A 72,089-nucleotide genomic window follows, 5' to 3' on the forward strand; every position below is an offset into this window, starting at 1 on the left:
CAATGTGTCTATTTTTGTATCAGTACCATACTGTTTTGGTTACTATAGCTTGGTAGTACAGTAAAACCTTGGATTGTGAGTAACTTGTTCTGCGAGTATTCCACAAGGTGAGCAAACATTTCTAATCAGTTTTAACTTGATAAACAAGTGAGCGATGTCTTGCAATGCAAGTAGTACGTGATGCCAAATCTCATATGATCACAACTGTGCCAACGGCTCTTCTCTCTCTCTCTCTTTCTCTCTGTCTCTGTCTCTCACTCTCTCACTGCGGGATTGTGGGTGATATCTCCCATGCTCAGATGCTCTGTCTCAGGCTGTGGTGTTTGGCAGAAATCAGTGATTGATTTTTTAGAGCTTTGGAAGGTGCCCACAACTGACACTAATGTATTTTTTGTCACTTCAAAGCACCTATGGACAGTCCTTTGCTTTTCCACACAAAAGTAAGCTTAGAAATGCTTTGCTTTAGTCTAGGCTGCCTGCAGATAGAGACCTTTTCCTCTTCTGCCTTATTGCCAGTCACATTAAATACAGTATATGACAAGAGTTTATTAATACTGTACTGTAGTCAACATCCATTAGTGATAATGAAAGTCGTCCCACATGATAACCCTCCTCTCTCTTGTCTCCCTCACACCAGCCATGAAGATTTTCAAAGGTGCAGGTTAATTAATTTTCCTTGTATTTATTTTGTATTTTCTTTATTATTTAGTATTACAGTATTATAATCATTTTTATATGAATATTTTTGGGTTGTGGAATGAATCATCTGAGTTTTCATTATTTCTTATGGAGAAATTTGCTTTGATATACAAGTACTTTGGATTACAAGCATGTTTCCTGAACGAGTTATGCTCACAAACCAATGTTTAACTGTGTATCTTGAAATGTAGGATTGGGATATCTCCAGCTTTGTTTTTATTTCTCAAGATTGTTTTGGCTATTTGGCATCTTTTGTGGTTCCATACACATTTTAGGATTATTTATTCTAGTGAAAAATACTGTTGGTATTTTGATAGGGATTGTATTGAATCTGTAGCTTGCTTTGGGTACTATAGACACTTTAACAATATTAATTCTTTCAACCCATGTGCATGGAATATCTTTCCATTTGTTTGTGTTTCATATATTTCCACTCTAATTTTTATTATTTCCTTCCTTCTACTAGCTTTAGACTTCGTTCTTCTCTTTTGAGTTACATTAGGTTTAAACATAGGCTGTTTGTCTGATATTTTCCTTGTTTCATGAGGTAGGCCTGTATCACTATAGATTTTTCTCTCAGAACTGCTTTTGCTGCATCCCAGAGATTTGGGACCATTGTGTTTTCATTTTCACTTGTCTGCATGTATTTTTTTTTATTTCTTTTTGATTTCTTAATTGACTCTTTGGCTCTTTAGTAGCGTGTTGCTTAACCTCCCTGTGTTTGTGTTTCCCCCCCCTTTTTTTTTCTTGTGATGGATTCCTAGTTTCATACTATTGTATGAAGATGCTTGATATGACTTCAGTATTTTTTAATTTATTGAGACTTGTTTTGTGGCCTAACATGTGGTCTATCCTGAATAATGTTCCATGTGTAGTGAAAAGAATGTGTATTCTGGGGCGCCTGAGTGATTCATTCAGTTAAGTGTCCTACTCTTGATTTTGGCTCAAGTCATGATCTCATGGTTTGTGGGTTTGAGCCCCATGTCGGACTCCATGCTGACAGTGCAGAGCCTGCTTGGGATTCTCTCTCCCTCTCACTCTGCCCCTCGCTTACACTCGTTTGCTTGATCTCTCTTAAAATAAATACATAAACTTAAAAATAAAAAAAATATTGGGGTGCCTGGCTGGCTCATTCAGTTAAGCGTCTGACTTTGGCTGAGGTCATGATCTCGCAGTTCATGGGTTTGAGCCCCACCTCGGGCTCTGTGCTGACAGCTCAGAGCCTGGAGCCTGCTTTGGATTCTGTGTCTTCTTCTCTCTCTCCCTGTCCTTCCGCTGCTCATGCTCTGTATCTCTCTCTCAAAAATAAATAAACATTAAAAAAATAAAAATAAATATTAAAACACAAAGAAAAGAATGTGTATTCTGTTGGTTTGGAGTAGAATGTTTTACATATATCTGTTAATCCATTCAGTCTAATGTTTCATTAAAGACCTTGTTTCATTCTGCCTTGACAATCTATATGTTGATGTAAGTAGAGTGCTAAATCCCCTACTATTATTATATTACTGTCAATTTCTGTCATTACATCTATTAGTACTTTCTCTTTATATTTACATGCATCAGTGTTGGGTGTATAAATATTTATAATTGTTATATGCATTTGGTGGATTGACCTTTTTATCATTAGTGCCTTTCTTTTTCTCTTGTTACTTGTTAAGTATTGCTATCTTGGCTTTTTTAAAAAAATGTTTATTTATTTTGAGAGAGAGAGAGAGAGTGTGTGTGTGTGTATGTGTGTCTATGAGTCGGGGAGGGGAAGAGAGAAAGGGGGAGAGAGAATCCCCAGCAGGCTCCATGCTGTCAGTGCAGAGCCCCACATGGGGCTCAATCTCCCAACTGGGAGATCATGACCTGTGCTGGAATCAAGAGTTGGACGCTTAACCGACTCAGCCACCGACACACCCCAGCTATTTTGTTTTATTCCAGGTATGGAACTCTTTTTTTCATTGTTTCACTTTCAGTCTTTATGTGTCTTTAAGTTTGAAGTGACTCTCTTTTAGGCAGCATATAGATGGGTCTTGTTATTTATTCATTCAGTCACTCTATTTTTTGATTGAAACTTTTAGTCCATTTACATTTAAGGTAAGTACTCATTGTCACTTTGTTTCTTTTCTGGTTGTTTCTGTAGTTCCGTTTTCCTTCTTCTTTTGCTCTTTCCTTGTGAATGATGGCTTTCTTTACTGTTATGTTTGGCTTTCTTTCTCATTTTTTGTGTATCTATGATAGGTTTTGGTTTGTGGTTACTATAAGGTTCATATATAATATCCAAAATATATAGTAGTCTGTGTTAAGTTGGTGGCCACTTAAGTTGGAACACGTCCTAAAAGAACTTCATTTTTACTTTCATTTTTATGTACATATTGTCTTATTTTCCATCTTTTTATTTTGTGAGTCCCCTGACTAATTCTTTTATTTGAAGCATATACATCTGTTTCCTTATTTTGACTAAATTTTTGGATTTTTTTCTATGAATTAGGCAAACAGCTACTTCTATATTTGAAGGGATGTTCTTATGTATGGTCATCCCCTATATAGACTGTGTGTGCTGGTGATTTTGGTTGGCTGGCTGGAGCCATGGCTGGTGTGAACTGGGGAGTCCCCAGGCACTTCATGCTGGGCCTGCTCTGGTAGGACGGCCAGAGCTAAAGTGGGTGTGTGTGTGTGGGGGGGGGGGTTGGTTTTGGTGTTCTCTGCACAGAGGATGCCCTGGCAATATGGCTAAAGCTGATGCAGGCACAGGCTGGGAAAGTCTCAGGGTTCTCTATGCAGAGGGCATCATGGTGGTGTGGCAGGAATTGAGGCAGGGCACAGTCCAGGTAGTCCTGGGCACTCCTCACCAGTGACACTGGTGGGGCAACTGGAGCTGAGGCAGCACAAGGTGGAGTTTCCTGGGTGTTCCATCCAGGGTGCACCCTGGCAGAGCAGCTGGAATTGAGGCAGGCTGGGGTTTCCAGGGTGCTCTGCACTGGAAATGCCCTGGCAAGTTGTCTGGAGCTGTGTGTTACGGGCCTGGCATGTTTCAGGATGCTTTGTGCCTGTGTCACCTTGGTGAGATGGTTGGAGCTCACTTGGTGAGCTCACTTGGTGAGATGGTTGAACACTGACCAGGACTGGTATGTGCCGTGCTAGTGCCACATTCGTGGGACAGCTGGGGCTGGTATGGGCTAGGGATCTTGGGCTCATTGAGCTGGTAGGCTGACTATGGTGCCCAGATCCTGCTCCCAGCTGTACTATCAAGGTGGAGGATGAGCATCAACTATCATGCTCGCCAGCCTCTCCAACCCAGAGAGAGTTCTGGTGCCTCCCTGCTGTTTCCCAGGGCCTTAGGGCTGATTTCTTTATATTCTAGCTGCCCTTTTAAACTGGCTTTGTTTTTTCTGTGACCCAGGGCAGATGAATCTGCTCATGATCCCTCAGTGCTATCACTCCCTACTGCGATTTGCAGCATCACGGGTGGGGGTTCTCTTTGTTCCCGTGTCTCCATCTCTCTGGTTCTCTATGTGATCTATCTACTGTTGTGCAGAAGCTCTTCAATCAGCCCTCAGTTATTTTTCAGAGAAATTCCTCCATAAATAGGTAAAGATTTGCTGTGTCTGAGGAGAAGGTGAGTTCACGGTCTTCTTCCTACATTGCCATCTTGGACCAGAATCTGTTGTGTCCCATTTATGGAAATTAGCTATATGCTACTGCACAGATAGAATCTATCTACTTAATTTAAAAAAGTGCAAGTTAAAATATTGTTGATTAAACATTAAAACAAAAATAATTTTGCTACTCAACAGCAAATGAATTGAATATCTGAATAAAAGTTATAAAAATGGTGAAATGTTTATTTAGTTAACACAACTTATTGAAGTGGGGTTATTTAAATTTTTCTTCACCCATAGACAACCAGGTCCTACCTACCAATTCAAGGGTAGGTCAGTCTATTTATTGGTCTGGTTTATCAACATTAGAAAAATACCAGTCTCATGATGAACACATGCTTACTGCATTGACACAGCCAAGTGAATATAGTGAATCTTGCCATGTTATAAACTAGAAATTAGTGAGATGATGTAAGAAAACTCCTGGACTGGGTTTATAGGCCTGCTTTACCATCTCTTTTCTCTCAGTATAGAAATGTACTTAAAACTCTACCATAAATATAACAAAAAATGTTGTGACTCATATATCCTGTTCTAGGTACCACCATATTATTCTCTTTTTTACTCTTTATTATTTTGCTAGGGCTGCCATAACAAAATACAAAAGACTGTGTGAACTGAACAAAAGAAATTTATTTTCTCACAATTCTGGAGAGTAGAGTTCAGGATCAAAGATGTTAACAGGTTTGGTTTCTGAGGCCTCTCTGGCCTTGCAGATATTTGCCTTCTTGCTTTGTCTTCATATACTTGTCCCTCTGTCTGTGTCCTAATCTCCTCCTTTTATGAGGACACCAGTCATATTGGATTAGGGACTACTTACCCTGATGATCTCACTTAATCTTAATTATTAGAGGCATACCTTAGAGTTATTGTGGGTTTGGTTCCAGACCACTGGAATAAAGTGACGACCACAACAAAGCAAGTCAGATAAATTGTTTGGTTTCTTAGTGCATATAAAGTTATGGTTATACTATGCTGTAGTCTATTAAGTATGCAATGGCATTATGTCTGAAAAATGCACATACTTTAATTTAAAAATTACTTTATTGCTAAAAAATGCTAACCATCATCTAAGCTTTCAGCAAGTCATAACTTTTTGCTGGTGGAGGGACTTGCCTCAATGTTAATTGCTGCCGACTGATCAAGGTGGTGGTTGCTGAAGGTGGGGTGGCTATGGCAATTTCTTAAAATAAGACCACAGTGAAGTTTGCCACATCAATGAACTCTTCTTTTCATGAAGAGTTAATTGATGCTCTTTCTTAGTAGCATTTGATGCTGTTTGATAGCATTTTACCCCCAGTACAACTTCTTTCAAAATTGGAGGCAGTTCTCTCAAACACTGCTGATTTATCAATTAAATTTATGTAATATTATAAATCCTTTATCATTTCAACGATCTTCACAGCATCTTCAGGAGGAGATTCCATCTTAAGAAACCACTTTCTTTAATCATCCATGAGAAGCAATCTCTTGTCCATTCAAGTTTTATCCTGAAATTACAGAAATTCAGTCACATCTTCAAGCTCCACTTCTAATTCTAGTCGTTGTTTTTGTTGTTTTTGTCATTTCCACCATTTGCCATTTCCATCTGTAGTTATTTCCTCCACTAAAGTCTTGAGCCCCTCAAAGTCATCAATGAGGGTTGGAATCAACATCTTCCAAACTTCTGTTAATGTTGATATTTTGACCTCTTCCCATGAATCACAAATTCTCTTAATGGCATCGGGAATGGTGAATCCTTTCCAGAGGGTTTTCAATTTACTGTGGCCAGTTCCATCAGAGGAATCACTATCTATGGCAACTCTAGCCTTAAAAATGTATTTCTTAAGTAAGACATGAAAGTTGAAATTATTTCTTGATTCATGGGCCAAAGAATGTGTTAGCAGGCATGAAAACAACATTAATTTCATTGCACATCTCTATCAGAGCTCTTGGGTGATCAGGTACATTGTCAATGAGTAGTCAGAATTTAAAAGATGTCTTTTTTTTCTAAGGAGTAGGTCTCATTTGGAAGCTTCAAATATTCAGTAAATCATGCTATAAACATGTGCTGTCATCCAGGCTTTGTTGTTCCATTTGTAGAGCACAGGCAGGGTAGATTTAACATAATTCTTAAGGATTGTAGGCTTTTCAGAGTGGTAAATGAGTACTGATTTCAACTTCAAGTCACCAGCTGCCTTAGCCCGTAACAAGAGAGTCACCTGTCCTTTGAAGCCAGACACTAACTTCTCTCTAGCTATGAAAGTCCTAGATGGCATCTTTTTTCCAATAGAGGACTTTTTCATCTCCATTAAAAATCTGTTGTTTAGTGCAGCCCCCTTCATTAGCTAGAACTTCTGGATAACTTGGTGCAGCTACACCAACATTTGCTGCTTTGCCTTATACTTTTATGTTACAGAGATAGCTTCTTTCCTTAAACCTCATGAACTAACCTCTGCTAGTGTAGTACTTTGCTTCTGCAGCTTCCTCACCTCTCTTAGCCTTCATAGAACTGAAGAGAGTTAGGGTCTTGATCTGAATTGGGCTTTGGGTTAAGTGAATGTTGTGGCCGGTTTGATCTTCTATCCAGACCACTAAAAACTTTCCATATAAGCAATAGGACTATTATACTTCACTATGTGTGTGTATTCATTGAAGAAACACGTTTAATTTCCTTCAAGAACTTTTCCTTTGCATTCACAACTTGGCTACCCATTTGGACCAAGAGGTCTAGCTTTCATCCTATCTCAACTTTCAACATGTCTTCCTCACTAAGCTTAATCATTTCTAGCTTTTGACTTAAAGTGAGAGACGTGTGACTCTTTCTTTCACTTGGACACTTAGAGGCCACTGTAGGGTTATTAATTGGCCTAATTTCAATGCAGTTGTGCCTCAGGGAATAGGAAGCTTGGGCATAGAGAGATAGTTGGGAGAACAGTGGTCAGTGAAGCAGTCACACAACATACATCGATTAAGTTTACTGTCTTACATGGGCATGATTTGTGTTGCCCCAAAACAATTACAATAGTAACATCAAAGATCATTGATCATAGATCATCATAACAAACACAATAATAATGAAAAATTTGAAATATGACAAAAATTACCAAAATGTGACACAAAGACACAAAGTGAACAAATGTTGAAAAAATGGCACCAATAGACCTGATGCAGGGTTGTGACAAACCTCCAATTTGTGAAAAATGCAGTATCTGAAATGCAGTAAAACATGACATATCGGTACCTATTTAAAGAGCCTATCTCCAAATACCATCACATTCTGAGACACTGAGGATTAGGATTGCAAAAAGGTCACCACAATACCTTGTTAACATTAGTCACCATACATAATTATAAAATTTTTCTTTTTTTATGATGAGAACCTTTAAGATTAGTCTGTTAGCAACTTTCAAATATGCAATATAGTATTATTAACTACATTTACCATGTTGCACATTGCATCTCCATGACTTATGCATTTTATAACTGGAAATTTGTACCTTTTGACCCCCCTCACCCATTTTACCCAACCCTCACCTCTGGCAACCACCAGTTGTTGTAAAACTATAAAGCTACAGACATGCAACCACCAATTTGTTCTCTGTATCTATGAGTTTGATTTTGTTTTTGGTTTTAGATTCCACATATAAGTGAGATTATATGGTATTTGTCTTTATCTGATGTATTTTATTTAGCATAATGCCCTCAAGGTCCATCCATGTTGTTACAAATGGCAAGATATTATTCTTTTTCATGGTTGAATGATATTTCATACATTTTCTTTATTCATTGATGGACATTTAAATTTTTTCCATGCCTTGGCTATTGTAACTAATGCTACAATGAACATGGAAGTGTTTACCAACACTTATTTCTTGTCTTTTTGATAATAGCCATTCTAATGGATATGAGATGATATCTCATTGTGGTTTTGACTTGCATTTTTTGGATGATTTTTGATGATGAGAATCTTTTCATGTATCTGTTGGCCATTTGTATGTCTTCTTTAGAAAAATGTCTATTCATATCTCCTGCCCAGTTTTTAATCAGATTGGATTTTTTTTGTAACGAGTTCCTTATATGAATTTTTTTGAGTATGACACTATAAAAAGCACACACCAAACAGTAACTGTAATAATAATAACGAATACTAAATAGAACACAAAAATAATGAAAACCTCATATATGAAACTCCAAAAGAGTCAATGGGATCTGGATAAACTGCATTATCCCCTTTGTTATCTTTTGTCTATTTAGAAACCACCCAGACGCTCTGTTTCCATCAAGTCCCACTGAATGAGCTCCTGAAAATGGCACTAATTAAGAACTTACATAGGTAACTTGATCATAAGTATAGGGTACAGTAAATATGGAGCAGGGGTGCCCACAGATCACTCCTAGGTTTGGTGATTGGCTAAAATTACAGACTGGACTCCGTATATCATTGTCTCATAGCTATTATTTATTACAGCACAGGGATACAAAACAAAATCAGCAAAAGGAAGAAGGCACGTGGGGAAAAATCTGGAGGAAGCCAGGTTGTAGTTGTCTTTCCAAGAGTTCTTTCACAGTAGAGACACACAGGATATAATTAATCCAGCAAAAAGATATAAAAATACATGAAATGGCTACTAGAGAAGCTCATTAGAGACTTAATGCTCAATGTTTTTATTGTGCCTTGGTCATATAGGCACCCTTTACCTAGCACATACCAAACTTCTGGACTCCCAGAAAGAAAGTTATTGTTCAGTAGAAATGACATTGTTAGTACAAACAATTTAGCCACATTAAACCACCTTTATCAGTTAAGGAAACACTTCCCAAATTCAAATTCTCAGATGCCAGCCAAGAGCCAACATTGCTAGCATGCTTTTCTAAGGATAGAAGTTTCAAACCTGCTATGTTAACTGTTTTCTGCAGATACAAAACTCAGAAGCCTGCTCCACGGAGACTGCCTAGCTGACTGCTATTTCTAAGTTTATCATACTGTAAGGAATCACAGGTAAAGGACCCCAGTAGGCTCCTTTTAAACATGTCATTTTGCTTGCTATTTTTGTCCCAAGGTTTTACATTTTAGCACCTTGAACACCTCCATGTTCATTATAGCATTATTTACAATAGTCAAGACATGGAAAGATTTTAAATGTCCATCAGTGAACAAAGAAAATGTATATACACTCCTTGAGCACTCTTTTCCTTCCCTTCCCTGCCCTTTTTGCCTGCGGAAGCAGGACGAGAGCTTTACAGAGGGAAATCCGTATTGAAACTCACAGGGGGCTAATATAGCAATGGCCATCTCATAGGAGAAAACAGGGTAGATTGCAAAGCTACAGACATGCTTTCCTGGCATTTTTGATAAGCTCACTCTAGAGTCAGTTCCTAGAGAAATTCCCTTCCTGGTCTGGACAGTGGCCTCCTCATTGGAATTGCTTTGGAGGGGTAGACTGTACCAAACGAGGAGCTCCTCTGGCTGCCCAGCTAAATACCAGTTGTATATAGATTCTAACGTTCGCTTGAAAAGTCTGCCTCATTATTTTATAATTCCACTTACCCAGTTTTCCACTTTGAGCTAAACGGAACCCAAGTAACGTGTCTTTTCAGAGGCAAAAGGAGAAAACTTTCATGTTTTATATCTGGACTCTGAGGAAATCAGACACAAATTAAGCTGCTTCTAAAGTCATATGCGTTACAACTTTTTTTAAGTTTGTTTTCTCATTTTGAGAAGAAAACTGTTGCTCTCTAAGAGGTCCACCAAGTCACTCCTTCCTCCCTTGGCTACCTCCATGATGTCTCTTCGTGTGACTAAAGAGTTTGACACCAGAGTTTCATGCATTGCTTTGCCAAATGCTGCCACTAGAATTTGACAGCAGAAAATGGTCTCTGGAGTTTATTACTATAAAGAGCTTCCAATTCTTCATGTTTCTTCAGTCAAAACAGTAAATATTTCATCTGACATCAATTTTATTTCCTTTCTGCAACATGTAGTAAAGAAAGCTACAAGAGGCCCTAGGAACTTTATGCTTCAGTAACTCAGAAATCTCCTTACCTTTTTACATTCTCCATTTCTCTTTGTACCTACAACATTGTTTGTTAGAATAACAAAGGCTGCCCCTATTTCTTGCTTTCTTATCTTAAAACAAATGAGCAAAGGTCTTTTGCTGTTTCAAAGTTTTCTTGAACCAGGCTCCTTGCTAAGGAGCAAATGTGAGCAGACAGATCATACAGATCAGCTGTATTTTGTGCACGGATGAAATTAAGAAGCTGTCCTGGAAAATAGGGAACAGGGTGATCTTTGCCGTTAGCTACAGAGTCATCTGTTGATTCTTGCTGCTTCCCTTTCTATGGTACTCTCCTGGTCTCTCTGTCTCCCCTAAAGAAAATGCTGAACTGTTCTCCATGATATACAGATGGTGATAAAAATATGTTAAGTTGTGTTCCCTCTATTTGTTCTCACTGTGATACTTTTTCTTCCAACTGAACCGAGTCTGATCTGATTTGGGTAGTTTTATATATCTTGACTATTTGAAGAGCTTAACAGTTGTTCTTCCCTTCCATCCTTCAGCCAGCTCTGATGATACCATTACTTGCACAAAAATTGTAGTGGTTTCCCCCTGCCATCGGAATAAGCCAAAGTGCCTTGGTCTGGCATTCACAGCTGTCTACAGTTGAGCACCAGCCTCCCCTCGCCTTTTCATTTCTATATGTACTATTTTTTTTATCTCATGCTTGATTATTTATTGACATATTTGTCTATTCAACAAAATTTTTGAATTGTCTATTTTGTTTTGAGTACTAGCCCTAGTAGATAAAGAGAGAAAAGATATTTATTTCCCAAAGACTGATCATTGAATAAGGGAGACAATCACAGTGGAACTTAGTAAGTGCTGCCGCGGAGGTGTGCACGTGAATAGTGTGCATTAAATAATTAATGACAATTAGTGGTAATTTAATTTACTTTGTCTAAAATACTCATCAAACACCTAGGACAATACAAGCAATGGGCAAACACAGAAAGGATCCAAATTAAAGGAGGAGGATCATGGAAAGTTTCTCAGAGTTGCTAATGCTTCAGTTCAGTCCTTTGAACCCCTGAGCGCCCAGGCCCTCTGCTAGTTGTCAAAATGCTCCTTGTAGAAGGCACAGCATGCTTTCTTTTCACTCCATTTCCTCATCTGGAATACTTTCTTGTTTTAAAACACCTCTGATCCTTCGAGGCCTAACATCTAAATGTATCTCTTCATCCTCTGTGATTTCCCTAAGACAGAAGGAATCCGTTCATTACCTTTCTGAATTCCTACAGCACACTGTGCTTTTCCAGTGTCACAACTTTGAAGCTATTTTATTTTATTTTATTTTATTTTATTTTATTTTATTTTATTTTATTATTTTATTTTTAAGTTTATTTCTTTATTTTGTGTAAGAGAGAGAGAGAGAGAGAGAAAGGGGGGCAGGTAGCAGGGCAGGGGAAGAGAGAGAAGAGAGAGAGAATCCCAAGCAGGCTCAGCGCTGCCAGAACAGAGCCTGATGCAGGGCTCAAACCCACGAACCATGAGATCATGACCTGAGCTGAAACCAAGAGTCAGATGCTTAACTGACCAAGCCACACAGGCGTCCCCTTAAGCTATTTTATTTATTTTATTTTTTTATTTTTTTCCCTCAAGCTATTTTAAATGAATATCCAAGGTGATAAAAAGCAATTTAAATTACATAGAACTATGTATAGCAAAAAATGGAAGAACATCTTTACCCCCACTCTCTGTCCCATTCCTGCCTCCAGAAGGAAGTCCTATCAGAAATTTGTTGTGTGTCCACCCAGAACTTTTGCTTGGCATTTACATACATGTGTGCACGTGTATGCAGGCACACACATGTAATTGAAGGTAATATTTTTCATAAATTAAATCTTATTCTGCATTGTGTTGGGACTTGCATATGAAGATATGAACATATGGACTGTTCATATCAGTACATAAAAATGTAATTTGTTTTCAATGCAATACTTAAGATGGCCATTTATTTTCTGACATTCTATTGTTAAAAAAAATCCTGCTACATTTAAATATATCTTTGCATATGTATGTGAGCACTTCTGTGGATAAACTTATTGGTGTGAAATTCCTGTATCAAAGAATGTACATATATAAAATGTTGGTAGATACTGCAAAATTGTCATCCAAATAGGCTATCCCAGTTTAAATTCCCACAAAGAGTCCTCAGACCCTCATTTAATGGCACCTTGCACAAATTTGATCTCCCTTAGTCACTGAAAACATAATTTTCTTTGGTCAGGGACTACACCTTTTATGTTTTACCATTCTAGGTGACCTCTGTCACAGAGTAGTGCTTGGCACATAATATAAATTTGATAAATATTTGCAGACACAAAATGAACTGCATAGATGTAAAACACCAGGTTTCTTCTGGAGGCAAGGAAGGTGCTATTTATTCTTTGTGGAAGCTCTCTGATCTGGCTCCTACAGATTGAGATCCTATTTCTAGCCCTTACCTAAGTGTTCAGTTTTTAATTAATGGCATAGTCTACTTAGATGTCTTCTTATAATGAAGATCTTAGGTAAGATTTTCTGAGGAGTTAACAGGAAGTTCTGAGAGTAAAGCCCCTGGACCAGTAAAATGCAAAGACCTAGTGGTCTGGGGCCTCCTCTTGGCACCATCAGAACGTGGCTGGTAATCCCAAGTGTACAAGAAGGACATGGGTTGATAGTAATCTGCCAATCGAGCCAGGAAGCCCAAACCAGAAATGGTACCTGATGTCTAATTGCTTTACATTTGTGCACTTGAAGTTAGAAGATGAGGGTTAAACCCCAGTTCCATGACCTTTGGCACTCTGCTTACTCTTTGTGAGAGTCCCCTTGCTTTTCCGTAAAATGGAAAGAACAATCCTCGGGGTTTTTGTGAGGATTAAGAATGATCAAGTGAAGGAAGCTTGCACAGTGCCCACTATGTAGTAACAGCCTTCTTTCTCATGCTGAGTGCCGCCTTCCAGGGCACAGGAAAGGACTGCCTCCAGTAAATACACAGGACTTGCTTAGGAACATTGTTTCTGAAGATCTACGTTTGGATAGTTGTTTTGTCAATTCTTTGCATGAGTTTCAAAGCTGCCTCCTCAGGAAAATAAATCCAGAAATCCATGTAACTATTTTTTACTTCCCTGTTTTTATAGATTCTTTTCTATAGTTAAAGGCAAACTTTGGTTCTTGACTCAAAAATCCCATATGGATGTCATGCCCAAAGCAATGAAAAGGGCATATGTAACAATTGGAATGAATATAATGTCCCTCTGCATTCAAGATGAGGAGTCACACGTCAGGGGATTCTGTGGCCATGAACCATTTGTGGGCCTTTGGGAAGGAAGGCAGTAAGTGCTGAGAGCCAGCTTGGGTTTCTGGTTAAGTGATTCCCCCCAAATCTACACTGGCACAGCGCAGACTGCCAAAGCAAAGGGTACGTGAATGCCACCCAAACATTAACATGATATCTTCTTTTGCTCTGTGTTGCTTTTGTTCATGTTATTCCATCCTTCTCATTTCTACCCGACAAAGTCTCCTTCATCATTTTAGGGCTATTGCAAGTCTTAACAATTCATAGCATTCTTCTTGTATGACATTTTTCATATTATGGCTTCCTGCTGATTTGTCTGTTTTTCCCCCATAGACCATAAGCACCTGAAAGCTATCCTTTCATATTTCAATTTCTCTTTCCCATGTTCTGAGCTTTATACAATGCCTTGTGCTAAGTACTTCTCCAGTAATACTTTTTAAAGAAAGAATAAATGAAAAGAAGGAGAAATACGGGCTCAGGTATAGTGGGTGGATTTGTGGCTGCTAAAATGTCCCCAAAATTGTTGAAGATATTCAAGACCCACTTCTATCATAGGCAAATTCTCGGAAGTTAAAATGGGACTCTTTTACAAATTTGCATTATCTACCAGCCACAAACATACAAGTAAATGGAACTTCACAGAGTAAGCCCTTAATTAATAATGAAAAGATGCAAAGTTAAGCTATGGTATATTTTCCTAGAAAATTAAATAATCCATGGGTGGGTCTGTAAACTGTGACTCAGGATGCCTCAAAAGAATGTGCAGCCATCATAGTGGCCTTATTTACAGATCGTGGATAGTTTTCCTATCTCCACGTTCAGCTCCTTTTACTCTATGCAATCTTCCTGGAGCAATTTACTCCATACCTATGGCTTGCCAGTGATTCTCAAATCTATAATTTCAGTCCAGACCTTCTACCTCAGGCCCAAACTTATGTATTAAACTCTCTCCTGACTGCGTGGCTCTGGGAAGACTACTTAACCTCTCTGTGCCTCTGTTGCCTCTTCTATAAAATGAGATAACACTACCCACCACATAGGTTTACTAAATCAGTTCATATGTATAAAGTGCTTTGAACAGCACCTGACATGTAACATGACACGTGTTTGCTGTTTCTAGTCTCAACATCTTTATTTGGTTGTTTCAGTGGTATCCAAACCCTACATGTCTGAAATCAAACATATTTACTTCCCAAACCTGCTGTACCTCCAGTACTCCCTGTCATAATCAAGAGCACTACTATTCACATAGTTACAAAAATGAAAAGGTAAGGGCCGTCCTTTATACCTCTTCTCCTTATTCCTCATATACAAACTATCAATAAGGCCTACTTATTTTATTCCTAAATAGGAAAAATAGGATTATAATTGGATTGAATTCTTAAATCTATACATTTCTCTCCATCTCTACTACTGATACCCTAGTCCAAACAGCTTTCATCTCTCACCTGAGTTACTATAGTAGCCTCCTGAATGGTCTCCCCATAAACCCTCTTGCCTTCTCTAAACCTCACTCCATGGAGTGATCTTTTAAGAATAAAGCTCTGAGTCATCTGGGTGGCTCAGTCGGTTAAGCGTCCAACTCTTGATTTCAGCTCAGGTCATGATCTCATGGTTCATGAGTTCCAGCGCCATGTTGGGATTCTCTCTTGGGATTCTCTCTTTCTCTCTCTTTCAAAATAAATAAATAAACTTAAAAATATAAGAAGATCTTACTGTGCTTTTTCCCTGCTTTGAAACTTTCAAAGTTTTCCACTGCTCCCTCAATAAAGACTCAACTTCTAAACTGGCCCTTGCCTCATGCCACTCCCATGCCTTCTCTTATCTCTTGACCATGCAGGCTCTATCACTAGCCCTTTGCCTGCAGTGCCCTCCCCTCTTCACCTTGTGGCTTTCCAACTCAAATAGCACCTGCTCAAGGAACTCTCTTGAATCCTTACACCAGGTCAGGTGGGGAATCACACCTTCTATTTTTCCTCCCAATATTTATCATCTCTTATAATAATTTATGTATATGACTGTATAATCTATGTCTATTTTCTCCACTAAACTGTAAGCCCCATGAGGGTAGGGACCATGGCTGTTTTTCTTACTCATTGTATTCCTGCTACCTTGCAAGTAGCCTGAAATTTAGTGTATGCTTAATATGTTGTTGACAATTGAGTTAAAGAATCCAGAGCCCTGTTCAACATAGCTATTAGTGATTCGGACGAAATCATAAGGATAAACGGATCAAAATTATGGAGGTAAAATTTCAAAAAATTAAAAATAGAGTTACCATATAATCCAGTAATACCACTGGATATATATCCAAAAGAATTTAAATCAGGAACTTTAAGATAGATCTGCCCTCTCATGTTCATTGAAACATTATTCACAGTAGCCAAAATATGGAAACAACCTGAGGGTCCCCTGAAAGATAAATGGGTAAAGAAAGTGTGGTAGGTACATATAATGGAATAGTATTCAGCCTTTAAAAAGAAGGAAATCCTATCATTTGCAACAACATGGATAGACCTGAAAAGAAATTATATTAAGTGAAATAAGTCGGTCACAGAAGGACAAATACTACCCGATTCCACTTATACAAGATATATAAGATAGTCAAACTAATAGAAGCAGAAAAGAGTGGTGCTTTCCAAAAGATGGGGAGAAGAGGGGAAGTGGTGAGCTGTCATTCAGTGGGTATAAAGTTACAGTTATACAAGATGAACACGTTCTAGAGATCTGCTGTCTAACATAGTGCCTGTAGTTAACAATTTGGTGTACAAAATTATAGAGGTTAAGAAAAAAAAAAACTGGGACAAGTACAACAAACTCAGGATTCCAAAATATCTTAAAAGCATAAAATAATCCTAGTAAGCAGCAAGCTTTAATAAGGATATGATACAACTATGTATTAAATTTTAAGAAAAGTATCCTGAAGAAATATAGTATCAGGAAGACTACTAGATAACAGTACGTTTGGACACAACTAAGCCAGGGTGGGAGAGCGCATCCTCGGGGGAGTTCACAACGTACGGGACCTGTAGAACGCTTGATTCCATCCTGGGCTGCACTAACAAGCCAGCCGTCCTGAAAGTCAGGGGGAATATGGATGATCTCCCTTGTCCCTGTTGAGATCACAGCTGACAAATAGTGTTAAACTAGACCGTTGATTACAATACAGTAGAAAGAATACAGGATATTTAATCTGAAGACAACATGAGTTAACAATTATTTTCTTCAGGCCTATAATAGCCAGTATTTATCCAGCACTTACTACAGTGTGCTATAGGCATTACCTTGATCAAGCCTAATAGTGTAGTATGGATATTATTATCCCATTTTATACATAAATGAAAGTGAGACACAGTATAAATAGCTAGAAGTGGTGGAGCCAGGATTTGATGGAGGAAGCCTGCTCTAGAACTTGCTCTGAGGCCCTCTATGGAGGCCACAGCCCCATTAAGCATATGCTTATCAAAGACCTATCTGGACAAGAGACTATATGCTTTATGTGTTGACTCCAAGATCCAAATCCAAGACATATGACAAAGTAAGCAGATTTGCGTGTAATTTAAGAGTTTTCTGACATGAGAACTTTATAAAATGCTTTCTCAAAGATAAAAAAAAAAAAAGGTCTAGGTTGAGTGACATGTTAAACTGGGGCTCCACCACCACCTCTCAGAAATGCTGTGGAGGGTATCCCTGTATTGGGGAAGGGAGTTTGTGCTAGATGACAATTAACTCCCAATTCTAAGCTGCTAGGATTCAACAAATTGGTAGTGGGAAACTCACTTGGCTAAATCTGATGTAATAGAATAGATTATTGGTGAGCAGATAGTCCTTTGACTCCCTCTGCTTGGGGTAGAGTATAATCCCTTAGTCCCATTGACTCTAGGCTTGGCCATGTGACTTGCTTTGGTCAGCAAAATGTTGGAGGATGTGGCTCAAGTAGAGTCTTTATGTACTTGCTTCAATTCTGCTTGGCTCTTGAGTCCCTGTGATCAACTATGAGATGCTTCTAGTAGCATCTTTAGCCTTGGCTCTAGACTCAACACATGTAGAACAGGCCTGAACCCAGCCTGCAGCCAAGATCAGCAGACCCCAGCTGATCTCCAGATCCATGAGTGTGAGAATAAATGTTTCTTACTGTAAGCCACTGAGCTGTGGTTTACTCAGGATTTTATGACAAAAGCTGACTTGCAAATACCTGGTTCTCCCTAAACTGAGACAATCCCTTTATCAGGCCCTTTACAGGTAGTGGTTCTCCTTGCCACTCTCCTGCCTTGGGATTCCACCTTGTATAGTTGTATAGGGGCAGAGAAGGAAGGTGAGTGAGTGCTGGAGTTTACAATATAACATAGCCTTGAGGCGAAGGGCCTTCAAGGAACTACCAGGTTGGTTTGTTTTCTGCGTCCTTGAAACAACAGAAGGAGAAACTGTGCTATAGTCCTGTACTCTGCCCTTCTCTTTGTGGTCTGCCAGTAGTCTTATACCATCTTGCTCTATCCTTACTTAGGTAATAGTACTTGGGTAAATCTATCCAATTATGGAATGGGTTTCTTCCTTTCCTGGGCCCCAAGTTTTGAGTCCATGTTATATTGTTCTCTGAGAACTCATTCAGGAAGAATTTAACAGGAAGGTGAAATCCACTTCTGCCCTCAACCTGCCTTCTGGACAAGTGGAAACCAGCCTGGGCTTCTAAGAGTCAGAGCTGGCATAGGAGGATCAAGGGGAGAGATACTGGAGCATGGGCTTGGTAGAAAGGTAGAAACTAGGCACAAAACAGGAGGTAAGCCCAGAGAGATCCCCAAAGGTAGTTGCTGGTGCTTTCTCTATGTTATCTGTAGCCTTTCCAGAACTGGATGGTCCTTTCAGATACTTTTCCTTTAAAGCCTTAAATTCTGAAACTGCTTGTGCCAGCTTTCTTTGGTAACCTTTCATTTCTGGGTTCCATATGGTATGTGAAAGAAGAAGAGGAAAGAAAGGGTGGATGTGAGTGACAGTATAAGAAACATTTCCTTTACATTTGGACAGAAGAAACAAGTGGCCACCCTCAGCTGTGCAGGAATCCAGCCTGATTTTTTAGCACTGCCTTGTTTTTTCCCTCCCAAGTCTCCAGAATAAGGTATTTTCACAAAAGAAACAAGTATACTTACAAGAGTAATGAAGGGTGTGAGTTAATGGGAAATGAGAGAGAGAGTGCAAACTATGTGCATAAGGAAGACAGGAAAGAAAGAACAGAATATTTGCCAGACACCATACCCGGTAGTTGACATATGGTTTCTCACTCTCTTCTTATAGTAGTCCTTTATTAACCTCTCTGACATAGAAATAAGGAAACTGAGACAAAGAGAAGTCTAGTAATTTGCTCAAGATCCCACAGCTAGTTGGAGAGTTGGGAAAAGAACCCAGGTAGAGCTAGGATTAGAAGCTATATGTACATCTAGAAAGTGGAACAAAGGACAAATATCATTCAGACTCAACCCTACACACCAATGTTCAAATGTTATGTGATCTGAGAGACCAAAGCAAAGGTCTTCTAGTCCAAAATCTATCTTCTACTCAATTATCTTAATGCCTAGATTTCTACTATTATATTTCCCTTTTACTGAGCTAAGTCCACATTTGTCCAACTAGGTTATACATAGCATGTGGCAGTGTGCTTGGAGATAGTTACAGGAAAATCATGGTATGTTGTTCAAGAACAGTGGTTTCGTGCCAAATTATGAGGGAAAAGTTTTACCAGAACAAACATCGATATTTTATAAAATGCAAATTTGAACTGAGTTTAAAAGCTAAAATGTGAGAAACTTCATGTTTGCTTTACATTATAATCCCAGAAGTCCAAGCGTATGAATTCTTTCTGTGAGTCCTTATAGGCTACTACTCTGTTGGAAAAGTCTGAGGTGCACTAGTTGAAGGTACCTTGTCTCTGGGAAAACGAAAACATGCTGACTGGTAGTGGTAAGGGAACATTAACATTCCCTGCCAAATATGAGCACTTGAGGACAGACGAATTTATTATTTTAAATTCACCAGGCCAAAGAAAATACTTGAAGTAACGAGACCCCAGAAGCATAAGTTTGATTGAATTCTGGAAGCACAGAAATAATTTCTGTTGAGCAAGAGTGGGTATGTGCCTTGGTGGGATGTCAGAATAATATATGTAAGGGATGGAGTTACTGGAGAGGTCAACTTTTCCTCCATCAACCATTTATTCTCCATCCCACACTCTTTTTTTTTTTTTTTTTAATTTTTTTTTTTAACGTTTATTTATTTTTGAGACAGAGAGAGACAGAGCATGAATGGGGGAGGGTCAGAGAGAGAGGGAGACACAGAATCGGAAGCAGGCTCCAGGCTCTGAGGTGTCAGCACAGAGCCCGACGCGGGGCTCGAACTCACGGACCGTGAGATCATGACCTGAGCCGAAGTCGGATGCTTAACCGACCAAGCCACCCAGGTGCCCTGATCCCACACTCTTTGTTAGAGAACCTTCCCGGGCTCCCTTTGCAGAGAGAATGTTCACAGAGACCTGTTAAATAGGGGGGCTGACCATGTGACACACTCTTTCCTCTGCAGTCACAGCTGACTTGGCTATAGGCAGATACTAGACCCAAAACAATGCACTTGGAATGTATTTGTGTATATGAAAAAAAGCCAGGAATCCTTTTATTCAGGAATATGGAAGTCAGGGTTCAAGATCTGACTTTAGTCGGTGTGAGCTGAAGATGATATAAAACTGGAGATAATGGTAGCCATATGCGTGCTAAAGCAAGGAAAGCCAGTGCACCAAAGAGAAAAGACAAAACCAGATGTGTAAGGAGAAGCAATCAAGGGAACATGCACCTCTGGAAAGAGAAAAGCAGAGACTCAATATGGGAGTTCTGGCCCCTGATAAAGTCCGGCCATTTGGTGAACTACCTCTGTACCATAGCTGTCAATTCCCCTCCTTGCTTAAGCTGGCTAGAGCGGGTTTCATTCTTTGCCACTAAAGTTCCCCGACAAAGACAGAGGGATGTGATCAAACCTCCTTTACTTGGGTATAGAGTTACTATGTAATTTATCATCCTAACTGGGACACTTGGGGCGCTGTTAATAATTATACTGACAAAACAGGAAACCAGAATGTACAGCCATCCTTCCTATGTGGTCAAGAAGGGAAATGAGATATTAACTGCTTGTATTTCCCAGGCACTGTTAGCTGCGTAAATATAGGCCATCTTGTCTGATCATCACAACAATTCTACCAAGCTTGGCCTCTCTCAGACCAGGAACTAGAGCTAGAAGGATTACATGTATAGGGAAACAGGTGGAAGAGCCAAGATAGGAGCCCAGGTCGAGCTGACCACAGGTTCTATGCTCTTCTCAGCGGGCTCTCTTCCTCCATAACAGTTTTGCATGGGGCTCAAGCTGTACTAGCCCAGAGTCCTCAGATTAGCATTCTGGGGTGTTGACAGCAATGACCAGTAAAGAGAAACACATGCAATTATGCTAATCTCTCAGAAAACCCATGCCCCCTCTATGATACCAGGACGATGTCTGTCTAGCCTCCTTCTTGCCTGAAACACCTTTCAGCTGAAAAAGCACAATACAACAAAATCTCCCCTAGCAAAGAAGGAAATTGAAGCAATTTTGAGACAATTTGGAAGCCCCCATCTCCACCTGAGTTATCTGAGCAGTGAAGAACACAAAAGATTAGGGGGCAGAATTTTTCAGATAATTGCTTGTTTTCCTGACCCAGCAGGTTTAACTCGCAGGCTCTCTTTTGTGAGCATGTATTGTCCTCACCACACAGTGAATACGCACCAATTTCTAGGTAAGAGCTGTATAGCAAAAGAAAGGTGATGAGAGAGTAGAACCTGATATTCTAATTAAGACTCAGCTGAAAAATCTCTTCATTAAAATTCTAATGTGATTCCAGTTTTATTTCTACTAAAATGCCAAATATAACAGGAAAATATTCCAATTTCTATATCCCTTTTCCTATCCATCACTTCTAGCCCCCAGGACTAATCCAGTCACAATCAAGCAATTATCTGATGTTGGGGCTTCTGGGACTTGCCAGCCATTGTGGGGAGTGTGCCAGGTTCTTTCTGAGTCAGAAAAAGAGATCAGTTACTGCCAACTGCACCCACCTGTTTATCCTTGGTAAGGGGTAGACTGCCAGGATAGTAATTACATCTTAATTGAAGGCGACATGACCTAGATAGGCAGCGAGCTCTCCTACCACATTGATCTAGCTTGAAGAAGAGGTTCCAGCACCAGGCTGAGAAGCAGGGCTTTTTATTCCATTAGAATCTCAGCTGTTTCTCCCGACACTACTTTTAGAACCACTGATGAGTCTGCCCTTGTGTGGTTTGTTTGCCGCATGTATTTCCAATGTCATCCCTGACCTTGTGAGGAGGTAGAAGACTGAAAGAATTTGGAAGAAGCTGTAGTGTGGACAAGAGAACACAATTTGGGTTAAAGAATGATTACAACCACATAGTGCTATGCATTCTGAGGTCTGACCTCATAAACTGCGATTCTGATCACCTATGGCTGAGACCCATGTAAGAAACATGACGGGCATTTCACAAGTTATTTGGAAGCCACAAAAATATGTCTGACACGAGGTAGCTCTTACTGAACCTTGTAAAATGGAAATGCAAAGTTTTTATACCACAATGGTAATGTAATTGAGAAAAAAAAATCTTTTTAAAGTAAAGGAGCATAAAACATCATTTTTTGAAGAACTTAATGGACTATTGTGGCGCTCCGGGTGCTAGGTCACAGCTACACAGTATTTTACTGACTTTTTCAAGTACACTGAATTCTATCACCACAGTTAAGGGACCTCATGGTCTCTCTTTTGAATGATTTAAATCCTTGAGAATTATTCAAGTGCTTATATTATTCTCCTTACTCTTTCCTCACCCACCTTCCAACTGAGAGAATTCTTTTAAATTACCCAGATGCATACCCTCAATGCACGTATGCACACAAAGTGTCTTCTAGTGGTTTGCACTTAGAAAACTATTCCTCTACAAATGAATGGCTCTCGTTGGTGCTAAATAATCAGATAGCATCATTCATTCTAGCCCCATAAAAATGACCAAATAAGGAATTGAGTGACATAAAACAACAGTTGAACGTGGAGGTTCACGAGTGTGAAGCACAACTCCTAACTGGGAAATGAATCCCATCACCTCACATAGGATTGTTCTGTGTTACTTTCTTAGCAATAGTTTTAGTTTTTTCCTCTAATAACTCACTGCCTTAATTACTTCTAATAGACCTTAAAGAACACCCGTATTTTTATTCAAAGATGCAATAATGACTTCCACACAAAACCATCATTAAATAATTTTTCCTGAGGACCTTGAATTTCATTTTCCTAGAAATCATTGTTTTGAATCTAGTTTTCTTTCTGGTGGCCAGAATGCAGATGTTACAGAAATGTTTGTCTTGTCTTCCAGTTTTCTACCCTAATATTAACTTTGCCCTTCAACTTGGGTAAAAATCATATAATAGTAATGACGCTTAAAAAAAAGGCATTTATTGGTTATAATGGCATAGTTTTATAATGGTACTAGTTTTCCTGGAGGGCCTGAATTTTATTTTGAAATCATATGTAATGATTTCCTAAAAGTGCCATGTCATTGCATTTTTCTGGATCTTAAAGGTATTCTTTTTATGCACTAATTACATATAGTACCTCAAATTTTAATTTTTGGTCATAGAATTGAACTGATTCCTACTGGGAAAAGAGGGAGAATGGGGGAAAAATAATTAGAGCAAAAATATGATTATAAATATTTGATATAGTTACATTAGGAATTAAAGACAGGTTCAAGTTGAGGTTAAGTAGTTTTAACAAGCCATCCTTTAAGTTTTATGATAGCATTTGGGTGTTGATCTGTTACACCTATTTATTATACTCTGGTCTTTCCTCGGCTGTTAACAGCTGGTCAGCAACTCACTTTTGCCCTGGGATTTTTAGCCATGCAGGCATGGTTACCATCAATGCCTTTAAAAAGATTTATGCTTAAAAAAATATTTTACAAACCTTTTGTAAAACAGAGGCTGCCAAATAAATTGGATGACATTTCTGTCCCATTTGATTCCTGTCATTAGGCCAAGACCTCTATTAAAATCAAAGAATGCAGTCAGCTCTTCAAGCACTGTCTCTTTCTGCAACTGTGGTTTTGCAAAGACCCTGCAGATTCTGTAGCCCAGAAGGCTGCATGTCCTGAGTGGGTGCTTTCCTTTTTAGCAGTAGCAGAGTAACAGGACACTGAGCATCACGCAGAGGCCTCAACCCAGCCTTATTCCTCCCACTCAGACACACTGTCTAATGTGGGAATTGCACCCCAGGGAACCAGACATCAAGGTTTCAGTCATTCATTGAAATACTGCCCCATAAAACACCACTCCATTTTCTTGCACCAGACACAGGGGCAGGTATGTGTGCACATGCCTCTCTGGGTTAGGAAATTGCTAAGGAAAAGCAGAGCAGAGCTGGTAGAAGCAAGTTCTAGGTTCCAAGGTTTCTAAGAAGCCATGTTTGACAGCACACCACATTTTCTGTTTCATTGGTTTCCATTAATTTTTTAAATGTTATTCTAAGTCAGATAAGCGATTTTTCAACCAGGATGGGGTTATATTTCTGAGAATGCAGATAAAATCAAACTTTAAATTTTGGTAAGGGAATGCAACTTGAATTCTACGTTAGAAAACTTAAGTTTTGTGTTCGTGTTCAGTAAGCTTGGCTAGGAGCCTGGGTGTGGGAAGTCGGAATGTAGAACCAAGCTCAGAGATGGGGTGAAGGGCTTACTCTTGAAGCTAGGACTAACAAGTCTTGTCAATCCAAGGATAGAGGCCAAAAGTGGCTCTGGGAAAGGATGGCCTAACTTCTGGGCTTTTCAGGGTGAACTCAGAGCCTCAAAGAAGAAATGATATAAATGAATAGCTGGCTTCCTAGACCAAAGAGAAGGAGGGCCATGCACTTAAATTCATGGATTTTTAAGAGTTGGAGGGTGCTTCCTAATGTTACAGATGAGGAAACAGAGATCCAAGGGAACAGCTGTCTCTATCAGGCTCATTTATGTGATGGGGGTTGGGAGTGGTGGGAAGCAAATGGACAAAAGGTAGGCAGGGAATTGTTTTTCTCTTTGTTTCACAAGTTTGGTTGCATCTTCCCAGCGTCATCGGCCATTTTCTGCCCTACAAGTGATGTATTCCAGTGTGCAGATAGGTATCATTGTGCAGTGTAAGAACCAGGCATCTTAATCCGGGCCTTCACGGTGCACAATAGCATACCACAAGCAGGGTGTGAGACACCGTTTTCCTAAAGACATTAGAAAAAGCACATTAGTCCTGAAGCTATTCAAATAGTTGGAAGAGCTAGTTCAAATTGCTGTTCTGCCTCGACTGCTATGGCTCAGTAGAGAAAATTTCATTTAAAAAGCAAAACAGAAGGACTTCAAATCTGATGTTTGAAAATAGGTTCTTACAGAACAGTATTTACCTGGTTCAAAAGACAACCCACAAAGGAATTATGCACTCATAAAGAAGGCTCAAAACTGTTAAAATAAGCCAGCACTGTTTCTCATTTCTAAAGTGGTAGATTTAAAGTGGTAGAAGGGTTGGGAATCTTTGTCATCTGTGCTGGCAGACACAGGCAAAGAAATGTGTACTTTGAGGTGAGGGTGATTTTGCAATAGAGTTTGGGTTCAGAAACCAAACAGGTATTGGGGAATTTTCTTCAAATAGAGCTTCTGCAAGAGTGAGCAAAAGAATGAGAGAAGGTTCTAACCTACACATTGGACTTTGCCCCAGCTTGCACGGTGCATAATGACACTGTAGAAGCCACAGAGAGGAAGAATTTAACCTTCTGAATGATTAAAAAAAAGAACTATTGAATATCATTGAACGAAGAGATTTTCTTACATAAATTACCAAGCTGTATGTCTCTTGGTATTTCCAGGCTAACAATTCTTTTCAACTGCTATGTGTTCTAGGCATGCCAAAGTCAATGTGGGGCAAAGAGGAGGGAAGGGGGAGATTCCAGTCACCCTTCCCTATTCTTCCTTCATTGTTGAAAGTTAATTTCTTTGGCCTTTCCAGTTCAATATTTTGTTCCATGATGTGTGTGGTAGACAGAATAATGGCTCCCCAAAGATCTGAATCCCCAGAACCTGTGAGTATATACCTGACACAGCAGAAGGGACTTGGCAGGTGTAATAAAGTTAAGGATTTTTTTATGGAGAATTATCCTGGAATATCAGGGTGGGTGTAGTGTAAACATGAAGGCCCTTAAAAGGAATAGAGGGAGGCAGGAGAGTCAGACAAAGATACATGACAGTGGAAGCAGAGGTCTGGGTGATGCAATTCCTGGCTTGGAAGATAGGAAGAGGGTCACAAGCCCAGGAGTGCAAGCAGATTCTAGGAGCTGGAAAAGGCAAGGAAATGGATTCTCCTCTAAAGTTTCTAGATAGAATGTGGCCATGCCAATACCTTGATTTTAGCCCATAAGACCCAATTTGTGACTTCTGACTTCTAGAACTATAAGAGAACAAATTTGTGTTGTTTTAAGCCACTAAACTTACGGTAATTTGATACAACAGTCATAGAAAACTAATTTAATGCCTCACCACAAATCTGTGAATAGAGAAAGACAATCATAGAATTCTTTTCAGCATCTTTGGTGGTTGGTGCCTGGCTGTTTCTCATACAAAAGTGCTAGGGAATCAGGTACTGACCAGTGAGGCTTTGTTCAGAGCCCAAGATGCAGCCATTTCCTTCTGAGCTGCACCAGCCTTGTCTTGGACTTTGTGGGACACTTGTGTTTCTGAACCTGTAGCTCTTGGGAATTGCACAGAGGACTTTGCATTCCTAATTTCCTCACGGCCTGTTTCTTTCCCCCAGGCATTGGTGTCATCAGAGCACATGGCATGTTTTTTGCAATTTCTTCTGTGTCAGAGAAGATCCAAGAAAGTTTCTTGGTGCCAAAATAGGGGTTTTGCATCAGCATTGGTGATGTTTGCCATGGTGGCATTCTGAACTTGGTCACAGACCACATTGTCCACACAAATTGTCATTGAATCCTTGGTAAATTTCTTCTCAGGCGGAATAACCTGTGAAATAGTGTCCACTTGGATCAAGCAATCACTCATTGCAAGAAAAAGAATAAATCAGGTTCTTTGGCTCTTCCTTAAAAATTGTGACTCAATCTAAAGAATATAGTTCTTTCGCGTTCTTCTAGGATAATTACACACATTTTATTGCTATGGGGAAAGTTATGATGGGCCAAAATCCATCTGCAAGGTTACAGCCTGTACAGGGCAGATTTTAATCCTAAGCACACTGCAGAATCCCTGTTACTCAACAAATACCTGTTGGACAGGTAAATGAAGAAATAAGTAAATGACAACAACTGTTTGTGAAATAGGTTTTCAATTAAACTATTGATGGGTGTGGGTCTAGTATTCTTCTTTTAGTTTTTTTAAAAATATTCATTTTTGAGAGACAGAGACAGAGCATGCACATGTGCGCACATTCACGCGCGGGGGAGGGGCAGAGAGCGAGAGAGAGACACTCAGAATTTGAATCGGGTTCCAGGCTTTGAGCTGTCAGCACAGAGCCCAACACAGGACTCAAACCCACGAACTGTGAGATCATAACCTGAGCTGAAGTCAGTTGCTTAACCAACTGAGCCACCCAGGTGCCCCATTTTTTAAGTTTTTTTTTTAAGTTTGTTTATTTATTTTGAAAGAGACAGAAACAGCTTGAGTGGGGAAGGGGCAGAGAGAGGGAGAGAGAAAGGATTCCAAGCAGGCTTTGTGCTGCCAATGCAGAGCCTGACGTGGGGCTCACACTCACAAAACTGTGAGATCATGACCTGAGCCAAAACTAAGAATCGGATGCTTAACCGATTGAGCCACCCAGGTGCCCCGGGTCTAGTATTCATAATTTATGAAGTGTTTATGAATTTATGAAGTGTTTTCACACATTGATTTACTTGCTCATTTGTGAAATTTTTTCTGTACACCTTAGCTTTTCATTTTAATTTAAAACAAGAGTCTATAAGTAAAAAATAAAATACTAAGAAAAAAATAACATTTTCATCCAAACCCATGAAAAATTATCATTTTTGTGTGTGCCTATATTTTAGGATTCTTAGGTTGATAAGTCCAAAATTCATGGTTTTATTTTAAATAGCTATATTGCTTATATTAAGAAATTCATCTTTAGATAGCCCAGCAGCTAAATTATCTGAAGTTATTAAAATATATAAATTTCATTTGATTCCACTTTTTTCTTAATGTTTATTTATTTATTTTTGAGAGAGACAGAGAGAGAGAGAGAGAGGAGGGAGGAGAGAAAGAGAGAGAGAAGAAGTGAGAGAGGGAGACACAGAAACTGAAGCAGGCTCCAGGCTCTGTCTGAGCTGTCAGCACAGAGCCCAACACAGAGCTCAAACCCACGAACCGGACTATGAGATCATGACCAGAGCTGAAGTTGGACGCTTAACCAACTGACCGAAACAGGCACCCCTGATTCCATTTTTAAAATACTTATTTGCCTTAAAAAGGAAAATTTTTACTTTTATAATGTAACATAAAGATAAATTTTATCCCTAGAATGTTTAAAATAGTGACAATGTCAACTGCCTGATTATTTAACAATAGAAGAGAATTTGCTCTTCATTCTATATAAATCTGAAACTCCCTTTAATACTAGCGGATACAGGGAGGCCAGAAATGAGACTAATTCATTTAAATTTAGAGCAATTTGTTATATGGTGGCATTTCTTTTCTGTAAAAATATAAAAAATTCAGGAGATGCAAAAGCAGGTTTTGCTGCAAACTGTGCACTAAAATAAGAATGGAAAGTGGACAAAAACTAGAACAGTAATTGTGAATTGCCTTTTTTATTATGGTTAAGGGCACTTTTCTGCTCAATAGTTTTAATAAAGAAATCCCCCTAGCTATCCCCCCAATCAGTTTGAACATAACTCAAGCATTATACATATTGTTCCCTGGATTTATGCCTTCATGGTTTCAAATTATGTCCAGCATCCTGCCAAGACTTAGATCGTTGTACCGTAGTTAAAAATCAGATTCCAAAGCAACTAGAAATCCATGTTTTCCCTGTTTCAAAATAAGATTCTATTTACAGTAAACCTAAAAAAATGGTTTTTGTAGTTGAGCAAGTCGTCAGTAGAATTATAGACCGCTCAGAGAGATGAAGTTCAAATGAACTTCGCGATACTTTCTTTTCCAAATTCTCAGCTAAATATCTTCAGGCATTGGTTCCCAAGCTACAGGATGTCAGTCTCTGAGGTTCCAGGATGTTACTGCAAGGGCTTCTCAGCTTCCTAGATGGCTGTTCACGGAATAGTTTAGATGTTACACACATAAATGTGCTACCAGCTTCCAAACGTATGTGCTAGATGTTAATGTGATTCATACAACTCCAATTCATTAGCTAAGTCACTATAACTGTTTTTCGTAATATATCTCCTCTGTCAATGGGCAATTGCTTTGGGGGAAGGATAGTATTAGGTAATATTTCTTAAAATTAAGAAGACTTTGGTTAAAAATTAGAGCAGTGGCTCCTGGGTGGCTCAGCCAGTTGAGTGTCCGACTTCAGGTCAGGCCATGATCTCACAGTGCATGGGTTCAAGCCCCACGTGGGTCTCTGTGCTGACAGCTCAGAGCCTGGATTCTGCTTGGGATTCTGTATTTCCTTCTCTCTCTGCCCCCTCCCCTGCTCACACTCCGTCTCTCTCGCTCAAAAATAAACATTTAAAAATATTAGAGCAGATACATAACTAGAGAAAATAGCCATGCCAATGGTCATCTGTATTGACAAAAATATATAAAGACAGCAATAAACACCTACCCAACTAATGGTCAGAGATCTATGCTTCTCTCAGCTCATAGTGATAGCCCTGGGCAAATAACCCCAGATATGTTAACACAAAAAATAATACAATTTAGGTAAAACAAAGAAACTTTATTTAACACTTCATGAAGTAGACCGTCTCCTTTCAGAGAACTGCAAAATGGGGACAGAAGGACCAGGGGCTTTTATAGGATAAAGAATAAAGAACAAAGAAGAGAAAAATAGTAACTATCAGGTTGGCTGAGGCCACACAGTCAACCTTGTTTGGGGTGAGAAGGTCCCGAGGTGGCTAGGCGTTTGCAGATTGGCTGACTGGATACAGGGCGTCTTAGGCCTTCATCTTGGGCCTAGAAAGTTATTTCAACATATCTCAAGCTTCAAATGTATTGCCAGACAATTTGGAAAATATGTTTTAAACCCTCTTATATTTGAGGGATTGTGCTCCCACAAAAAGGAAGGTGCACAGGCCCAATAATCCACCACAAAACTGTGCATCCTTCCTCTGGGCAGTTGTGATTGAATTCTTCATGGCTAGCAAAGTCGTTTCAGGCATTGACATTTGAGATCTCACTGTACATCTAGGAACATTGGCAAGGAACAAGAAGTATTTTGAAATAGAATAGAAGTGCACTGTGGTGTTGTAACTGAACTCAAGGGGTTCACCACTTGGGGCGTATTTAGTTGAACACAAGGAAGTGTTGAAAGCAAAGAACTTTTATTGTTATAAGTAAGGAGATGGGCAGATAGCTCTCAAAGCACTGTCTTCCTGTGGGGTTAGTACAGGAAGCTGTTACTCAGTGTATTAGGGGGGCAGGGGCAGGGAGCTGGCGTATACATGAAGGGACTTGTACATTTTCTATTGAGCACTTCTGCACAACTGCATTTGCCTGGTATGTCAACGTGCTAGTGCATACACTGTATGTTCAAAAAATGATGGGAAACCCCACCCATAAGAGAAGATCTGAGCATGAAAATGAGCTAAATGTAGAAACTAACTCCTAGATGACCCAGATGTAGACTTTAGCAGACAAAGACTATAAAGAACCTATGATAAATGTGTTAAAAAATATATTCAAAGAAAAAAAATACATGCGATTATTAAATTTCTCATAGAGATGTTTAAATTTAATGCCACATTAAATGTGCATCTCTAAAACAATGGTTAAAAGAGAGAATCCCTTTCAAAAAAAAAGGGAAAGGAAAGAAAAGGAAAGGAAAGGAAAGGAGCTAAAAAGGTAACTGGGGCAAGGGGGGAGGGGTGCGGGATGGGGCTTCGGCAGGGTCCTCAGCTTCAAACCAGCTCAAACTGGTTCACCTAAGGGGCTGTCAGGTGAAACTCTTAGCTGGATGTCTTCTAGGTGGGAACTGCTGGTTCTGCAAAACAAAACACATTCCTTCCCTGCTTTTGTCCCTTCGCCTCCTCCCTTCTGCGAATAGCTTTCAGCCCTCTTATTTGAGTGACTTCCTGTTGCATCCTGGCTCCCGGTATCAGCAAATGGCTGACCAACAACCCTGGCTCAAAACCAGCCTAAAGCAGTCTGGAGGCAGAGGGGAGTCTAGCTGTTTCCTTGTGTTATGACTAATTTCTCTCCTCGGGACCACTACTACTGTTTATTTCAAATTCACCAGGAGTCAGCAATTGTTCTAAATTCTTTGCCATTAATTCTTTGCCATTATTTCATTTAAATCTTGAAACACTTAAGACACAGCAAATGAAGAAACAGATGGTGAGAAATTAGGTGGACTTGAGGTCATTTGAGTGAGGAGTGGTAGATTTAACAGATTTAACTTCAAACCCTTTAGCTTTAGCAGATACCGGTGACAGGCCAAACCCTGACCGGAGATGTGAATTGGGCAAAGTCCTCCCTCTTCTTTGTCTCCTGTTGTTTACTGATAAATGTTTCAGGGCAGCCCCTCCTTCTGTATAACTGGTATAACTTGGTGGCTCAAAGTGAGTCACATACAGCTAGATTCACATCCCTATTCTGTTACTTGCTGCACGTCTTGCTGTTCCTTGCTTGTTGTCTTGTGCAACTGACTTAACCTGTAGCCGGGTGCAAGAGCACCTGGCTCTGGGGATCCCACACAGACCAGGTTTGGCCACTCATCACTGACAAAATCCAAAGGCAGAGAGAGGAGTGGTGATGAAACAAGAAATTTATTTTAGTGAGGCCAACACCAGGAAGACAGCAGACTCACATCTCAAAGACTGTCTCCAAAATGCTGAAAATACTTCCAGGTTTATATAAGGAAAACATGGGGCAAAGGTGGGTGGGGTACTTGCAGGTGATCCATGAAGGTCAAATCGATCATTGTCTTGCAGTCCTTATTGCATGAGGGGGTAGTTTCAGTTCCCATCAGGGGACGCTTTGTTCTAGGGATCTTCCCCCAGAGCCAAGAGGAAAAGTGGAAAGAAGAACCCAACCAGAAAGTTCGAGGCCAAAATGGAGGCAGCCAAATGAAATTCTCTTTCAAATCGGTCAACCTTTTTCCCATAAGGATCTTGTGATGAAATTAGACAGCACTATCATTCATTCAAATTTTAGCTGAAAACTCATGGCCTTCCAGCAATCTAGGTACAGGCTACTGACAGAGTTCTGTCCTCACAGCTGAAAGTTTAGTTTGGCAGTGTGATGTTATGGTTAATAATAAATATATATTGGGTCTTCATCTGTTTCTGGCACAGAGCCCCTAACCCCTTCCCCCGCCCCCAATGGCCTAAGTTATTAGCATGACAAAGGTATGTTTTGATATTTTAATGAGGTAACTTTTGGAAGGCACCTAACGATGGGGGCTGGTTGCCTTTGGAGCCAACCACATGATTAGGAGATTAGTAATTTTAGTCTCCTTTCTATCCTCCTCCGACCTCTGGGGACCTGGGAGGGGGACTGGAGGTTGGGTTCAACCTCCAACGGCAAAAGATTTAATCAATCATGCCAATGTAATGAGGCCATAAAAACCCAAAAGGATGTTTGTAGAGCTTTTAGGTAGGTGAACAGGTGGAAATGCTGGGAAAGTGGTGTTACTCTTCCCACATACCTTGCCCTATGCATCTCTTCCATCTAGATGTTCCTCTGCATCCTTCATCATGTTCTTTTATAATACATTGATAAACGTAAGTGTTTCCCTGGGTTCTGTGAGCTGCTCTAGCAAATAATCAAATCCAAGGGGAGGAGATGGGCACCTCCAATTTGCAGCGAAGCCAACCAGAAGTTGTGGGTAACTTGAGGACCTACTAGTTGCCGTTGGCATCTGAAGTGGGGACGGTCTTGTGGCACTGAGCACTTAACTTACGGGATCTGATGCTTACTCCAAGTAGACCGTGTCAGCATTGAGTTAAAATATAGCATCCCTAGCTGGTGCCACAAAGAACTGCTTGGTGGGGAAAAACCCCTACACATGTGATCAGAATTGTCAGAAGTGAAGTGTTCTGCGTAAAACTAAAGGAGACATGTAGGAGGGAAAGACTTTTTTTCAATACAAGGTGTCAGGAAATTTAAAAAAATATATGTAATTCATAGCATGTAATGCTATGAAGAAACATAAAGCATGGTTAGAGAATGAGGAGATGGAGTGATAGGGCTGCTGTTTTAGATAAAGTTGTAATGTATGTTAATGTCAAACTCTTAACATTAGGACCTGACACATAGACGCAAGAGCTGTTGTCCATTATTGTCATTAGGCCATCCTGTTAATTCTAGCAGAAGAATTTTGGGGGACGACACTGAGGGGCCTTGTTTGGGTCTCATGTATGTATCTCCGAACCAATCACTATAACCAGGTTAATAGGTCATCCTGAGTCACATGACTTTTCTCGTGGTCAGGGACGAAGGAGACCCTGACCTGATAAGCCCTCTCTCTACCTGGATTGGAGTCAAGGTGGCACAGTTCTCCAAAGAATAGACAAGGCTATTACTGGGGTGGGGGTGGGGGAACACTGTTAATAAATACTTGTTAATCCAAGTTTCTTGGGAGAATACAACTAAAAGATATTCAGTGGAGAAACATTTTGTATCAGGATTAGGTTCTGAATTCAAAATGCCCTCTTAGTTAGAAGCCAGCCTACTGGGAAGTCCTAATTCCAGCACCAGAATGAATTACTCTTTTCTTCCCCCTTGGCGTTGGCTTTAAGTGTAATTACCGTCTGTCACCATACAATGTTATTACAATGTTACTGACTATGTTCCACATGCTGTACTCTTCATCTACGTGACTTATTTATTTTATAACTGCAAGTTTGTACTTCATAGTTCCCTTTATTTATTTTGCCCATCCCTCCATCCACCTCCCCTCTGGCAACCACCAGTTCTCTATATTTAGAAGTCTATTTTTGGTTTGTGTCTTCATTTGTTTTGTCCTTCTTCATATAAGTGAAATCATATATTTGTCTTTCTGTCTTACTTATCTCTCAGCATTATACCATCTAAGTCTATCCTTATCAAATTGGTAGGATCATTCTTTCTTATGGCTGAGTAATATTCCATTGTATACATCCATTGCACACACATCCTCTTTCTCCATTTATCCCATGGACACTTGGGTTTCCATATTTTGGCTATTGTAAATAGTGCTACAATAAACATAGGGGAGCATGCCTTTTTGATTTAGTGTTTTTGGGTTCCTTGGGGAAATAGCCAGTAGTGGAATTATTAGATCATGTGGTGTTTCCATATTTAATTTTTTGAGGAATCTCTATACATTTTCCACCGTGGCTGCACTAGTTTGCATTCCCACCAACAGTGCACAAATTTTCACTTTTCTCCACTTCCTCACCAACATTTGAGGTTGTCTTTTTGAATTTTTTTGTCTTTTTGAATCCAGCCATTCTAACTGGTATCAGGTGATATCTTATTGTGGTTTTGACTTGCATTTTCCTGATGGATAAGTGATGTTGAGCATCTTCTCATGTGTCTGTTGGCCATCAGTATGTAGTCTTTGAACAAAAGATCTGTTCAGGTCCACTGTCCATTTTTAGTCAGATGATGATGATTATGATTAGTGTTGAGTTGTATAATTCTTTATATATTTTGAATATTAACCCCTAATTGTATATACCATTTGCAAATATCTTCTCCCACTCACTAGGTTGCCTTTTGTAATGGTTTCCTTTGCTGTGCAAAAGTTTTGTATTTTAGTGTAGTCCCAATAGTTTATTTTTACTTTTGTTTCCCTTGTCTAAAGAGATATATCCATCAATATGCTGCTAAGTCTTGTTCAAGAGACTACTGACTATATTTTAGGAGTTTTATGGTTTCAGGTCTCACATTTAGGTCTTTAATGCATTTTTAATTTACTTTTGTGTATGGTGTAATAAAGTGGTCCAGTTTCATTCTTTTGTATGTAGCTGTCCAGTTTTCCCAGCATTATTTATTGAAGAGACTGTCTTTTCCCCATTGTATATTCTTGACTCCTCTGTTAGAGATTAATTGATCATGTAAACATGGATTTGTTTCTGGACTCTCTAGTCTATTCTGTTGATCTATGTGTCTATTTTGTGCCAGTATCGTACTGTTTTGATTACTATAGCTTTGTAGTATAGTTTGAAATCTGGGACTGTGATACCTCCAGCTTTGTTCTTTTTCAAGTTTGCTCTGGCTCTTTGGGGTCCTTTGTGGTTCCATATAACCCTTAGGACTATTCTACTTCTGTGAAAAATGTTGGTATTTTGGTAGGGAATGCATTGAATCTGTAGATTGCTTTGGGTAGTATGGACATTTTAACGGTATTAATATTTCCAATCTGTAAGCACAGAATATCTTTCCATTTGTGTCATTTTCAGTTTCTTTTATCAGGGTCTTATAATTTTCAGAGTATAGGTCTTTCATCTCTTTGGTTAAATTTATTCCTAGGTATTTTATTCTTTTCAGTGTAATTATAAATGGGATTATTTTCTTAATTTATCTCTCTACTACTTCAGTATTGGTGATAGAAATGCAAATATTGGTGTATATTAATTTTTTACTCTGTAACTTTACTGAATTCATTTATCACTTATAATAGTTTTTTGGTTGAGTCTTTAGGGTTTTCTAAATATAATATGTCATCAGCAAATAGTGACAATTTTCCTTCTTCCTTACCAATTCAAATGCCTTTTATTTCTTTTTCCTCCCTGATTGCTGTGGGTAGGACTTCAATACTATGTTGACTAAAAGTGATGAGAGTGGACATCTTTGTCTTTTTTTTCTGATCTTAAAGGAAAAGTTTTCTGTTTTTCACCACTGAGAATATTAGGTGTGGGTTTTTCATATGTGACCTTTATTTTGTTGAGTTATGTTCCCTCTAAACCATTTTGTTGAGAATTTGTATCATGAACAGATGTTGAATTTTGTCAAATGCCTTTTCAGCATCTGTTGGGGTGATCTTATGGTTTTTATCCTTCCTCTTGTTAATGTGATTTATTGCCTTGGTTGATTGCAAATATTGAACCACCCTTGTATACCGGAATAAATCCCACTTGATTGTGTTGAATGATTATTTTAATGTATTGTTGAATTTGGTTTGCTAATATTTTATAGAGTGTCTTTGCATCTATATTCCTCAGGGATACTGGCCTGTAGTTTTCTTTTTTGGTAGTGCCTTTTTCTGGTTTTGGTATCAAAGTAATGCTGACCTTGTAGTGAATTTAAAAGTTTTCCTTTTTCCTTGATGTTTTAGAATAGCTTGAGAAGAATAGACATTAACTCCTATTTAAAGGTTTGGTAGAGGGGCGCCTGGGTGGCTGTCAGTTAAGCATCTGACTCTTGATTTAAGTTCAGGTCATGATCTCACAGTTCATGTGTGAGAACTGTATTGGGCTCTGTAATGTTAGCACAGAGTCTGCTTGGGAATCTCTCTCTCTCTCTCTCTCTCTCTCTCTCTCTCTCTGTCTCTCCCTCCCCCCCCCCTCCCCTGCTCACACACTCTGTCTTTGCCCCACCCCCTCCCCTGCTCACATGCTCTCTCTCTCAAGATAAATAAATAAACTTAATAAAAAAGTTTGGTAGAATTCACCTGTGATTCCTTCTGATTCTGGACTTTTGGTTGTTGGGGTTTTTTTTTATTATGAATTCAGTGTTACTACTAGTAATTGGTCTGTTCAAATTTTCCATTTCTTATTCGGTTTTGGAAGGTTGTATGTTTCTAGGAATTTATTAATTTCTCCTAGCTTTCCAATTAGTTGGCATATAATTTTTCATAATATTCTCCTATAATTCTTTATATTTCTGTGGTATTAGTTGTTATTTCTCTTCCTTCATTTCTGATTTTGAGTTCTCTTTTTCTTGATGGGTCTGGCTAAAGATTTATCAATTTTGTTTATCTTTTCAAAGAACCAGCTTTTAATTTTATTGATCTTTTCCATTGTTTTTTTTAGTCTCTATTTTATTTATTTCTTCACTCATCTTATTTCCTTCTACTGGCTTTGGGCTTTGTCCCTCTTTTTTCTACCTCCTTTAGGTGTAAGCTTAGGTTGTTTGAGATATTTCTTGAGGAAGATCTGCATTGCTATAAACTTCCCTTCTTAGAAGAGCTGCTTTGGTTGCATCCCAAAGATTTTGGACCATTATGTTTTCATTTTCATTTATTTCCATGTGTTTTTAAATTTTTTCTCTTGATTTCTTTGTTGACTCATTGGTTGTTTAGTAGCGTCTGTTTGGCCTTTGTGTGTGTGCATTTTTTCATGTTTTTTTTTCTTGTAATTGATTTCTAGGTTAACACTGTTGTCAGAAAAAAATGCTTGATAAGATTTTAGTTTTCTTGAATTTATTGAGACTTGTTTTGTGGCCTAACATGTGATTTATCCTGAAAAATGCTCCATGTGTACTTGAAAAAAAAAATGTGTATACTGATATTTTGGGATGGAATATTCTGTATAATCTGTTATGCCCATCTGGTCTAATATGTGGTTCAAATAACGGTTTCCTTATTGATTTTCTGTCTGGATGATCTATCCATTGATGTAAGAGTGTGTTAATGTCCCATACTATTATCGTATTACTGTCACTTTCTCCCTTATGTCTGTTAATATTTGTTTTATGTATTAAAGTGTGCCTATGTTGCGTTCATAGATATTTACAATTGTTATATCCTCTTGTTGGATTGATCCCTTTATCATTGTGTGGTGCCCTTCTTTGCCTCTTGCTACAGTCTTTGTTTAAAGTCTCTTTTGGAGCTTGGGCAGCAGCAGTAGTGGCAACAGTGAAGCAGCCCAGCTTCGTGAAGGCTCTTGTTTCACCATGGCACATAGGCACCTGGTACAAACCTGCCCCACTTCCATGAAGCCCAAAAGTAAGGTCAGTTCTGCCAAGGAAGTGGTGGAAGGAGGAGCCTAAGGGGAGGTCAGCAAGGTTGTTAGTTAAACCTGCTCCTGCAAAAGTGGAAATGAAGCCAAAAAAGGTAACAGGAAAGGATAACTCCTCAAACAAAAAAGTGCAAACAAAAGGGAAAAGGGGAGCAAATAGGCTGGAGGAAAACAGGCTGGAGTGGCTAACCAGGAAACAAAAGAAGACTTACCTGCAGAAAATGGAGAAACTAAAAATGAGGAGAGTCCAGCCTCTGGTGAAGCAGGAAAGAAAGAAGCCAAGTCTGATTAATATCAAATAACATGTCTTATCAGTGGTCACTGTCTTCCTTCTTGTACAACCCACAGGAATATTTTTATCAACTATTTTGTAAATGCAAGTTTTTTAGTAGCTCTAGAAACATTTTTAAGAAGGAGAGAATCCCACCTCATCCCATTTTTTAAGTGTAAAAGCTTTTATTAAGAGGTGAAATCATTTGCTTGTTGTTTATTTTTAGGTACAACCAGAAAATAGTGGGGTATTGGATATGGGACGCTTTGACTATCTTGGGTGTCAGATAAACATTCCATAGATGAGGTAGATTTTGTATCATATAATACCAAGCAAATGGTGATTTGGAGTCAGTCATGCATTTAATATGTCTTGAACATTTTAAATTACTTTTATTCCCATGTTATTTTTGGTAGAATTGTTGCCTAAAGAAAACTATTCCTTGATCTTGGCTCTTCACGTCAGAATTTTGTGCACTCTGTAACATCTTGGTAATAGTAGTCAAGTTTTCCTAGTAAATTTGTGAACGTGCTGTGCAAGATTGAAAATTTGAGTATGTACTGTATATGGTATTAAATTGTGAATTAATAGGACTTAACAATGTTACAGCATATCAACATTTGAAGGTATTGGTACTTGATATACTGTTAAGAAAAATTTGTATCCAAATTTTAAACTAGAAGTTCACTGGAATAACTTTTAGAAAAGAATCACAATTACATGATTTTTTAGATTTTTGGTATATAGGTTAAGAATTGTGTACAAATTGAAATATCTATATTGATCCTCAGAACAACCAATAAAAACTCAATTATGAAAGAAGAAAAGTAAAGTCTATTTTTCCCAGTATAAGTAATGCCAGCCTGGATTTAATTTTTTTTTTTCATGTCAATTGGCATGGTATATGTTTTACCATCACTTTCAGTCTGTATGTGTCTTTAAGTCTGTAGTCAGTCTCTAGTAAGCAGCATATAGATGGGTCTTGTTTTTTATCCACTCATTCCTCTGTTCTTTTCTTCTTTTACTCTTTCCGTGTGAGTGACTTTCTTTACTGCTATTTTTGGCTTTATTTTCGTGTATCTATTATAGGTTTTGGTTTGTGGTTACTATAAGGTTCATTTAAAACATCCTAAGAATATAATAGTCTGTATTAAGTTGATGGCCCTTTAAGAAGAAGGAACATAGAAGAATTATAAAAGCAACCAGAAAACAAACAAAAATACTAATTAGTATATATCTGTCAATAATTACTCTAAATGTAAATAGACTAATGAGTCCAATCAAAAGACATAGGGTGACTGACTGGCTTTTCTTTCCAGTTAAAGAATTCCCTTTAACATTTCTTGTAGGGCTGGTTTAGTGATAATGAATTCCTTTAACTTTTGTTTGTCTGGGAAACTCTTTTTATCTCCTTCTGAATGGAAACCTTACTGGATGACAACCTTGCTGGGTAAAATATTACTGGTTTAGGTCTTTCCCATTCATCACTTTGGCTGTATCATGTCACTCCCTTCGGACCTGCAAAGTTTGTGATGAAAAATCAGCTGATATCTATATGTTTCCCTCATATGTAACTGTGTTATTTCCCCTTGCTGTTTTTAAAATTCTCTATCATTACTTTTTGCCATTTTAATTATTGTGTGTCTTGATGTGGACCTCTTAGGTTCATCTTGTTAGGAGTTCTTTGTGCTTCCTAGATCTGGATGTCTGTGTCTTTCTCCAGATTAGGGAAGTTTTCAGCTATGATGTCTTCAAAGTCTTCTGCCTTCTTCTTTTCTACTAGAATCCCCTATAATATGAATGTTATTATGCTTGGTGATGTCAGAGTTCCCTTAGCTTATTCTCATCTTTTTCAATTCTTTTTTTTTTTTTACTATTCAACTTTGTTACTTTCCGTCTTCTAGATTACTGATTCTTCTGCAATTTTATCTACTGCTGATTTCCTCTAGAGTAGTTTGTACTTCAGTTATTGAATTCTCCACTCTGACTGGTTTTTATGTTTTCTATCTTTTTGTTGAAGTTTTCATGGAGTTTATCCACTCTTTTCTCAAGTCCAGTGAATATCTTTATGACCATTACTTTGAACTCTTTATCAAGCATATTGCTTATCTATGTTTCATTTAGATATTTTTCTGTGGTTTTGTCTTGTTCTTTCACTTGGGACATATTCCTCCTTCTCCTCATTTTGACTAATGCTCTGCATTTGTTTCTATGTATTAGGTATGTCAGCTACATCTTCTGGTCTTGAAAGTAATGGCATTGTTAAAAGAGGTGCTGTGTATAATCCCCCTCCCCGCCCCCCACCTGGTCACCAGAACCAGCTGCTCTAGGGGTTTCCCTGTGGGGACTGCTTGCCCTCCTGTTGTGGCTGAGCCATGATTGCCTTCAGCCCAGCTGGTTGCAATCACCCACTTGGCCTGCTATGAGTGTACAAGCAGGGTTTGCTCCCTGCACTGTTGAGAGGTCTGTCTATAGTGTCCATAGGCTCAGTTGTGGGTGGGCTGGCTGTCACCCTAGCTAATTGCAGTTACCCCTCTGCAATAGTTGCAGGTGCATCAAAGGGCGGGGCAGGCTCCTTGTGCAGCCAGCTAAGGGGCTCAGCTGCAGGAAATGTGGGTGCAATGGTGTGTGGCCTTATCTCCTCCCTTCCTCAGGGCAGGAGTCACTTTGGAATGACTAGGTCTGCCTGCCAGGTGTCGTGGGGCAGGACTTGCCTTGGAAGCATGCCTGCTGAGGCAGCCTGCTTGGATGGGATAGGTGTGTTAGAGTAAAATAAATGGATAGTGTTAACATTCCCTCTCACAAGCTACCGGCTATCTAGGCTGGAGGAGGGGAAGAGAGGTGGCACCTGCAAGCATTTTTGTTCCAGGAGAAATCTCCTGCCAATCCCTGTGCTCTGGTGAATTCTAGGATTAGTCAGTAAATCTTCCATGTACACCCCAGGTGCTTTTCCAACTATTGCTTCTCTAATGGGTCTCCAGTGAGTTATTTAGTATGCTGGATCTTTAAGGGTAGAGACTCCATTTCCTAGAACTCTCTAGCTCTCCCAGAGTTAAGCATCTGACTTTAAAGCTCTAAGAGTTAAATCCTGTTGGTTTTCAAAGCCAGATATTATGTGGACTAATCTTCCCAGTGCAGATCCTCAGTGCCAGGGGTGCCCACTGTGGGATGTGACCCTCTCACTTTTTTATGCTTGTAATATTTCTCCCATTTTTGGCTAATCATGCTGGGGATTTGGTTCCCAACTGTATCTCTGCCCCTCCTTCCCTTTTCGATGTAGCCTTCTCTCTGTGATTAGCTGTGGAAAGTCCATTCTGCCAGTCTTCAGGTCATTCTAAAAGTTCTTTTTATAGTTGTAACTGTTCTCTCCATGTGTCTGTTGGACAAGGTAGGCTCGGGATCCTCCCACTCTGCCATCTTCACTAATTCTTTAGTAATTACTAATTCTTTAGTAAAGAATATGAGGGGAATTTGGCTGGTGTTGAGGCATTATTTTACATGACAAAATGTTTTTCTTTAAAAAAAATTTTTTTAACCTTTATTCATTTTTGAGAGACAGAGCATGAGCGGGGAAGGGGCAGAGAGAGGGAGACACAGAACCTGAAACAGGCTCCAGGCTCTGAGCTGTCAGCACAGAGCCCGATGCGGGGCTCGAACTCACAAACTGCAAGATCCTGACCTGAGCCGAAGTGGGACACTTAACCGACTGAGCCACCCAGGTGCCCCCAAAATGTTTTTCTTTAAAACCAGGATCACCTTGTCCATCGTGAGATGATCAACTATGAGAGGTATTTGGGAACTGAGTAGCCAAGGTAGAAGGACTCATCTATACTAAGCCTATTACAGACATAATCTCTGTAGGAGCATTTACGTGTTCATTAAAATGATGGGCGAATCACTGGAATTGTTAAATGAATATATACATAACTATTTATAGATATACATATAGTTTACATACATAACTATACATAATTATACAATACATATACGATTAAAAGAAAAAAATTTATCTGTACTTACACATTTTCTCTCTTCCCTCCTTGAGATTATATTTTGAACACAAGTAAACTACGTAACAGTACACAGTAGTATGTTACTCTTTGAGAAAGCACCAACCATTATATCTGGAACTTATCAGGTGCACCCTAACCATTAGTTGAATTAGAATCTAAATGTTTCTCCCTTCTAAAGGATGACTTTTACTCATATGGCTAGCTGGGAATGATGGGGCTGTTTAAAAGATAATCAGAGGAGCTATCCAAATTCTTAGAGTCTGAAAAAAATCAGAGAAGGATTTTTTTTAACGTGTTTTTCTACTCATGATTTGGCCCTGCCTCAAACCCATTTTGAATCTGTTCTTATTTTTCTGCAGTTGAATCTTTTCTCAAGCTAAATTTTCAGTTATTACTAGTGGCATCTCCCACATTTTATGCACATATATATTACCCACTTGAATGAAAATAAAGGCACACCCAACATTCCATTCTGTGGGAGGGAAAGCACTTAAATACACTGAGTGGAAAACATGCATTTCCTGTTTGTATTGAATTAAGATTCAGGCAGCTTCAGAACAGGATATATTTTAATATAACCATTGCATGTCTAAAAATGCCCCTGTGAACATTTAATCTACTTCTAATTCCTTTATTTAGTCTGGAGTCTTTGAAGAGAAGTTAAAACTGATATGTACAGGGAAATAGTGTATATTTAATACAAAAAAGGAGTCTTGTCAGCAATTAGTAGACTACTAATTTTGCTAGAAAAATGTGGGACCTAACTTGTCCATGAGAGAATCTTTACTAGCTGTGCTTTTTTCCAAAGGCGTTTAGTTATCAAAAATATCATTCAGATATTTGTACACATTTCAGCTCTCAGGCTGAGCATTTTCAGGAGAGCTTGGGGACTTAATGAAATAAACTTTTTAAATTTTAATTTACCATTTCGTGGAGGTGGGAATTCATTTACTGAATAACAAACATGTCCTATTCCACTTAATTACTTTTCCTGACTCTCCTATCTCACTCCTGAATCACATTTTTTCAGAAGTGTATTTAAAACATTCAGAGTATATGGCAAGGGGGAAAATAGGATTGAGACATGTTTAACTCCTAAAATTATAGAACTGAATATTGATGCTTTAAAACTACATTTCAGGAACTGGGCTTGGACCTAGCACACCACATTGGATTTAGCATCTTGGTGGTAAACAACCTTGGCAGGAACAGTTTTAATATAATGTTAAGGATGGGAGCTGGATAGCTATGGGGTAAGAATGAATAGAAAATGGCGTGCCTGGGTGGCTCAATGGGTTGAGTGTCTGACTCTTGATTTTAGCTCAGGTTATAATCCCAGGGTCATGGGATCTAGCCCTAAGATACTCATTCTCTCTCTCTCTCCCACTCCCTCTCCCTCTCTCCCTCTGCCTCCCCCACTCAGCTCTCTCTTTAAAATAAATTTTAAAAGAAGAATGAATAGGAGACCAAGAGGATATGCTACATATAGTCCTGTTTCCAGTAGCTTGACTTTTTAAAGGAACAATGTGGTCGGTGATTTACTTTAAAATCCTTCAGCAGACATGATGTGTGCAAATATGTGTTTTAGTCTGTTTTCACCCAGATCCTAGGGCAGGCAGTTATGGCAATTGGAAATACATACTCCTATGGTGGTTATTGGTAGCAAACTCCAGAGACAGTTACAGATGCCTTAGCTCTTTTTTACCTCTAACACCAGAGGTTTTGCTAATTAGCCTAATGAATGTCAGAAGTTGGTTTTCATTTGTGTAATGCCAGGTATCAGAGATCTGCAGATTAGTTAGAAATGATTTAGAAGTATTCTCAACTTTGTATGAACAAGATAAAAGAATGTGGTGAATGAAGCTCCCTAGGCTTAATTTTTATGTAGCCATAGTCCAGGACAAGTGGAATAAGGTCCCAAAGGAGGAAGAGATAGGATCCAGAATGGAAGTGGTAAGTCAAGTCCTGGACAAGAGGAGGATGCCTGAATCATTGGACATGAAATCTGTCTGATTTGCCTTAAGCCTTTCCAAATTTTAGTCATTAGTAGCTCTGGGATCTGTGACTAACCCATTGTGGTCTCACCTTCTCTCCCTGTCCCTGAGGCAAGTGCCTGGTTTCTGGATATTCAGTCCCCCTTTTGTTTTTGTTTTTTTTTGAAACTGTGATAGGCCTTTTCTCTCTCTGAAGCAGGTTCAGAGACTTTTAAGACTATTAATGGACTTCATCTTTCCAGGGAATGAAAAACATATCTAGAATGGAGCTAGAAATTATCCCTGTTTATAAATTATCCTCATTTATAATTGCTAATTAATATATATAACCATTAATAGTATATGTTTTAATTGGTGTATAAATATTTTCAGAGTTGTGTCTGTTTGGTGAATGTGAATCTTTACATTAGCAGATTTTTCTTTCTTAAAATGATAATATAGCAAATTTAAGGGGTGAAAGAAGATGGCAATTAACAACAACAACAAAAAAGAGGTCAGCTACTGTGTTAATGCTAAGATAAAGCTGTCAGTTAAGGTCAATGGGCTAAGATAGATTGTGATAAAATTAACATTATGCAATGACATTTCACTGGGAAATTGACACTAAAATTTTGCTTATTTCTTGTACCCCCTCTATTCACCACAAACTGACTTTTTCTAAACACACGCTGATCAAAAGTCACTGAAAGAATTGTACTGTGGAAGGTGAATAAATGGTTTAATTTTTGTTCTCATATCTAGAAAGGTTTAAAGGTATTCTAAAGACCAATATTCTTTTGCATGAAGCAGTACTGCTAAAGAAAATTTCTACCTGGTATAAACAGTAAAATGGAGATATCATGCTGCTTAAGTAAACTGCATAAAAATCATTTTTTTTTCACTCTGGGAGATTAAATTCACATTTTTCAGAGAGAAAGTACCATCATGGAATGGATTTCCTTATGGTCCAACAAATTGGGGTTATTAGTACACTCTTCCAGTCTAGCCGCACTGAATGGTGTATCACAAGCAAAACACAGGATGCGAGAAGTGCTAGTCGTGTAAGAGGAGTTGTAGAAGTAGAGGAAAGGAAATCCATAAAATCCCATGAATGCTCCTATTTGGATGCAACGGGTCCTTTCAATGTTGAAGAGAAAGGCAGAGCCAGTGCCTGAAAGAAAGGCCAAGAGTTCCCAGTATAAGGAGACATCGATTCTGGAGATCCTTATTTGGAGTAAAACCAGAATGTGACGTTCTGTGCTATCAGGAGCCCCATTCCATGTAGCACTAAATTCATAGGCATTGATTAAAACAGAACAAAACAAAACCAACAGATCCTTAAGTATGGAAAACAAACACTGAAAAAATTACATTTGGAAAGCAGAATATGCTATGAAACCTTTAGGATTTGAACATTACTTACAAAATCAGAGATTCCAAATGGATCATGACTTAGCAGTTTAGAACTAAATATTAGGCCAAAGGACATACTTTGGGAACTTTAACCAAATCACAGAAATGAAGAGGTCCTAACATTTGCTGCAGTTTCATAGATAACAGCTCAATTTTGTGTATTGGTCCTCTCTTTACCCTTTGCAGATGTAGGAGTCTTTGGCTTTGAAAAATGTATTCATTTAGGGGCCAGAAGTGGGATGGGGCAGATACATGGGCCCACACAAATCCAAAAACTATTACTAGTCTGCAATGAAATAAGCACAGAAATTAAAGTTAGCATTTAGAAACTTCTATAGCAATTTGGCATAGTAATTTTATATCTGTTAAATCTAATAAAAAATTTGGCTTCTATTTTTGTATATACTTTTCATTTTCATTTAATTTTTCTAGTAATTCATTTTTTTATTTTCAAAAATGTTCCTTTGCAGATTAGAAAAAAAAGTGGGTTTTTACCATAGAGTCTGAGGGGCATTGGCACACACCATCACTGTGCCATATTTTTTAAGAATTAAGTATTAAAGTGCTAGGTCTTTAGCTCTGTTAACAAGATTTTTTGAATTAAAAAAAGACATGGTGGCATCTGAGGTTCTTTAAGCTCCTCACTCATAGAATGCTCAGGCTCAAGCCCTCCATGGCAAGAAAAATTTTTGTGGGAAAAAGTTTTGTGAGCTGTTGATTGACTAATCCTAAATTGCTAAGTCAAAAATCTTTTGCCTACCCTGGATGACTTACCTCTGCCAAACTTCCTTTAATTCCCTTTGTCTTCTGATTCCTATTCTATAAAATCATATCAGAGTCCCTGATTCAGAGAAAAAACATGTGGATTTCATTTTTTTTCAAATATACTATGTAGCTTTCCATTACTTGTAATCGTTCAAGAGCATGATGCATAGATAACTAGATAGTGGAAATTTCAAGAGTCACTTGTAATTAGCTTTGTAAGATGTTTATATACTTTTATTTTTATTTTTTGTAATGTTTACTTAATTTTGAGAGAGACAGAAAGTGAGAGAGAGCAGGGGAGGGGCAGAGAGAGGGATACATAGAATCTGAAGCAGGCTCCAGGCTCTGAGCTGTCAGCACAGAGCCCAATGCAGAGCTCGAACCCATGAGCAGAGAGATCATGACCTGAGCCAAAGTCTCACACTTAACTGACTGAGCCACCCAGGCGCCCCTGTTTATATGCCTTTAAAAAAAAAAAAAAAAAAAAAAAAGTTCTTCCAAGCTGACTAAGGTAATGTTAGCTGTCATTTCTGAGTGAAGCCCGAAGGAAAGCAGTGTGTGGAGCCCAGGCTGAGATTTGTTTTTCAGTGTTTTGTTTTTGTTTTTTGGTTTGTTTTTTTGCTTGTTTTTTATTGATCTCCTAAGTTGCATATGTATGAAATGGTAATTAAGAGTTGACTGTACACACAGACCTCTTTCTCTTAAGTGGCTTTATAACAAAAGAAGGGGCGTGGCTTCAGTCCAGTCAAGCTTCAGTGTGGCACATACCAATCCTCAATGGATCTCTTTAATCAGACCATAGAAAAGAATAAATGGTGTTGGATAGCTAGCAAACAATTAGAAAAAAATTCCCTCTCTACCTGTATCAATTCTTGATTAATAAACTGTAAATGGATAGCAAAGCCTTTTCTAAGCAAAACCAATGTAGAAAATTTGATGAAAAAGAATGATAACTTTTACTTTAGCCAAACAATCACCAAAAACTTTACTCTCAATCGAAAGAAAACATAAATTAGAAACACATATATGTGACATAGATGACATGAAAGAAATTAAGGAGATAGACCTCATAAGACACATCTGGAAATACAGAAGCTACAAAGGAAAGGTTAGACATGTTTTACTGCATAAAAACATTTCAAAGTCTGTATGGAAAACAGTACCATAAATAAAACCAGAAGACAAATAGGCAGGAGAAAATATTCATAACATATGATAGATTAATAATAGCAAATCATTATACTACATACCACATGTCTGTTCCAAGACACTGCATGGGTTAACTCCTTTAATCCTCACAGGAATTAATAGTGCTTAATGAGGTAGGTACTATCATTATCCCATTTTACAGGTAAGGAAACTGAGACAAAGATAGGTCATAACAGCAAATACATAGACAAAGTGAAATTCAGACCAAATCAGTGTGGCTCTAGGGTCCATGTTTTCAATTATCATGCTGTAGTTCCTTCTCAAGTCAGGCCTGAGTAAAGTAATGCAATTAGGGCCATCAACAGGAAAGCATGAGACCCTGGAATGCAGGGAGGGAAGAAAGAAGGAAGGGAAAAGGGAGGGAGGAGCTAAAGAAACAAACAAAACAACACAAAAAGAAACAGAACAAGAGAAGAGGAATATTCACAATTTTTAAAACAAGTGTCATCTTTTTTTTGTGGACTATATCTGTATAGAGTTATATGAAAAAACAGTCAACAAAAGATTAGTGGTGATTACCTCTGGTGATTTATATATATATAGCTATATATATATATATATATATATATATATATAGCTCACTCATCTTTTCTCTATTGTTTGAATACTTCTATATACGAAAGCTTTAAGATGTTAATACCGTGTACAGTGTTAGCAATGCTGTAGATGATGGCATGGAGGTGAGTGAATAAACTGGATGATTTCTCAAGGTCAATTTAATGGTATTTCATGCTATTTAATGAAAAACTTCAGAATTTTGTATGTCATTTGACCCAGATATTCTATTTTTTTAAAACACTTATTTATTTATTTTGAGAGAGAGAGAGCACCAGTAGGGGAGCAGGGCAGAGAGAGGGAATCTCAAACTGACTCCATGCTGTTGGCACAGAGCTAGACGCAAGGCTCTATCCCAGGAACTGTGAGATCATGACCTGAGCCGAAATCAAGAGTCGGGTACTTAATTGACTGAGCCACCCAAGGGCTCCCTACTTGTTTTTATGTCACCAATTTGAAGTGAATCTTTATTCATCGAGACATGAATTTTATTTTTCGCTCATTTCCAGCACAACTAGAGCGCAATGAGAACTCACTCAAGTGTTCAAAATGTGACCAAATTTAAACAACTGCAAGCTATGCTTAGCTAGTCCCTCTTCTTCCCACAGGTACATTTTCTCATTTTGGGCACACAGCTGAACTGCCTGTGCCAGCCTCCCTAAAGTTAGATCACATGACTCAATTCTAGTGATGAATATCCTTTTGAGACAAGGCTTTAAAGAAGCAGGTGTGCTCCCTCTATCCTCTAGTTTTTTCTCCATTGATTGGAGGCAGAGGAGGAGGAGTAAGAAACACTGGTGGAAGAAAGACAAAATGAGCGTAGGTCCCTGAGTCACTGTATGGAGAACCATCCACCAACCAGGAACTCTGCCTTAGACAGTTAAGCAAACTTCTATTTTGTTTGCGCTGCGTTATACGTCTAAATCTTTTTATCTCTACTGCTCAATTCACAGTTTAAATACAATATGTTATTTAAGGTTTATTAAAAAATTTTATTGAATAATTGACATACAATATTGTATTAGTTTCAGGTGTACATAGTGTGATTCGATATTTACATGCATTACAAGGTGGCATCACAGTAAGGTTAGGCACCTCTGTCATACAAAGTTGTTACATGAGACAGATGGTAGCTACACTTGCGGTGAACATAGCATAATGTATAAACTGGTCCAATCACTAAGTTGTACACCTGAAACTAATGTAACTTTGTGTGTCAAATATACTCAAAAAATGGGGTTCACTAAAAATTAATTTTAAAAACCTCACAAGTTGTTACAATATTACTGACTAAAGTCCCTATGCTATATACATCACATCCCTTTATCTTGTTTATAACTGGAAGGCTGCTGCTTAATCCCCTTCACCTATTTCGTACCTCCTCCCTACCACCTCCCTTTGGGCAACCATCAGTTCTCTGTATTTATGAGTCTGTGTTGTTTTGTTTTGCTTTTTAGATTTCACATACAAGTGAAGTCATGTGGTATTTGTCTTTCTCTGACTTATTTCACCTAGCATAATACTCTCTAGGTCCATTCATGTTGTCACAAAATATTTCAATTTTTTATGACTTAGTAATATTCCATACATACCATTTATCTATCAATGGGCATTTAGTTTGTTTCCATATCTTGTCTACTATGAATAATGCTGCAATAAACATAGTTGTGCATATATCTTTTTGAATTAATGTTTTCATTTTTTTCAGATAAATACCCAGAAGCAGAATTACTGAATCATATGATAGTTGTATTTTTAATTTTTGGATGAACCTCGTACTGTTTTCCACAGTGGCTGCGCCAATATACATTTCCACCAACAGTACATGAGGGTTCCCTTTTCTTCACATCCTGCCAACACTTGTTATTTTTTCTCTTTTTTGATAATAGCCGTCCTGACTGGTATGAGGTGATATCTCATTGTGGTTTTGACTTGTATTTCCCTCATGGTTGGTGATGTGGAACATCTTTTCATGTGCCTATTGGCCATCTGCAGGTCTTCTCTGGAGAATCGGCTATTCAGGTCCTCTGCCTGAATAATTGGCTTGTTTTTTGTGTTGAATTGTATGAGTTATTTATATATTTTGGATGTTAACCTCTTATCAGATATATCATTTGCAAATATCTTCTCTCATTTGGTAGGTTGCCTTTTCTTTTTGTGATGATTTCTTTTGTTTTGCAAAAGGTTTTTACTTTAATATAATCTCATTTGTTTATTTTCACTTTTGTTGTCCCTGCATGAGGAGACATATCCAAAAAAATATTGCTAAAACCAATGTCAAAAAGCTATTGCCTATGTTTCCTTCTAATAGTTTTATGTTTTCTGGTCTTGTATTAAGCCTTTAGTGCATTTGAATTTATTTTGTATGTGGTATAAGAAAATGTCAGTTTATAGCAGCACTTTCAACAATAGCCAAACTATGAAAAGAGCCTAAATGTCCATCAACTGATGAATGGATAAAGAGGTTGTGGTTTATATATACAATGGAATACTACTTGGCAATGAGAAAGAATGAAATGTGGCCTTTCGTAGCAACATGGATGGAACTGGAGAGTGTTATGCTAAGTGAAATAAGTCAGGCAAAGAAAGACAGATACCATATGTTTACACTCTTATGTGGATCCTGAGAAACTTAACAGAAGACCATAGGGGAGGGGAAGGAAAAATAAAAGAGGGAGGGAGGCAAACCATAAGAGACTCTTAAAAACTGAAAATAAACTGAGGGTTGATGGGTGGTGGGAGGGAGGGGAAAGTGGGTGATGGGCATTGAGGAGGGCACCTGTTGGGATGAGCACTGGGTGTTGTATGGAAACCAATTTGACAAGTTTCATATTAAAAAAAAAAAAAAGAAAATGTCAGTTTCCTTCTTTTGCACGTAATGTCAAGTTTTTCTGACATTTTTTACTGAAGAGACTCTTTTTCCCATTGTATATTCTTGCCTCCTTTGTCATAGATTGACCATAGGTCTCTCTATCCTCTTCTATTGATTTATTTTGTCTATTTATGTGCCAGTACCATTTTGATTACTGTTTTGATTACTATAGCTTTGCAGTATATTTAAAATCAGGGAAGATGATATCTCCAGCTTTGTGCTTTCTCAAGATTGTTTTGCCTATTCAAGGTCTTTTGTGGTTCCATACAAATTTTAGGATTATTTGTTGTAGCTCTGTATTGTATTTAACTAGTGTTTTAAACTGCCACTGAACTGACTTGCCACATATTTAAGTTTTGCAACAAATCTGTAGAACGTGCTTTCTTTCTGGTCAGCACAGTCACACTTTTTGATAGTGGGTTCAGATGAAGCACATTTTGACAGAGGAGCCCTGTTCCTTGTGATGATGAACTTGCACAATATTGGAATTCTCCAATATTCCTGCTGATACTCAAATTCTTTTTTCTCAGCAGGCTAGTTCTTGTTTAGCCAGCTGATCATTTTACCGAGTCTTCAAGAACCTTTTCTGTTTGTCCTCTATTATTGTTTTTGCCTTTAATTTTCCTGTTTTCCATTTTGTCCTTAGTGAAGGCAGTGGATTTAAGTGAGTTCTCAGATGTCAATTATGTTTCTCTGCTTCTCATTTCTCTGTTTTGAACTTCTCAGCCTTGTGTACCAAGTCACCAATAGTTTTCTTAACTAATATATTTTTCTACATTGTACATGAATACTGGTCTTTTGGCCTGTCCTCTTTGTCCACTGTAGCTATCTTTTTTTTTTAATTTTTTTTTAACGTTTATTGATTTTTGAGACAGAGAGCATGAACAGGGGTGGGTCAGAGAGAGAGAGAGGGAGACACAGAACATGAAACGGGCTCCAGGCTCTGAGCTGTCAGCACAGAGCCTGATGCGGGGCTCAAACCCATGAACTGCGAGATCATGACCTGAGCCGAAGTCGGACACCCAACCGACTGAGCCACCCAGGCGCCCCTATAGCTATCTTGAAGATGCTGTGGACATAGATGTCTATGGTTACTTCACTCTGAGGACCATTATGATGTGCAGGACGATGCCAAGAATATTGCTATCTTTGGCTATTCTCTCTCAAATTATTATGCCTGCATGCTTACAGTAAGTAGTGTCTAAGTAGCAAAGGTCTGTATATGGTGGTAAAAATGGTAGAATTACACATGATCCAAATAGCTGAGACCCTACTGTCACAATAATCAGAGAAATGTGTGACATCCAAGCAGAAAGTCTTGAACATATTCAGATTTCATCAGCACCATAATATTATTCTCATCTGGGGAGATGCTTGTTTTTGGTTCCTGAATATTACAAAAGTTTTACAAGGCAACAACTATGTGTCCTACAATAATGAAACTATTAAAATAATGTTAAAGAATATTTAATAACATAAAATATGATAAATTAATGAACAAAAAACAGGTTGTAAAAGTGTATACATTATGATCCCGTATATGTAAATAAAATATATATTCACCAAATAAATATTGAGCCCCTACGATGCATGCACCAGGCATTAGATATTAATATTTGTATTTACATGTGATGTAGCAGATTTCATATTTTCTAATTTCTCTACAATAAATATTTATCAATTTTCTAACAAAATATCACTATTAAATTGAAATTTTTTGAATTATAAGAAAAGGCTAACATCATAATAAGGTTGTATAAAATAAACTGACAACACAGAAGTTATTTTGGCCTTGTGTTCCATAGTGACTCACCAAATATACCCTGAAGTGTTTATTTTATTTTTTTCTATTTCACTGTTAAAGCGAGCAGATGCATTTCACATCACATGGATCTCGTGGAAACATGCCAACCATTTTCTTAGCAACCAAACTCCTGTCTTCTGCACTGTGCATGATTAACTACAACAGCCTGTTGACGGCTTAAAATAAACCTGCCTTTTTCCATTTAGCATTTTATCAAATGAATGTAATTTCATTTGCTGATGAATTTAGTTCAGCTTCAAGGGAATTTTTCTCTTCTTCATGGGGAGGCTGAAGAATCAGAACTGTCATGCCAAAGAAAGAAAAGCAAGCCTAGGGAGAAAAACAGTCTGATGTTTACATGGGTAAAGTAAAAGTATTTTTGTCAATTTCACTCCCACCTCCCTGTTTTTTATGGGGTAGAATGTTGATTTAAATTTAAATTCTATTCTACTTTTGCATTATGATGTTTAGGTTGCTTGATTAAAGGTGTTAATTTAAATGGCTGTTCTGACGATTGCTGTTGTTATTATGGGTGGGCTCTTATTTTGTTTATTGCTGGCACTTGAATATGCCCTAAAACATAATTAGACTCATCTCACAGGATTGTAGACCCTTTGCTGGGGTTCAGAAGTAAAGGGCTAGACCAGAATGTCATCTGGCAAGAGAGGAAGTGTGTACATTATCAATAATGAGAGGAGTCAATATTTCCTTAGAGGGGGTGACTCTGCAGCTTGGAATAAATTGCTATCCTGATTGGTAAAAATATCTTTGTATCTAAATGCACATGTAGACATTTTGCTTCCAAGAACTACAGAAATATTTGCTAAATAGGAAAAATTTAGACTAACAGCTTAATAACAAAGCCATCTATGCAGTTAAAGCAGCATGTATCTACGGAAGCAATGAAGGGAAGAGGATTTGACTGAATATAATATGTACGAGCAGGTGCCCCCCCCCCATCATTTTCCGCTTGTGTCCTCATTTGGAAATAGAGAAACCCTGCAGTAATGGCAAGTTGCAACACTATTTAAATTTCCACTTTATTTCCCCCAGAGCAAATTCTTAAATGTTAACCATCATTAAGCAATCAAGTTGATGCTTTAGCTGCACAGTTTTACATTTTTTCCCTGGGGAATAAAGATACAACAAATATGTAACCTATTCCTGGTAAATCCATGTTCTGATTTCTGCTCCATTTATATCTTGAGAAATAATCTTTTTTTTAAGTAAAGTTTATGCCCAACATAGAGTTCAAACTCATGACACTCAGACCGAGTTGCATGCTCTACCCACTGAGCCAGACAGGTGCCCCAAGAAATAAATAACCTGGATTTGTATGCTATATTAGAAATGAGTAATATAAGATTGATAGTTTACATTAAATATTGCAAAATATCTACTCCCATGTTTTAGTATTGTCTTGCTATAAATTTGAATTCTTCATTGCTTAAGTCAGGTGCTGATGCTGGTCAGCCACTTTGGATATCTTTTTCAGGATAGTGTTTGAAAGAGTTAATACATTTTTAATACTGTCTTAGTTTCCAAGTTAAAATCTGACTCAAATGTGTTATCTGGTATATTTGAGGCTAATCCTACTGGTGGCATGACTTCTCTATTGTGAGAAGACTTGATGACTAGCACTCTCTGCCTCTGGTCTTCAGAGAGGATCTCTGAGACCACACAGGGAGCTTCCTGTGGGACCCACTGCTCATGGGGGCAAGTACCTTAGAGGTTTATGAATATACCCTAATTGAGCTGAGGGAACTCAAGACATAATCTGGGAGAAATTTTATGTTCTGCCACATGAACAACCACAAACATAAGGAAACCTCAGTGCCTCAACTTTCATTCTTTATATTCTTTCATTAATTTACTATCCTCAGATGGATAAAGGTCAAGGTTGGTAATGCCTGGCTTGTCTGTAGAAGGGATCCTGATTAACTTAGTCATTTCATATTTCTTTTTATGTTTTTATTTATTTATTTTGAGAGAGAGAGAGCACACACGAGCGAGCTTGAGTGGGGGAGGAGCAGAGAGAGGGAGAGAGAATCCCACGCTGACTCAGCACTGTCAGCAGAGAGCCCAACATGGGGCTCAAAATCACAAAACGTGAGGTCATAATCTGAGCCAAAGTCAAGAGTGGGATGCTTAACCAATTCAAACACCCAGATGTCCCACATCATATTTTTTTTTTAATAGAAAACTATAAAACTTTACATTTGGTAATACTTTTGGTATCAATATGCTTGGTGTAGCTTTATTTCTTTCTATCTAATAGTCTTTTACTTTATTCCAAAAGATATTATGCTCCTTAGAAGTTTTGTCGTTGTTCTTTGAGTAAAATTACATTTAATTTTAAAATTCAATAAAAACAAAACAACATCAATCACCAATTATTGGGAGAATGATATTGGTTATTTGCTATGCTAAGTCCTATAGATGAATTAATTCTCATATTGTGATTAAGAAGTAGAGCCAGGTCTTTCTGGTGCTCTATAATTAAAAGGGAAAGAACACACCACACCCTCATTAAGAATAGATTAAATGTCTTAGTTAATTAGCCAAGGATAAAGAACCTCTCCAGGCAGTGACCAGCACGGCCTGTCTTGAAGAGGATTTCCTTACCTCTAGCCCCTAAGAGAGTTCACCAAGTAAGGCAAAGCCATAGAAAGTGAAAAGAATCAGTGTCCAAGTGTCCCTAATAATACATGAGTCTTCACAAATAATTATATCAAGAATTACTATTCCAAACCCCATGGTCTTAACCATTACAGTAGACCCCAGAGTATTATACCTTTGCAGTGAGGTGAATCTTTTGAAAATGGGGCACAAGCTTCTTATTTAATTGTATAGTAAGATGGAACTATAGTTCAGTTTCAATTCAGTGACTGGGGCAAACCAAATCTGCTTGTTTGAGGAAATTGGGAATCTAATTTCCAGTATAAAGATAAAAAGCTAAAGTATAGAGATTTAGAAGTACAATATTGGAAGTTGTCAGGATAATTTGGGAGTATTTCTTTCTAGGTCAATGGATGAACCAAATAAGAAGGTCTTTGACTTACGATTCTAGGATGTGTGACTATCTGCTTGCATATTAGGACTATCGGGAAAAGCCTTATTATAATATTTGCTCCATGAAGCTGATTAGCTCTGAATTGAGAGTACCCATTTGAGTCTGAAACAGATCAGGCAATATTTTCTTGCATCTACGGTGATATGAGTGCCTGAATATAAAAGGGTATACTTGCATAGAGAGATAACTAGAAAGATACAGATATGTACATATATATACACATGCACACATATATACACATACATATGTTTCTTAGTGCCAAATATAGTAACATGAAAGAGTTTTTCAATTATTAGGAAAAGATAATGTTCCAATGTAAGGTCTAGGGTGGATCGCCCAATTCAGTAGCTATTAACTATAAGTGATTATTTAAATTTAAGTATAAGTTTAATTAAAGTTCAGTTCCTCAGTTGTACTAGCATATTTCCAATGCTCAACTGCCACATGTGGCTAGTGGATACCATATTGGGCAGTAGAAATAGAGGATTCTTCTCTCATTATGAAAAGTTCTATTGGACAGTGTTGGTCTGGCAGTTAAGGAGATAGATCTTAAAATAAATTTAATTAGAGCTTTTAAATCTTATCCTTTCAGTAAAGTCTTCTGTGAACCAATTTCTGTTGTAGATTACTAAAAGCAGGCTATTTTATTATGCTATTCACATAGTGATTCAATTTCTAATTAGAAGTTGATGAAGTTCTTTCATTTACTACAGTATCATTTGCACCACATTTTCCAACTGCATTAAGAAGTTAAATTATCTCACATAAGATAACAAAAGGCAGGGAAATTTACTCAATCGTCTAGAAAAAATAAATGTATATGAGGCATATGTGTGTGTACACATACACTTGTGTACAAGTTTGTGTTGACTGAAAACAGAGTGTTTCTCTGTTCTAAAGTGAAGTGCTAGATATACTGTACTGATCTTTGCAGCATTGCTTAGAAGAGGCCAGTCAAGTCACGTGGCCATCACGTACTTCTGACCCACATAAAGGAACCATTAGGATTCTTTGAAGGAATTCTCAAGAGCAAAGAATTAGCAGTGGCTTTTAAAGCTTCTGTTTGGAAGGGGCGTACTGCTCACATTTCATTCGCCAGATCAAGCTAAATGAAACCTGATATTAAGGGAAATGCAAACGTATAGTCACCTCACTGAGAGCAGCAGCAAATGGGGACAGTCATACAACCTACGACAAGGCCCTTTGCTAATGGTAAAATAAATAGCTTACTTGTTCTTTTTTATATAGCCTGTTAAAATGTAGTTGGTTCCTAAGTAGTATTTTTATATCTACATAGAAAAAGGAATCCTGTTTTTAGAACATCTGAAGCATCTAGTTCTTCAACATTATCAACAATAGGCCACTGTGGTTTCTGGAATCTGTTATCAGCCTCAACCTAAGCTCAGCTATACTGGTTTCCTTCCTATTATAATCTGCATCTGTAGAGTGAATACAAAGCGAGAAAACTCAACCTATTCTAATCACAGAGAACCTCATGTAAAGTAAAAAAATCTGTTACTGAATGATTTGAAAAGAAGGTGATAGTTATGGCCATGGGATACAAGAGTAACTGCCCCTGGAAACCTTTACAAGATGATAGTCATGTCTCATTCTCATTATCAGGGTATTTCAGAGGAAGATGTATGATGGTCACTTTATTCTATATGTACAAAGCCTGATACTGTATAGCCTGATACTGATCTTTTAGTAAGAAGCTTGTATTAATCAACATAGATCCTAGAAATTATTCCTATGAGACAGGTGTTTTTATTTCCCTTTTGCAAAAGAGAGAACAGAGCAAAGAGAAATTAATCAATTTGACCAAGGTCTTGTAACTCTCAGATCTGAATTTGAACTCAAGTCATGCTGATTCGCGATGTACAGATAGATCTGATGAGCATGCTTTTACTCCCATCAATAAGTAGCATTTGTCAGGTGACCTTACAGAATTTGGCAGTCTTTTGCCAAGGGCATGACCTATATTAGTTTATTTATTCTTAAAACCAGCCTGTGAAGTAAATGTGATTTCTTCCTGTTTTGTGACTTAGGAAATGGAAGCTTAGAGATGTAAATACTGTGTGCAAGCTATACTATTACTAAGTGTTGGAGTCAGAATTTGAAACTAAGTCTAACTCTAAAGTCACCACGTACTAGTTTCTACGTACTAACCTCTACAGTTAGGGCTTCTCTGCAGTGCTTAGCATTTGCATCTAAAACTTGGGATGCCCTGAAGTGGGGAGTCAGTAAACCCAAAGTGATCTGAGAAAGGTAAATAAAAGACAATTAAAAAGGGAACTGAATTACTTAATACATAATGTATGGGATTGGAGGGTAGTATAGGTTTATGGTGGAAGCGAGAGTATTAAAATAAGAATTAGAAAAGAAAATCACTAATCATTAAATAGAAGTCCATTTTTATCTCAGAAGTTCAATTACTAATTTTGCCTTTCAGATACAGTTTTTGTCTTAAGCATGCTTATTTTGATTCTAATCCAGTTGGAACAAGCTTATAATTAAAGTGGCATTTACTACGTTGGATGTTTTTCATACTGATTAGACTGGAGAGAGAAAGGCCCTTGGATCTGGACACATCCAATGTCTTGATCACACAATAGAAACAGAGCTGAAAACCAGTATTAGTGGAAGACTATCTGAGTCACAGGCATTTTTAGATGGTAAGCCAAGGCAAAAGCCAAGGAACTGAGTTCCCCAGGACATATTTATTGCTAGGAGCTCTGTGTTTATTATGTTTTCATTAGTGACCATTAAATGAGAGCTGGAAAAAATGAATAAAGGATTATTACGATGACTGAATCATAATAACTGTATGCAGCTCCAACACATGTAGTACTAAAATATGTGATACTCTGACTAAAGTTATCATGCAGATAACTGATGTTGGTTATCATTACTGAGTGTCTTACAGTCAATTTTTTAAAAAGAACTGCTACCCCAAAATGATAGTATCTAGAAGTGAGGCCCTTGGTAGGCCAAGTTTAAGAGGAGTTGGTATATAATGTCTTACTATTTCAACTAGAAATAAGTATCAGGATATAGAGCTGATGTCCAAATGATACCTGCAATACTTAGAAATCTCTCCTCAAGAGAATCATTCCCAATTTCTATGTTTTTGGAATAGTGCCCAGAATTGAAAATAGTCTTGTGTCTTGCTACTCATTTTAACTCAGAAGGCAAATGTCCTTGATATTGGCTAGCTGGAAAAAATGGCAAAAAGACTGGTAAAGTTTTCACTGTAAGACAAATAGTCCGATAGACCTCAAGCTATGCCAGAATGGAGATAATTATTGTTGGTGAAGCAATTGGAGCTGTAGTTCTGGGCTTATGGAAGATCTTTTTGTCCTCATGAGAACTTAGAAAGTGCCCCTTAGAAAAACAGATTTTCCAGGATACTCACCATACTCTGCAACAACTGAAAAAATATGTAGGCTTCTGGGTGTCAGATTCTACATGGAAGGACTCTGTTCTCCCTGAGAAGAAGAAATAACCAAGTTCCAGAATGCTGTCACCAACATGGCAGAATAGGATACCCCAGACTCTATCTTCCCAACAAAGACCAATTAAAAAGCTATATCTCAAAATCCAGCTTTGGGAGAGCTCTGGATTCCACTTAAGAAACTTTGGCAACATAGTAGAGCAAAAACCTTGAAAATAACAGCACACGAAGAGAAGGACGAATAGCTTCATTTTGCCTGCATCATCTCAGCCACCAAGCCAGCCTTGATGAGCACCAAGAGGAACTCCCTAATGAGAAAGATTTCCTCTTTTGTGGAAAGGAAGAACATGATGAGCAACCAGTTTCCCCAGATTTTCAAGATACTACATGAAGGTCCCACTTCAGTTTCACTCCAACCAGAGATTGGCAAAGCTGAAACAGAGACAGCTAGGAATGAAGAAAAGCAGGATCTACCAGTATTGACCATACTGAGGGAATAACTGAGTTTCACAGTGATGTGCTCTGCAAATGACCTCAGCATCTTTTGCCACCGAAGAAACTCAACAGTCCACAAAGCTGCCATAGACCCCCTGCAGATTTCATGAGCTTTTACCCCACAGGTATTTGTGTTTGCTGACACCAGCCACCTGAGTCCACCCTGCTCCCTCCCCATTCCCACTCTCATCAGAGACTGGGAACCACGCTGGAAGCCCAGGCCTCTGTGGCTATGTGAGTGTAGGACATTATACTACACCTCCACAGCTGACTTTCACAACAGTGTGCATACCCAGGGCTGATCCCTCCAGCTATGCATTTGCTTGCCACCAGCCTGGCAACTGTCACTGGCTTCCGCTGTGATGGGCTCACCCAGGGAAGACTGAAGTCACAGTAGTACCTACCAACAGCCAGTACCACCACAGCTACCAGTGTGCTTATAGTTGGCCCTGAACCTTGCTAGTTGCTCTGGCCCTCATCACTACATGTGTTTGCTCTTAGCCCCTACCACTACACAGGCACCTGTAGATGGCCCCTACTACCAAACATGTGGATAGCTCCAGCTCCAGGTACTACTCCTGCTTGCCCTCATTCCTAGCCACTATACCTGGAGGCACTGCTGAGGATCCTGACAGCCCCCACACTAAAGTGCTCAATAAAGACCATCCAGTTGTTGTGGACCGCAAAAGGCTGGTCAATATATCCTCCCCAATCTGGTGCTACAACACACCCCAACTCTTGGTGGCCTGCATCAGTAGACCCAGGGTCACAGGATGCTCCAACATGCCCCAACCTATCGGTAAAAGTCATTCCTTATCAAACTTAGTCCAGAAAGCCTAGAAGGAGTGACTGCTTTTTCAAATACACAGACACCTATACAAGACTACTGGGATCATGAAGAATCAGGTAAAAATGACTCCACCAAAGGAATACAGTAAACCTCCAATAACTGGCCCCAAAGAAATGGAGATACAGGAATTTCCCAACAAAGAATTCAAAATAATTGTTCTAAAGATATTCAGAAAGTTACAAGAGAAAACATAAACAACTTAATGATGTTAAGAAAACAATATAAGAACAAAATGGGAATTTCAACAAAGAGAGAGAACAGAACCAAACAAACTTTGGAGCTGAAGAATACAGTCACTGAACTAAATTATTCGATTGAAAGCCTCAGCAGCAGACTACTAGATTAAGCAGAAGAACCACTGAGCTCAAAGACAAGTCATTTGAAATTATCTAATCAAAGAAGAGGAAAGAATGAAAAGGAATGAAGAAAGCCTACAGGTCTTATAGACACTATTAAGAAAAAACAATCTACATATCATTGGAGTCCAGAAAAAGAGTTGGAGAAAGAGATGAAAAGCTTATTTAAAGAATTAATGGCTACGGGGCACATGGGTGACTCAGTCGGTTAAGCTTCTGACCAGCTCTGGTCATGATCTCACACTCTGTGAGTTTGAGTCCCATGTCGGGCTCTGTGCTAACAGCTCAGTTCCTGGAGCCTGCTTCAGATTCTGTGCAACCCCCACTCTCTCTCTCAAATAAATAAATATTTTTTAAAAAAAGAATTAATGGCTAAGAACATAAACTTGAGGAGAGATTTGGACATCCAACTTCATGAAGCTATTAAGTCACCTCAAAGTTTCAAATCAAAATCTTTTCCAAGATACATTATAACAAAACCATTTAAAATCAAAGAAAAGAAATAATTTTAAAAGCAGCAGGAGAAAACAAAATTATCTTATACATGGGGATGCCCATAAGCAGATTTCTCAGCTGAGCCTTTGCAGGCCAGAAGAGAATGAAATGATATATTCAAAGTGTTTAAAGGAAGAAATTTCCAACCAAGAATATGTTACCCATCAAATTTGTCCTTCAGAAATAAGGGTGAGAGAAAGACTTTCCAAACAAGGGTTGAAGGAATTCATCATCACTAAATCTGCCTAAGAAATGCTGAAAGAAGTTCTTCGAGTTGAAACAAAAGGGCACCAATAGTAATGTGAAAACATAAAAATTTTTAAAAGCACTGGCAAAGGCAAGTATATAGATTCAGTTACTCTAATGTTATCTAATGTTATATGGTGATGTCTTAACCACTTTAGTATAAAGGCTTAAGCACAAAAGTATTAGGAACAGATATAATTACAATTATTAATGGATACATAATATAAAAAGATGTGAAGTGTGACATCAAGAACACAAAATGTGGGGAAGGAAATAAAAGAGTTTTTGTATGTGCTCAAAGTTAAACTGTTATCAGTTTAAGACGTCTCAAGTAAGCTGAAGGGTAATCACAGAATAAAAACCTATAGTAAATGAACACAAAATAAAAAGGGAATCAAAGTATACCACTATAGAAAAAGCGTTATTTCATAAAGGAACACAGCAATCACCGAAGAAAGGAACAAAAGAACTACAAACCAGCCAGAAAACAATTAACAAGATGGCAATAGTGAGTTCTTATCTACCTATAATTATTTAAAATGTACATGGGTAAAGTTCTCCAATCAAATGGCATAGAGTCGATGAATGGTTTAAAAAAAAAAAAAGATTCATCTATATGCTGCTTACAACAGACTCACTTCAGCTTCAAGGACACACATAAGCTCAAAGTAAACAGATGAAAAATCTATTCCATGCAAAGGGAAACCAAAAAGGAGCAGGGTAGCCATACTTTTATTAGGTAAAAAAGGCTTTGTTAACACCCGTAACAAGAGTCCTAGGTCATTTTGTAATGATAAAGGGGTCAATTCATCAAAAAGAGAAAACAATTGTAAATATATATACACTGAACATCAGAGCACATAAATACATTGAACAAATACTAATAGATCTGAAAGGAGTAATAGACAACAATACAGTAATAGTAGGGACTTTAATACTCCACTTTCAACAGTGGATAGATCATCTAGACAGAAAATCGATAAGGAAACAACTAAATTGAACAACACTATAAAACAAATGGACCTAAAAGACATATATAGACTATCCCATAAAATAGCAGCAGAATATATATTCTTTTCAAGAACACACAGAATATTCTCCAGGATAGATCACATATTTGGACACATAACAAGTCTTAGCAAATTTTTAAAAATTGGAAAAGATATTTGGTATAATTTCAACCACAGTGGTATGAAGCTAGAAATTAGTAATGGGGAAAAGATGAAAAAATCATAAATATGTGGAAATTAAACTCACTCCTGAACAACCAATGGGTCAAAGATTAAATTAAAAGGGAAATCAACACATTAAAAAAAACAAAAATGGAAACACAGCATACCAAAACTTATATAGCAAGAGCAATGCTGAGGGAAGTTTATAGTGATAAATAACTACGTTAAGAAAAAAACAACAAATATCTCAAATACACAACGAAGTTAGCAGAAGGAAGAAGATAATAAAGACCAGAGAAGAAATAAGATAGAGAATAGAATAATGATAGAAAGATTAGGGGCACCTGGATGGCTCAGTTGGTTAAGCATCCAAATTTGGCTCAGGTCATGATCTCGCAGTTTGTGAGTTCAAGCCCCATATCGGGCTCTGTGCTGACAGCTCAGGGCCTAGAGCCTGCTTCAGATCCTGTGTCTCCCTCTCTCTCTTCCCCTCCCCCACTCATGCTCTTTCTTTCTCTCTCTCTCACTCTCTCTCTCTCTCTCAAAAATAAACATTAAAAAAACTTTTTTAAAGAAAAGTTCAACAAACTGAGTTGATTTTCTTTAATATAAACAAAGTTGATACATCGTTAGACTTTCCAACAGAAAAAGAGGATTCAAATACAATTATAAATGGAGGAGGCATTGCAACTGATATCACAGAAATATAGAGGATAATAATAGACTACTAAAGGGGTGTCTGGGTGGCTCAGTTGGTTAAGTGTCCAACTCTTGATTTCAGCTCAGCTCATAGTTTGTGGGACTGAGCCCTGCATCAGGCTCTACACTGACAGCCTGAAGCCTGCTTGGGATTCTCTCTCTCCTCCCCTCTCTCTGCTTTTCCCTTGTTTGTGTATACCCTTTCTCTGAATAAATAAACATTAAAAAAAATTATATGCCTGCCAATTGGACAATGTAGAAGAAATAATAAATTTCTAGAAACATAAATCTACCAAGTCTGAATCATGAAGAAACAGAAAGTTTGAATATACCAATAATAAATAAGGAGATTGACTCAGTAATCAAAAACCTCCCAACAAGGAAAAGCTCAGGACAGATGCCTTCAGTTGAATCCTACTGAACATTTAAAAAAGAATGTATGCCAGTTATTCTCAAACTCTTCCAAAAATTGAAGGGAAGAAAGCCCTCCCAAATTTATTTTATGAGGACAGAATTACCTTGATACCAAAGCCAGATAAGGGTACTAAGAGAAAAGAAAACTATAAGCCAATATCCTTGAGGAATATAGATGCAAAACTTAAAAAAAAAAAAATATTAGGAAACCAAATTCAGCAGCACATTGAAAGGATCATACATCATGATCAAGTGAGATTTATCCCTGAGATTGCAAGGATGATTCAACATATGGAAGTCAGTAAATGTGATACCCCAGATTAACAAAATTATGGACAAAAATCATATAATCATCTCAACAGATGCAGAAAAAGCATTTGACAAAATTCAACATCCTTTCATGATGAAAATTCTCAACAAACTTGGGTATATAAGGAACATAGCTCAACATAATAAAGGCCATATATGATCTCACAACTAACATATTCAGTTTAAAAGGTTAAAAGGCTTCCCTCTAAAGTCAAGAACAAGACAAAGGTGCCCACTCTCATCACTCTTATTCAACATAATACTGTAAGTCCTAGCCAGAGCAATTAGGCAAGAAAAAGAAATAAAAGGCAACCAGATCAGAAAGAAAACATTAAAATTATCTCTGCTGATGACACAATTTTGTATATAAAAAATCCTAAGGACTCTCAAAAAGCGATTAGACCTAATAAATGAATTGGGTAAAGTTTTAGGATACAAAATCAACATGCAAAAATCAGTTGCATTTCTATACTAACAATTAACTATCTTGAAAAAAAAAATGAGTGGATGAGCCCATTTACAATAGCATGCAAAAAAATAAAATACTTAGCAATAAATTTAACCAAGGAAATGAAAGATCTGTACATAAAACTATAAGACATCAATTAAAGAGATTGACATAAGTTTATATCCCATAGATAACCCATGTTCACGGATCAGAAGAGTTCATATTAAAATGTCCATTTTATGGATAAAGGACCTGAATGTGAGACAGGAAACCATCAAAACACTAGAGGAGAAAGCAGGAAAAGACCTCTCTGACCTCAGCCTCAGCAATTTCTTACTTGACACATCCCCAAAGGCAAGGGAATTAAAAGCAAAAATGAACTATTGGGACCTCGTGAAGATAAATAGCTTCTGCAAGCAAAGGAAACAATCAACAAAACTAAAAGGCAACCAACGGAATGGGAAAAGATATTTGCAAATGACATATCGGACAAAGGGCTAGTATCCAAAATCTATAAAGAACTCACCAAATGCCACACCCGAAAAACAATCCAGTGAAGAAATGGGCAGAAAACATGAATAGACACTTCTCTAAAGAAGACATCCAGATGGCCAACAGGCACATGAAAAGATGCTCAGCGTCGCTCCTCATCAGGGAAATACAAATCAAAACCACACCTCACGCCAGTTAGAGTGGCCAAAATGAACAAATCAGTAGACTATAGATACTGGAGAGGATGTGGAGAAACAGGAACCCTCTTGCACTGTTGGTGGGAATGCAAACTGGTGTAGCCACTCTGGAAAACAGTGTGGAGGTTCCTCAAAAAATTAAAAATAGATCTACCCTCTGACCCAGCAGTAGCACTGCTAGGAATTTACCCAAGAGATACAGGAGTACTGATGCATAGGGGCACTTGTACCCCAATGTTTATAGCAGCACTCTCAACAATAGCCAAATTATGGAAAGAGCCTAAATGTCCATCAACTGATGAATGGATAAAGAAATTGTGGTTTATGTACACAATGGAGTACTACGTGGCAATGAGAAAGAATGAAATATGGCCCTTTGTAGCAACGTGGATGGAACTGGAGAGTGTGATGCTAAGTGAAATAAGCCATACAGAGAAAGACAGATACTATATGTTTTCACTCTTATGTGGATCCTGAGAAACTTAACAGAAGTCCATGGGGGAGGGAAAGAAAAAAAAAAGAGGTTAGAGTGGGAGAGAGCCAAAGCATAAGAGACTCTTAAAAACTGAGAAAAAACTGAGGGTTGATGGGGGGTGGGAGGGAGGGGAGGGTGGCTGATGGGTATTGAAGAGGGCATCTTTTGGGATGAGCACTGGATGTTGTATGGAAACCAATCTGACAATAAATTTCATATATTAAAAATAAATAAAATAAAAAAAAATGTCCATTTTACCCAAAGTGGTCTATAAATTCAATGAAACTCCTATCAAAATTCCAATGGCATTTTTCACAGAAAGAGAAAAAATCCTAAAATTTGTATGGAATCATAAACAATCCTGAGTAGCCAAAGAAATCTTGAGAAAGAACAAAGTTGGAGGGATCACACTTCCTAATTTCAAGCTATGTTACAAAGCTACAGTAATTGAAACAGTATGGTGATAGCATACAGATACATATACCAATGGAACAGAACAGAGATCCCAGAAATAAAGCCATATATATATGGTCAAATAATATTTGATAAGGAAGCCAAGAATACTCAATAGGGAAAAGACAGTCTCTTCGATAAATGGTATTGGGAAAACTGAATATACACATGCAAAGAATGAAATTGGAACCCTATCTTACACAACTACTAAAAATTAACTCAAAATGGATTAAGGACTTAAATGTAAGACTTGAAACCATAAAACTCCTAGAACAAAAGCTAAAGAAAAATCTCCTCGACAACAGTCTTGACTATGATTTTTTGGATATGACAAAAGCACAGGCAACAAAAGCAGCAATCAAAAAGTGAGATTACATCAAACTACAGCCTTCTGCACAACAAAATAAACAATTAACTGAATGAAAAGGCAATCTGTGGAATGGAAGAAAATATTTGCAAAACCATATACCTGAGTTGGTTATTATCAACAATATATGAGGAACTTCTAACCAATAGCAGCAACAACAACAAAAAAAAACTCAATCCAATTTAAAAATTGGCATAAAACTTGAATAGACATTTTTCCAAAGAAGACATACAAATGGCCAACAAGTATAGAAAAAGGTACTCAACATCACTAATCATTAGGGAAATACAAACCAAAACCATAATGAAATATCAACTCACACCTGTTAGAATGACTATTGTAAAAAAGATAAGAGATAATAAATTCTGGGGAGGATGTGGAGAAAAGGAAACCATGGTGCACTGTTGGTGGGAATGTAAACTGGTGCAGCCATTATAGAAAACAATATGGAGGTTCCTCAAAAAATTAAAAATAAAACTATAATATGATCCAGTAATCCCACTTCTGGGTATATACTGAAGGAAATGAAATTACTTAGAAGAGATACCTGTACCCTTTTGTGCACAGCAGCGTTATTCACATAGCTAAGATGTGGAAACAACCTAAGTGTCTACCAACAGATGGATGGATAAAGAAAATGTGATATATACCTCCCTCTCTGTTCCTCCCCCACTCGCACTCTGTCTCTCTCTCAAAAATAAAGATTACAAAAAATTTTTAAAAAGAAAATGTGTGTATATATATATACATATATATATACATATATATGTATATATATCATATACATATGAATAAAATGTAATATTCATAAAGATGAAAATACTGCCATTGGTGACAACGTGGATGGATCTTAAGGGCATTATGCTAAGTGAAATAAGTCAGAGAAAGAAATACTGACTCACTTAAATGTGACCTCACTTAAATGTGGAATCTAAAAACATGGAACTCATAGAAACAGAGAATAGAATGGTGATTGCCAGGGCTGAGTGGCAGGAGGGAATAGAGAGATGTTGGTCAAAGGGTACAACTTTGAGTTGTAAGATGAGTAAGTCTGGAGAGCTAATGTCTGTACATGGTGACTAGAGCTAACAATATATACTGTTTTGTATGTTTGACAGTTGCTACCCTAGGGTACATTATACACTTCAAATTTACATGATGTTATATGTCAATTATAGCTTGAGAACACCTCCCCCCAATATATGTGGGATTTGGGGCTTAATTTTTAAGGTAGAGTGAATATTCACACTCATTTATTACTCCAAATTAGAGTACCAAGTAGTAAATTAAAGGCTCTTCTCTAATCCTTATTCCTCTCTATTCCAATCTTGGAACCTGATTGTAAAACTTGGTACCATGTACATATGAGCATGGATTGGGTCATTGAGAATTTCTCCTCCTGTAATATGCTACTATTTGATATAAAGTATGACCACAATCATAGATTCTTATAGGTATTTAGAAGAAAACTTTAAACTAAAGGGAATGCACAGTCATTTTGTCCCACCACAAACAAATCAATCTGTGATTTGTATATTGAGACTTCCCCAGAGAGATTTAGGTAATTAAGAATTGGAAGCCCTTAATTAGGATAAAAAAGACTCTGCCATGGTGGATGGAAATGCTGATGAGTTCCAGAAGGGCTCTCTGTATTGGAAGAGCTAGGTAGTCAGGGCAATGTAGTATCTGAAGTGGTGTGGAGCATTTTATTAACAAATGTTTTAATCATGCCTAGACCTTCCCTGGAGTGGCTTCTCATGCACCCTGGTCTCTGGGGTCTGTTTCTTCCGTGTGGTTTTGGGTGCGTTAGGTGAGGAAGTGACACTGTTTTCCCCAGGTGGAACTAAAGAAGGTGTGTCAAATACAACACCTCCTAGAGCTTGCACTGGACTTTGTCAGCAGGATGGCATTTATGGTCATTGATCCTAAGCAAAGAAAATTTGCTTCTCCTTCTCTCTCTGCCAGGCATCCCTCTAGTGTCCCCTCTGCAGCTGAGTGGTCTACCTATCAAACTTTCTATTTGGAATAGCCTCCTCTGTCCTCTACACCTAAATCTCTCCTGTTCTTTAACAGGGAGCTTGAAGGTCACCGCCTCCAGGCAAGTATCTGCATGTTAGCCTCAAATTTTTTTGTAATTTAATTGTGAATTCCTTGATTGTATGGTACTGGGACTCCCTGGGTACTGAACACGATACTAACAAGGAGCCTTCAATTAAATGGAGTAATGGTGAGGCATGTGTGAGATGCTTGCTGTTTTGAATTTAGGAAAGCAAACGTAGGAAAGTAGGATTCAGCATTTAGATTTTTTAATGATAAGGACTCCAAATAAAGGACGGAATTTAGGAAACTTAAAATACTGTTAATCACCAATAGAAATCTAAAAAGAAGTTCAGATGAGTATATGTGGGAAAGAGAGTAAGAGAATAGGAATTAAGATTTCTGCAAAGTGACACAGGAAAGAGATAATAGCCTGAATATTTCAGGCCAAGAACAACAAAACACCTAACAATTATTTTCAGTATATTGGAAAAAGAAACAGAAATTTTCCATTCCTGGGCAATATTAACAAAATTTATCCTACTGTTAGATATTTTCTCTGCCAACTTCCTAAAATCATCTAGAAATATTACTGACTTTTCTAACTTTATTTTCCCTGCTCCTGTTATTTTATGTGTTACTCCATAGGCATCTTACTTATTTTCTTGCCTATGGGGAATAATTTTACTTAACTATTAACATTAGTCACTTGAGCATAGTATTTCAGGAACATTTTTATCCCTCTGTTTTTTAAAGACCATCCATTACTTTTATTCTGTTTCCTGCGTTGACATTTTTCATGCTGTTTGCAATAATTTTCAGTAGGAAGAAAAAGCTTAAATGTATACAGTGATGCTTCTGTAAAATGGAATTTTCAAAGACATTTGTTTCTTGGATCTGTTCCTACAATTTTAAAATAGGAATGTTATACCCAGGAAAATAAGCAATGTGGGAGCGGGACATATTTTACCATTGTGGTTATGTTTAAATATCCCAAAATATTTTTGTTTGTTTTTTTTTAGTTTGACAAGAAAATATTTTGTGCATTCAAAGTTCCTTCCTGTTTATTGAGATGGTTTTTCTCTTATTGTTCCTTGATGTTGGCTCACCTACATGTATGATTTCCACATGTTTTCTGGTTGGATTCCTGAGACATGGCGACATCAAACAGGTTGATTTAGCTGCGGTTGAACAGAACTGTAGGAAGCAAGCAAAGGCTGTTAGCGGAAGCCAGGAGGAAATCTTGAAAAGCATGATGAGCTATATACTAAAGACACAAAGAAACTGCATTTTGCCCCCTCCAAGGAGCTATTGATGGTAGATAGTAGGATGTTGAGGAGCCAGAGTGCTTACTGGGATCAATGTGGCAGCATGCAAGTGAGAGGGAGCCGAGGAGTCTGGGAGCTGCCGGTCCCTACGGCTGACCAAGCAGGACCGCCGCCAGAGCCTCAAGCTGTTCCTGCAGCTTGGAAACCCTGAAGCTAGCCTCAAGTAAGAGAAATTTTTTTTTTTTTTTTTTTTTTTAAAGCTGAAGGGCGACAGATCCTTTAGTGAATTGGTACCTTAGTTATTAGATCCATAGACGGGCTCAGCTGCTATTTCAAAAAGAATTACAGATCACTGATCGCAGATCGCTGCAGGGTTAGCTCTTCTCCCTGAAAGCTGTTCACATCGATTTGCTTCATAGATTGATTGCTTTTGGCATTTGCAACCCCCTTGAATAACAGGAGGAAAAAATATCCGGTGGATGGGCCAAAATCACACATAATGAATGAACGTGGAAGACACATTTGGTGTCACATTGACTTGCTGTGAATAACAGCACTTAAAAGTAGTAACAGCTGGATTTGAGTTTTTAAAATTAGGGCTGTATTATTAATGAGGAACTGAGACGATGGGAATCTGAAGGAGATCAAAAGCTTATTTGAAATGAATGGTTTTTATGCTGTACCTTGGGGTGGGGGCCACCAGATGGACCGGGCGCAAAGCTCTGGGGCCTTGTTGGATGGCTTTTACTCACCTAGACTTGAGCATTGTGCCTTAGCTGCAACAAGGGCACTCTAATAAGGGGCAGCACAGAACCTCTTTTGTGTTTATTGTGGGGATTTTGCAAAGTATATTGTCCGATAAATCTCATACTGCCTTCTTCATGAAGATAACCAGGAGAATTTCCTCACAAACCTTAGAAAGAGGAAAAACTAGGTTCTCCAGAGCAATAGTGATATTTCTCCATTATGTACCCTGAATCTGGTGACTGCTAGAGTTTCCCTCCTGCTGGCTCCTGTGAAGCAGGGGTTGAATTTATGGTATAGTACCTTCCATATACCTTATTTTATTTTACCTTTATCTTCTTTTTAGTTTTAGCACTTCATATTCATACTGAATGAATAATCATATTCATTTTTGCAATGCAGAAAATTTTAAACTTACTCACAGGGGTGCCTGGGTGGCTCAGTGGGTTAAGTGTCCTACTTCAACTCAGGTCATGATGTTGCAGTTTGTGAGTTTGAGCCCCACGTCGGGCTCTGTGCTGACAGCTCAGAGCCTGGAGTCTGATTTGGATTCTGTGTCTCCCTCTTTCTCTGCCTTCCCCCTGCTTCTCAAAAAGAAATAGTAAAAAAATAAATTTAAACAGTAAATACAAGTTTTATTTTTTAGAGATAAATTGTCATTTAAAATTTTGCCCGAGTAGCGCTTTTAGTTATGAAACTATCTTTAATTCTTAGGAGATGCATACTGAAGTATATATGAAGTAGAATGACATGGGACTGCGATTTGCTTTAAAATACTTCAACAAGGGGCACCTGGGTGGCTCAGTTGATTGGGCGTCCGTCTTCGGCTCAGGTCATGATCTCACCGTCCATGGGTTTGAGCCCCACATCGGGCTCTGTGCTGAGAACTTGGAGCCTGGAGCCTGCTTCGGATTCTGTCTTCCTCTCTGTCTGCCCCTCCCTCACTCAAGCTCTGTGTCTGTCTCTCTCAAAAATACATGAAACATTAAAAATACAAAAATATAAATATTTTAATGTTTTTATAATTTTATATTTTATATTTTAATGTATTTTAAATATAAAAATATAAAAAGGTAAAGCAAGGATGGAAGATTTTTGAAAATTGTCGAATCTAGGTAGTTTACTATTCTCTCAATTTCTGTGTATGCTTAATATTTTAAGTTAGAAAATGTTTTCCATTTGGATCAAATTTCTGATGACATGTGAGGCCAAACTACTTGTAAGCTTGACAGTTAGGTTTCCCTTAGAAAAACTTTAATGTTCATATGTCCTTCTGAACTTGGTTTGGTTGTTTTGTTTTTCTCTGCCTACTCAGTTGAAACTTCAAGTTATAAAATTTAAGACAG

At 38.1% G+C, this 72,089-nt stretch overlaps 2 pseudogenes; one reads left to right on the forward strand and one right to left on the reverse strand.

Moving 5' to 3' along the window:
• Positions 1–3,477: 3,477 nt before the first annotated feature.
• LOC122238847 lies at positions 3,478–7,173 on the reverse strand (annotated as a pseudogene).
• Positions 7,174–37,759: 30,586 nt separating this feature from the next.
• Positions 37,760–38,116, forward strand: LOC102952185 (annotated as a pseudogene).
• The last annotated feature ends 33,973 nt before the right edge of the window (positions 38,117–72,089 follow it).

The sequence above is a fragment of the Panthera tigris genome, chromosome B2 (genome assembly GCF_018350195.1).
Source record: "Panthera tigris isolate Pti1 chromosome B2, P.tigris_Pti1_mat1.1, whole genome shotgun sequence".
Taxonomy (NCBI): domain Eukaryota; kingdom Metazoa; phylum Chordata; class Mammalia; order Carnivora; family Felidae; genus Panthera; species Panthera tigris.